Source organism: Corylus avellana, chromosome ca6 (genome assembly GCF_901000735.1).
Source record: "Corylus avellana chromosome ca6, CavTom2PMs-1.0".
NCBI classification, from domain to species: Eukaryota; Viridiplantae; Streptophyta; class Magnoliopsida; order Fagales; family Betulaceae; genus Corylus; species Corylus avellana.
In genome coordinates this window covers 29,107,224-29,179,312 of record NC_081546.1, presented here as the reverse complement: position 1 = coordinate 29,179,312, position 72,089 = coordinate 29,107,224, and the positions used below count along the sequence as shown (strand labels likewise).

Genomic DNA, 72,089 nt, shown 5'->3' with positions numbered 1-72,089 from the left:
TAGTTTCAGATCTTCACATATTTTCTTCATTTTTACTTCGAATTAAGATATGGAATTTATTCTTTTAGGGTAAAGTCCACATACCCTCATCAAATTACCACTCAATTGACAATGTACCCTCAAAACTTTCAATTGTGACAATGTTTCTTCCAAACTATCAAAACATTGTCAATGTCCCCCCTAAGACTAGCAATAAGACAAAAATGCCCCTATAAATTTCTCAATAAGACAAAAATACCCCTATAAATTAAAAAAAAAAATTGATTTTTTTTAAAAATGAAAAATTTTAATTTAAAAATAATATTTTTTTAAAAACCAATTTTTTTAAACAAAAATTTTTATTTTATTTTTTTTAAAACGGAAATTTTTATTTTTTTAAAAAACTATTTTTTTAATTTATTTTTAAAAAACAAAAAATTTTCATTTTATTAAGCGAAAATTTTATTTTTTTTAAACGTAAATTTTTATTTAAATAAAATTATAAAACAAAAATAAAATAAAAAAACGAAAATTTTCAATTTTTATAAAAAATAAAATCGAAATTTAAAATTTTTTTTTTTATAAAATTGATTTTAAAAAAGAAAAAATTGGCCAAGTTTGGATTTTTTTTTTTTTTTCTTGTTAGTTTTAGGTTTTTTTTCTAGAAGTTTTAGTATTTCTGTTTATATATTTTACTAAGGATAATTTCGTCATTGGGGGGAACATTGACAATTTTTGTAGTTTGGGGGGGACATTGTCAATTGAGTGGTAGTTTGAGGGGGTTATGTGGACTTTCCTCAAAAAAGTATTTTAAATGAAAAAATGAAAGTAAATAGCTAAAATACTAAGCCAGAGGTAAGTGTTTTGAAAAAGTTGGTAGCTAGTGTTTTTTTATCTAATTAAGTTTTAACTAAATATTTGTCGAACAAGCAAAATTGTTCTTGTACGAAAAAGTGGGGCCAAAGGTAAAGCTAACCGGAAAAAAAGGAAAGAAAAACAATAATAAATTTCTATATGGGGGAGCCTCAACAAATAACTTTAAATTAAAATTCATCACAAAATAAAAATTATTTTTGTGCATACATGTTTTCAGTGCCCTCATCAAATCAAACCAAGCTAACGTGAGTGAATAACAGTTCTCACACAAGAAAAACATGAAAACATAAGAGATTAAGAAAGCAACCTAGAATTATAATTCTCTTTCCCCGTGCTTCAATATTTTTTTTGTTTGATTCTTGCCTGGCTGGCTTCTTCGCTAATTTGTACCTCATGCTTACCCCTGCAATTTTAAAACCCATTAGCACTTACACAAATAACCAACAGTAACGTTATGTGCATATTAAATTTGCTCCTCCTAGTGCATGCTTAAGGGAAAAATTTGGTGGAAGCACCATGAGTCCTATTTACATATTTGCAAATGCATCATGCTCAAGAACTACATTAAGAGGGTCGTAGGTTAACTTTTGATGAATGTTTGTCTCTTAATAATTTGAAGACTGCTAAGATGTTGTAGATATCTAAATTTTATGTCAACACACGTTTATTGTAGATTCTAATTTCTAAAGATCTTGCAGAGAGCTAAAACTTCATGTCCACGAACGTTTCTGCAAAAAATTTTAATACCAAACATGTTCGACATCCAAACAAGTAGGTGTGCAACACCCTCAAACTATTAATACCATAATGAGACAATATGCTTTATTGAGAAAGGTTTTCTGCCTATCACTTGATTAATGTAATTGAGATCTAGAGTCCTTCGGGCCTCTTACTAAACTCACAAATTTTCTCCTCCTCACTTAATGAAAACGTCATACAAAAACAAAAACAAAAAAAATAGAAAATAGCAAAAGATGTCCATACATTTTCATTTGGAAAAAATTGAAAATTATATTGCTCATCCAACTCAAAAACTAAGAATCAAAATATTCAATTATATTAACCATCTCCTTTCCCCCATTAATTTGTTTAAAAAGCATATGTTCTTAAGAAAGTTCTTTGCAAACATGCTTATTTTGACAATCAAATACAAGCTAGCAGTTAATAGCTCCTATTTAAGAAATTCATTGTACAAGACATAAAAATGAATACCAAAACTAGTGCGTAGTAGCCAAAATGTGCACAGAAAATGTTTGTGTTTGGGAAAAAATAAAGGAATATGGAGAGAAATAAAGCAAGAATCTTACAGCGAAAGACATTTCGATACGGAGGTGGGGAGTTCCGTCACGTATTTCCGGATAGCAACTACCGATATAACCAACTTCTTCCTCGACGTGGGCTCAACATGAACAGTGACACACTCAAGTTCAGAAGAAGATAATGCACACTGCAAAACGCAGAACATTTGGTTCTCCAGATGAACGAAACCAGGTTTGTAGGGGTCATCATATTTATCAAGAAATGATATCCCTACACCTTTCAGACTCCCTTTGAGCCACAGGTCCTGCGCTAAGTTGTAGGAAAGCAACATTGTGGCGTCTGTTAACCAGTACAGCGTATCACCTACTGCAGCTACGGCCCTTCCGCTATATCCCAGAGGACATCTGGCATCTACCTTGCGCTCAGCATGCTTCTCCCAGGAACGACGCCGCACATCATATGCATAGAAAGTACTCATAAAAGTCCTTGAAAAACGACGACATTGTGCTGTTTTTGTGGCAACGAGAATCCGGTTTGGATTCTCAAGAGCTGCAGAAATAAATTTAGATTGCACCGGAAGTGGAGGATCATCAGGCACTTCTTCCCATTTTTGAGTCAACGGGTCAAAAACCTCAAGTTCCAGGCCGTTTGAACAAGAATTAGTCATATCTCCAGCCAACACATGAAACTTACCGTCTACTGCAAAGACGTGAGCATCGAGTCTAGGATATTTCATTGGCATAACAGGAATCCACTCCGTAGATGAACGGGTAACGTCCAATTTACAAGCATAGGCAGAAACCGATGGATTACGATCAGGATGAAAGTGACGCTTGCCACCGAAACAATACAAATCGGGGGCTATGGCTGCAAAGCTAGAGCAATTTGGTAGTTCACCTTCCCAAAATGGAAAGATCTCTTCACTATCTTCACTATCGACCTTCAGAGGACAGTCGGCCTCAACTTTAATTGTATACCATCTCGAAATCAACTTCTTATGAGAATCCACGGCCTTAAATATAGGCATGCAACAAAGGATGTCGTAAGGAGAAGAAGTAATTGTAGAAGGGCGATGTGATGATTCATCTAATGGTGACCGCTGGCCTGGCATCGTGGATGCGTCCATGGAGTATTCGTGGGCGGTGGAGAACGGTGTTGGTGTTACAATTTCAAGGGTGGAATAGAAGTTCAGAATGAAAAATCTAGAGAACAAATCAAGAGTGTCCCAAAATTAAACTTATAATCAATCGCATTATGTAAATTCAGAATACCATAAAAACCTCCAACCACAATACCAAAAAGCAGCAAAACCAATCAGAGATATAGTCCGTAAAAATAAACAAAAAACTAAAAGAACGCAAAAAATGAGAGAGACTCTGAGAGGAGAGGAGTAATAGTGTAATACCAGGAAAATCTTAGAGGAGTCCCGGCGGAAGATCTGAGAGCCGAAAGTCACGGACCACGGCGTTTGGGTCTTTGATGGCAAGAGAGAATCTGATCTGAGTTAGGCTAGGGTTTTTCAAAAGTGATGAATATATATGGGACAAAACGGCGCCGTTTTATAACAAAGAGAGTGTTTGGGGCTGCGTATGAAAAATAGAGCTTTTAAGTACAAAAGTGTTTTTGGACAAAAGCTTCATTTTTATATTTTTGCCAAAAGTGTGTTTTAACCATTTTTAGGCTTTTTAAACTTTTAAAAGCGCTTTTATTTTTTTTACCAAATGACTACTTTTTTTTTTTTTTTTTTTTTTTTTTTTTTTCAAACGGACTTTTTGAGTGTTAAAAATACTTTTAGTCCCTTCAAACGCAATCTCAAACAAGCTGTAAGAATGTAATCCTACAGATCGAGTAGCAAACTATCTGTGTTCCATCCGCATTTTGTTGGTTTAAACTATCCGTCTTCAAAAAAAAAAAAAAAATGATGATGAAAGTATGCGACTACGCGTGATTTCAAAATTTTAGGTTTTTTTTTTTTTTTTTTCAAATAAGGGAAAGCAAGTTACATGAGATCGAACAACAAAGGGGTGGGTACCCCTACAACAAACCCAAACGATAAAATACAGTATGTTGATGCAGTTTTTGGTACGACTTGTCGGGCAATTGATTGCCTGCAAACTAGCAAGAGTGTCAAAGGGTCTTGGCCTTAGCTGGAGACACTCCGATACTTAAGTTAGCATATTTTGTCTTGAGTGAAAAATATAGCATGTGTTACATAATAAAAAGAATATATTGAGAATGAGCTTTCAGATAATTAAATACCCTTTTATTGGTTCTTGGAATAAGCAGGAACATGAGATAGAATATGTTGAGGGTTATGATGAACTTGAAGAGGAAGATGATATAGAAGATTTTGGTGATATTGCAATTGCTCAGTCTCATGTGGATTACGACATTGGTAAAGCTGTCACTAGATACTTATTGTTGAGCATTTTTTTAATGTTGATTTAAATTTTTATTAGCTTATGCTTACCTTTGCTTGCACATATAATTAATATACTCATGTTCCAATTTCAGTGTCTTATTCTCCTTTTTGGGACGATGTAAAATATATGTCCACTCTCTAAAAGTGAAATTTCTTACATCTTCAATTTCCTATTATTCTTACCTTTTTTCTTAAAGATTCTTATTAATGGTTATTTCATCTCTAATTTAAAGTGAAGGACATTTTAGGAAGAGGGTGATATTGTTATCTTTTTATTAATAGTCGTACCATTTCAAATCAAGTCATGAAATGAAACCAATAAAAAGAGTCATTTAGATTTGGACAAAGGGAGTATTAACTTATACCATGCATGTAAAAGCTGTCAATTTTTAGTTTACACGGGATTTTTTTTTTTAATTTTAGTTAGGGTATAAGTTGTGGCCTTTGTTTTAATAGCGTATATAATAATGGGATGAGGTGATAAGATCAATTCTCAAATGTGTGTGTGTGTGTCCCCATCCGAACTGTAATAAGAAAAAAAGAGTTTAATGATGCAGTTGGAATGGATGGAGATGAGGAAGAGGTTGAGCCAGTTGCTGGCAAGAGAGTGAGGAAGGAAACTGCCTTGGCTTCAGGAAAGCTTGATAAAGGTGAACCTGGTGCAAAATTGAAGAAGAGAGCAAGGATGCTTGTTGAGGTAATGGTGACGCAGGGAAGCTGTAGAAATTGTTAGCAAACAAAATAATGGACAAATAAAAGGATTGGCTTCTCACCAAAAAGGATGGAATCTCACCATCAAACAGAGTAATCACAACTCACAGGAATAAGCAAAAGATATCTCATAAACTGCTCTTGAAAGTAGGGAATACATAGCTTTTATAGACTTGTCTACTTATTCTACTTTAATACGAAAAACTAAAAGAAAGTAAAACACTACTACTTGGACAAGTAGTGATCCAAGTGTAAAGAAAGGACTCCGGCCTTCAATATGGACTACCACTTGTCTTGTATTAGAACATAATTAATAAAGATAATAAATTGGCTGTAGACACATGTACTCCGTCATGTTCCCCCCCGCTTAAAAAGAACTCGCCGAACGGGATTGATAGAGCTCATAGAGGTCTGGATTCAGGCGTTGTACTTCCTCGGTTTGTAACCAACAACAATCCAAAAGGGGGCGGTTCTTCCATTTAACCAAGAATTTATGATAACCTCCACGTCTCGTAGAGACAATTTGATCCTCCAGAATATCTTCTATTTCTTCCTGAGGTTTGATAGAGGTAGGAACATTTACGGGGACTGGATCCGTGGTTGGGTCATCCAACTACCCAGAGTAGGCAGTAAGATCTTCAACATTAAATATAGGACTTAAAAATGAAGATTTGGAGGAAGATCAATATGATACGCATTAGGCCCCAATTGTCGCAGAATTATGAATGGACCAGCTCATCGATGATGCAATTTTTGAAAAGTTCCTCGAGGGAATCGCTTCGGATGTAACCTAATCAATACTTTATCACCTGGCTTAAATTCCACATGACGACGACGCAAGTTTGCTCGTTGTTTATACTTCTCAGAGCTAAGAGTTATTTGTTTGCGAACCTCTGTATGTGTCTCCTGCATATGCTTGAGGAAATCTTCTGCACCCTCACAAACTCGAATATATATGGGTAATGGAGATAAATCAATAGGGACTTTAGGTTTGGCTCCTGTGACAACTTCAAATGGGGATAACCCAATGCTACGATTAACTGAACAATTGTAGGCAATTCTACGTGTGGCAGGAGCAGATCCCATGTGGCATGGTGGTCAGTCACCAAACAATGGAGTAGATTTCCAAGACTCCGATTGATAGATTCTGTTTGCCCATCAGTTTGCGGGTGAAAAGCACTAGAGAATTTAAGCTTTGTACCCACTTTGGCCCATAGAGCTTTCCAAAAATAACTGGTGAATTTAACGTCTCCATCCGAAACAATAGTCTTGGGAAGACCATGGAGACGTACTACTTCGGCAAAGAACAAGGATGCTACCCGGGAAGCATCAAAAGTTTTAGAACAAGCTAAGAAATGTGCCATTTTTGAAAATCTATCAACAATCACGAAAATAGAGTCATGTCCCCGAACTGTCTTTGGAAGACCTAAAACAAAATCCATACTAAGATCTATCCACGGAGCAATAGGTATTGGGAGAGGACTATATAGGCCTGCATTGGAACGATTACCTTTTGATAGTTGACAAGTTCGGCATTGGGCAACTACACTTGCAACTTGCTTTCGCAATCCTGGCAAAAAAAAAAAAAAAAACGATCTTCCACCAGTGATATTGTCTTATCTCAACCAAAGTGTCCGCCTAGTCCTCCGGAATGGAGTTCGCGGATCACAAACTCATGAATGGATGTTTTCGGTAAACAGAGTTTAGTTCCCTTAAACAAATAGCCATCCGTAAGATAAAAGTGATCATGCGGTTTGTGTGGTTGCGTGCACAGTACATTATATATAATCCCGAAGTCAGGATCCAACTTATATTGGGTCTTCAGTTCTTGGAAAGCCATGACTTCAATAGCAAGGGTAGTTATAAAAGTGGCTTGCGGCTAAGAGCGTCAGCGACCTGATTTTCGGTACCAACCTTGTGTTTGAGCACAAACGTGTATTGTTGTAAAAATTCTACCCATCATGCGTGTTTGGCATTTAGATGCTTTTGGGATTGAAGGTGCCTCAAAGAATCATGATTAGAAAATAATGCAAACTCTCGGTGAATAAGGTAATGCCGTCAATGCTTGAGTGATTGGACTACCGCATATAGTTCCAAATCATAGGTAGAATATCTCTTTCGAGGATCATTAAGCTTCTCACTGAAAAAAGCTATAGGATGCCCATTTTGATTGAGCACACCACCAATGCCTGAGTGGGAGGCATCATAGGATACTTCGAAAGGAAGCTCAAAGTTGGGCAATTGAAGTATGGGGGCATTGGTAAGGAGCTCTTTGACAACTTCAAAAGCCTTTTGGGCAGCTGCTGTCCATAAAATTGCTCCATTCTTAGTGCACTCGGTGATGGGTGCCATGATGGAGCTAAATCCTTTCACAGAACGCTGATAGAAAGAAGCTAACCCGTGGAAGCTCCTTACGTCATGAATATTATTGGGTGATGGCCAATCAAGTATGGCATGTACCTTTTCTAGATCAGCGGCTATCCTTTAGCTGAAACAATGAATCCTAGAAATATAATTTGGCTCTAGGCAAAAGAACACTTTTTGAGGTTAACAAAAAAAAAACTCTCAAAGCGTAAAGTTTCAAATACTTGCCTTAGGTGGTTTAGATGCTCTTTTAGACTGGGGCTGAAAACTAGTATATCATCAAAATAAACCACTACAAATTTGTCAATGAATGGTTTAAGAATTTGATTCATAACCCGCATGAATGTGCTTGGAGCATTTGACAAACCGAAGGGCATGACTAGCCACTCAAACAACCCATCTTGTGTCTTAAAGGCAGTTTTCCATTCATCTCCCAGGCGAACACGTATCTGATGGTACCCATTTCGTAGGTCAATCTTGGAAAAAATAACAGACCCATGTAGTACGTCCAACATATCGTCTAGGCGAGGGATCAGGAATCGATACTTGATAGTGATTTTATTAATAGCTCGACTATTAACACACATGTGCCAACTACCATCTTTTTTTGGAGTAAGCAAGGCGGGTACAACACAAGGATTGAGGCATTCCCGAATAACTCCACGATCCAAGAGGTCTTGGACTTGTTGCTGCACTTCTTTATGTTCTTCTAGACTCATTCTATAAGCGGGTAAATTTGGAAGTATAGATCCTGGCACTAGGTCTATATCATGCTGAATGGTGCGCATGGGAGGTAGGACTTTTGGCAAGTCTGCAGGTGAAATATCTATGAACTCTTTCAAGAGTTGTCAAACTTCTAAGGGAGCACCTGAGTCGACCCTTGTTTCGTTTGGTATAGCTTTTACAACCAACATGAGAACTACTCCACGATCTTGGCATGCATCATCAAACTTTTACATGGTCAATACACGACTAGATTCTAGTCTAGTCTGCTCAAACTCCTCTATTTTCATAGGCTGCAAAACAATCTTACGCTCCTCAAACGGAAACGAGTAAGTGTTAGAGTAACCATCGTAATGAACCCGCCTATCATATAACCACGGTCTTCCAAGAAGGATATGACATGCCTTCATTGGAATTACATCACACCATACAGAATCTTTATAGTTCTGTCCCAAAGAAAACGACACCAAACATCTCTTTTTTACTGGTATAGACGTGTCGTCAACCCAACTAACCTTGTATGGTTTTGGGTGTCTTTCTAAGGAGACTTTTAATTTATCTGCAGCCTCTTGAGATATGACATTCATTCCACTCCCATTGTCTATAATTAGGTTTAATGCCTTACCATTGTATTTGACACGAGTGTGAAAAATGTTGGTTCGAAGCCATTCATCTCCGCTGGGCTCCTCCACTTTCTATCCTATCAACATGCGTCTGATCACACATAAAGGAAGATCTAAGCCTTCTAGTCGATCCTCAATTAGTTTTGCTTCCTCTTCACCTTGTTGTTCGTGTGGAAATTCTTGAGATTCAGCATCTCTTTCATCCTTGCATAATAGCACAGGTCTAGGCTCCTGTGTGGGGCATACCACAGCATAATGTCATTTTCCTCCACATCGATAACAATCATCTTTCCCTCTTTCTGGTCTCGCACCCGCTACAGCTTTTCCTTTTCGGTCTTCACATTCTTGCAGGAATTTGTCATTGAAACTTATGTTTCGAGTTGCAAATCTGTCCCCACTGACAGCAGCCCTAGCAATAGGATATTGTGGGCCTCGAGGAGTGGTATTGCTCCACCTTGTATTTGTACGTCTCCCTGTTGTACCTCTATTCTGTTATTCAATGTGGATGGCAATTTGATAAGCCTCATCAACACTTACTAACTGCACAGTGAGTAATTCTCTTAGAATATCCTCCCGAAGTCCAGTCCAGTCCAGTCATATAACGGGCTATTGACTGCCTCTCTGTCTCAAAAACTTGGCTTCGTATACTGAGCTCATGGAATCGGTTAGTGTATTCATCCACTATCATGTTGCCTTGTCGGTGGGTTAGGAGCTCTTCAAATAATGATTCCTCATAATCAATTGGTAGGTACTTCTCTTGGAGTTTTAACCTCATCTCTTCCCAATCTAGGATGGGAGCTCAACGTAGTTGATGAAGTTGCTCTTCCACACTATGCCACCATGCACGTGCTTGTCCGTTTAGTTTCATCTTAACAAAACGTACCTTGTGCTTAGATGTGAAATTAAACCATTCAAATTAATCATCCAATGAAGTCAACCAATCTTGGAAGGCATAAGGATCCACTTTACCATGGAAGTTTGACACCTCCACTCTTACCCTCTTTGTGGCGTCGTCCATTCGACTCTCTGAATTGTCCATATATGCGTTCCGAAAATAGATGAAGGGGAAATTGAGTATGTGGAGTATATTCATACCTGGGGTAAAGTGGTTGATTGCGTGAGTTGTTGCCAGACATGGTGTATTGGGGATGGTCTTCACCGCCATCGAGCTTCTCTCGATTGTCGTCAGTCTCCTTGAGCTTACCTTCTTCAGCCTCTTCCCTCTTGGGTTTTTCTCTAGAGCTCTTAGGCTTATTGAACACATGGTCCCACATAATCTCCATTCGCTTGGATAGAGTCCACTTGGTTAACCAATCTAATCAATAAATCATGTTGTTGTTGGGACAAACGACTCCCTCTGAATGGTTGCCCACTGCGGGTAGTCATGGTTGTATTGATACCAAATTGACGCTAGTATGGGTATGGAGAAACATAAATATGTGAGGATATAAATATTTGGCAGTGTTATGTTGCAGCAACTAATTGGGGAAAAAACACAACTAGCTTGTGTGCCTTGAGATTAGTTGTTGTGAGTTTGTGGTTAGGAAAGTTGGGTTTTGTAGGTTTTTGATGTGGTGTGGAAGGTGGTGTTGGTGGATTGTTCCCTTTTTTTTTTTAATGAAAAGGAGAAAAAAAAAAAAAAACACGGATAGGAATTTTTTTTTTTTTTTTTTTTGGGTTTTCTCTGGTGTTGTAGGATGGCTTCTATGGGATGTGCAGGTTGGCTAGAGGGATTGTCGACAACTATGGAAAGCAATCAAATTTAGGGCTCTGATACCAAAATTGACGCAGGGAAGCTGTAGAAATTGTTAACAAACAAAATAATGGACAAATAAAAGGATTCGCTTCTCACCAAAAAGGATGGAATCTCACCATCAAACAGAGTAATCACAACTCACATGAATAAGCAAAAAATTTCTCATAAACTGCTCTTGAAAGTAGGGAATACATAGCTTTTATTGACTTGTCTACTTATTCTACTTTGATACGGAAAACGAAAAGAAAGTAAAACACTACTACTTGGACAAGTAGTGATCCACGTGTAAAGAAAGGACTCCTTCATTATGGACTACCACTTGTCTTGGACTAGAACATAATTAATAAAGATAATAAATTGGCTGTAGACACATGTACTCCGTCAAATGGCCAATGATATTATGGCATTTCTTGATTTCCTCTCTTTGGGAGAAGGGTCTGTACAAGAGTGCAAGAGTGGACACTTGAAGTCTTTCTGGTCCCAGTTTTTTGTTTATGTCACTGCCTCTCAGAAATGCAATATGCTTGCTTAGGTTTTCCAGATTAGAGCAAGTACCATTTCATCACTGTCATCATTTGTGTGATTCTTCTTATAAAACATTAAGTTGTGAGTTCCAGTCAAATTTTATTATTCTAGTCCTCTCCTTTCTACATTTTTACAGGTTTTGAGGTTTCTCTGTAATGGTTTTGAGACTCTAATCCTTTAGATCTGTCCTTTCCTAAAAAATTTGATCTGGGGTATGGTTTCATGATAATATACAAATATATGTGCGTGTACACATACATTATGTTATAGATGTATGTATATATGTAGCACTGGGCTACAATATACACTCTGTGATTCTTTATGCTCACACCTTAAACGACAAGCAGAAAAAACATACATAGAGAGATGTGCAATAGGGATTTGAAGCGGAAAACCCTCCATAATTGAGATGAAAAGCTGTTTAATATGATAGGGTAATCCAGGATTGAGATGAAGTGTACACTTAAACTAATTTTATTGTTTCTATTCAGAAATTGCAACTTCCAAAAAAAATTTCAGAACTGCCAGGTGCTTGTTTGCTTCTTCTTATGCTTGCTGTTGTTATTTTTTTTAATCTTATTTCCTTTATGTTAGGGGTAAATATTATGGGTGCATCTTACTTTGTATCAACTCCATTTTAATTCATATTCAATTAGCTTGGTCCACCTCAATATTTCTGTGGGTGTTTTTCATCTGGGCAATCATATTAGGCAAGAGATTTTACTTGTCATCATCTCCCTCATCCATTGTGAGATTGAAGTTATACCTGATAGATTCACTGCAAATAGAAACCCTTGTTGTCTAATGTGGCAAAAGTACTTGGTCCATCTGTTGAGGATCTTAGATAAAGGCATGGAATTTATGGATTCTACTCTGGATGACACACTTTCATTGTGAAAATTAATTACATGCATACAAATAGCTCTTTTATGCGTTCAGGAAAACGCTAATGACCGGCCATCAATGTTAGAAGTTTCATCAATGCTAAAAAATGAAACTGCTGCTCTAACAATTCCAAAAAAGTCAGCTTGCTCAAGGAAAACAGATGAAGAGGACGAAACTAAATCCACATTGCAGCATGAAATTTGTTCTAATAATGATGCAACAATCTCAGAACTTGTAGCATGATGAGCGTGGAGGACTTGGGAAATATACATGTAACGCCCAGATTCCAGATTTCACAACCTTTTTATTAAAACTTTCATGAGTATCTGTCTTTAAAAATTCTCACAGATTAACTAGGACATCTATATTCTTTATTATGTTTCATAAATCATTAAATCACCATCTAACAATTCTTGATCCACATAATTAAATTGTAAAGACATTTAAACCTAGTACTCCAAAGTCCTTAATAAACTATAAATACATTTAATACATCATAACCAAACCACATAGGATCTTTTAAAAAAGGTGTACATATGACTTTAGTTTAGCAAATACATTTATCATGTTTTATATTTCTTTTCTTTTTTTTGGCAAGATCGACCTGATAAATGAGTAATGCTACAAATTTCTTTTGTGTGCTTCCAAAATTGATATGACTTTTAAAATTACCTTAAAATCAAAATCTAATAATAATCTATAACATATTCAAAGATGATTTTGGGAGAACACGAAAGAGACATAAGTGAAACATTTAGCATTACTCCTGATAAATGTCTATTATAATTGGTGGTTGTGTAAATATTAAATTTTTGTTAAGAGATATAATATACTTCCGCCGCATTAAGATGAGGCCCTTTCAATACATGTATGGTCATGATGTTTTAGACTTGCTGAATAGTGGACTCACATATTCACCTATAAAATTGTAAACTTTTTAACAGTTAATTAGCACCCGAATGCTAGAAAGGGGGGAATGAATATTACCAAATTTGTGATTAGGCGGGTGAAATCTGCCTAACAAAATATGTAAAGAATGTAATAAATAAATGTTTATGATATGTATGTGTTGTTATTAAATTGTTTTACTCGCTTTATATTATAGAGTATGAAGTTATATATGTAGAGAAGAAAAAGCAAAGGAAAATAAAGTTTGATTTTACTATTATGTATAAACCACCTCTCTAAAACAAAACGGCTATAATATTTTATAAACAAACCTTTTTTTGAAAATCATGCGCTGTGATTGCTGCTTTACTAGCATATAAAAATGAATTTTTAAATGTAAATGGAGCTCACTTCACACACGACTAAGGTCAAGATATTTATATTTCTTGAGCTGTGAACTCACACGTCCACCTGTAAACATCTTTGAAGAGGCGGTTGAGGAAGACCCGTACACGTGTTTGGACTAGTGTTCATGAGGTTAGCAGGAGCCCTCCACCTTTTAAAGAGCTGGCTTGTGTTAAGTCGATCAGTTTGAGGTATATATATATATATATATAGATATATATGCCAATTAATGTGGCGTGGTTTGGAATATTGTAAAAACAAGTATTTATACTACAAATAACACATCACATCCGACTAAGATAATTGCCTTAATTAAAACACAGCATATTTGATAGTTGGCCTTATTAATGTAGATATATAATACAAGCTTCTTAATTAACACGACAGATCTGATACAGGCCTTATTGTAGATATATCATACAAGCATGTATGTTACAAAGTACAAATTCACGCTTGTCGGATTATTGGCCTGCCAATACATCTGATAATAGAAGCTTCTAAACAAGTACGACATATCTGATTACTGGCCTTAATATTGTTGATAATACAAGCTAAGCGCTTCCAAGCAAGAACTCATGATCATCCGCGTCCCATGCATGGAAAGCTTCGACAACAATAAAAATTACACGTTACAAGTTAGAATAATGAAGACTAGAAATCCAAAGAGAAATATATAGTCATAACCAAATTAATTCATACTAATTAATTAATTACCTGCAGTTGAAAGAGCCCAGTCAGCAGTGTCGTCGTCCACATGCCATGCAAAGTAACCATGCAATCCCATGAGCTTTGCATGTCCAATCTTAATGGAGATGGTATGCGTATCATCGTAACCAATCCAGGTAGATCCATTATAGAGATAGTTCGTGACATATGCGGGATCGTACTTTGCCACGGCAGGAGGTATCTTAATGGTCACGATTTTGCTATAAGATATGGGGTCTAATCCAGGCACCGGTCCCCGGGCGGGTGAGAGTATTTCATGGTTATTTTCATTTACCAGAATCCAACTGCGACCATAAAATGGAAGGCCGAGGACTATGAAGTTTCTTGGCACACCTGTACGTTGATATGGAATATAGATTAAATAATTAAATTTGTTATTTTTAAAAATTTAAATTTTTGAGATAAATGGTTATTTAACTGCACCTGAGCTGATCCAAGCACCGACGCCGTACTCGATGCTAAATCGAGAGATTAATGGATTGTTGAATGGAGCAGGCGGTTCAGTCAAGTTGGGTGAGGAAATGGGGGTATGAATGTCGTAGGCCATTACGTTTATCCAGTCCAAGCTATCTACGATTTCCTGAATGGGATATTCCAAGGACGGCCAAAAATATGAGGAGTAAAAGACATCGGCTGTTAGAAGCAGACGGTCATAGCCAGTGCGGTTGGCCTCTTCCTCCAGGGCAGCTCGCCATTCAGTGAGGAGTAAGCCGAGGTTGGTCATTTCATCGCTGGTGTAGGGATATTGCCAGTTGAGGCTAAGGCCAAAGTAGAAGTTGGTCCTGGCTACATCAATGGAGGAGTTTATGAATGCTTCACGGGAACTGCTACTGCTAGTCATGGAAGCAAAGATGGAAGGATTAGAGGCTTCTCCACCGATGGATAAAAAGGTTTTAATATAAGGGTTCTGTGAGCAGTGCACGGCTTTGGTGAAGTTTTGAAAGATGCCCTCATAACCGGGAGGAAAGGTGACTTCGTAGGTGGTGTCGTTGACATAAGCAAAGGCAGCAAAAAGATGGTTGAAAAGGGTGGGGCTTATGCTGGCCACCGGGAAGCCGCTCTGGTAATACCAGTATCCGGCTTTGACGGCATGATCATTGGCCAAATTCAGAGAAGGCCCGGGCTTGGAAGGCTGTTGATGGTGGTCAGCTAGTGAGGCAGTAGTGCTGAGAAGCACCACCCCAATGATCGAGAGCAACAGTAGTAGTACTAGAGAGTATTTGCTCCTCATCATTTTTTGGTCTCTTGAAATATTATGGTTGGAAACAACAACAATTCTTGGCCTTTTATAATTGCATGCGTGCATGCATTTTGCATTTTTGTTTTGTAAAAGGCTACTGCATGCATGCATGTAGACACGTATGTACATACACTTGAAAGTCAAATTAATTATGTGTGTTGTAACTTCTTTTTGTATTTTCTATGTGGGGGGTCCATTTGAGTTCAAAATTTTGACATTAATATTGTAGCAAGGCTGTTCCTGCTGCATGTACAAGGTGTCTTTTTAAATATTTGGGCATTTTTTTTCTTCATCTTTTTTCTTTATTGGCCACATGATAATTGAATGACCGACTTATTAATTTTCATTATCTAATAATTTGACATAGACCCAATGAGAAGCTTTCTATTAGATTGGAGAAAACTGATTGACATCATTGAAGGGGTTACTTAGGGCCTCGATATCTCAAAGAATACTCAAGCTAGAATGACAATTATTCACCGAGACTTGAAAGCAAGGAACAAATATTATTAGATGACGAGATGAAACCTATGATCCCAGACTTTGGTATAGCTAGAATTCATATCAATCTATATATGCAATTCATATTTATAAATTTTCACATATAAATCTCATGATGACACTAGTATATTAAAATTTGGCGGCGAGTTGCCCCTCGCCACCTCGGGGTTGGCTCGCAGGCTAGGTCATCAAATGCGAGATGCCCAACCAGCAAACAACCCTTTCCTTTTTTCTTTTTTCTTTTTTTTCTTCTAAATAATTTTTTAGTTTTTTATTTTAGTTTTTAAGAGAATAAGAGTATTATAAGAATATAATAAAAAAGTGACTTTTTTGACACACTTTAATAATTTAATATACCATTTTAGCACACCTTAAACTTTATAAAATTATTTTATAAACGCCTGTTAATTAAGGGAACTTTGTTATATTTTTTTCGTTCTTTATTTTGCCTATGCGTGAACATCATGTATAACATAATTAAAATTGAATGTTAAATCAATCCATGTCTCATTCAAATGATCCCATTTGCAGTTGAGAGTGACAAATTGTAATTTCTTTTCACTCATCTTGTCGTTGGTTTGTCAGCATTGGTGTAACTTGTCGGTTGCTTTTAGTTATTGTGATTGCTTTAATCATTAAACTCTCATAGGCAAAACCAAAGAAAGTCATCCATTTCTATTCCAGCGACAAGTCAGAGAGCCCAAAGTCATCATTTTATCGCAATTTCATTAGGGGATTCTTATCACGGATCTCATTTCAAATCTATGTTTTTTCTTTAGGGGTCTTTATAATTATGATGAGAGGGATTTAGATGCACCTGTTGCACAAAAGTCATTTTTTATACCATCAATCAGAAGCTAATACATCAGCCATTTTTATTAAACTTATACTTAAAATAAACATACAATTACACTATATTACACTTGATATGAAATAAAAAATTAATTAATTACTTTTTTAAAAAAAAATTGAAGGGATGGCTGCCGACTGGCCATCCCTCCCCCACTTGGGGTGGCTGCGCGGCCACCTCCAAGCCATGGCGGTGGTGGCCAGCCACCCCAAATCCAGTAGGGGTGGCCGCACGGCCATGGGAGTGGCCTCGCGGCCATCCCGTGGCCTATGGGGTGACCCGCAATCCGCCCCATGGGCTGGGGGTGGTGGCCAGCCACCACTAGGTGGCTTATCTCTTACATTTTTAATTTTTTTTTTTTTAAAAAAAAAAAAAATTGATTAAACCTAATATAATCAGGTGGTTTTGTTTTATTTTGTTATTATGCTCTATGCTAAGGTAACAACCGCTCATTGGTGGGCACAAAAGGAAGATTTTGTACAACCTCCTTATATAAATTATTCTCAATTATGATTCTTCATAATCTTGTTAATTTGCTGCATTAAAATCTATGTTTATTGAAAGAAAAGATAATAAAATAAACATAAATCGGAATAAAGGAAATTGAGATAAGAATTTTATGTGATCTATTCCCATGTTCCGATCTTTCCATTTTTTTTAGCCACATTAATTTACTCTTATTGAATAAATAGTTTTATAATACAAATAATCCGAATATATAAGAAAATTGAGATAATATTATAAAATGATATGGAAGATTAAATCAAATCAGATTTAAGTATATTTATAAATTTGATTTGATTTGATTTGATTACGTACAATATATGTTAAAATTACTTTTCTCATAAAATCATATGATATCTAAGAATAGATTCTAACTTTTAGCTGTAATAATGCTGTATGTCTTGCTAATGGAAGCCACAGATGCAGTTTGAGATGGCCATCGTTCTATAAATTACAGTGTACGTTGGGGGACATATATAACAGTAAAGTTTGCCTGCCAATTTTGCAGACCTTTCATGTGAAATTGTTATCTAAATTATTGACATTCTTATAAATTTTTGGGGTCACATTACTTGCCTCCCTTTCACCCTATTAGGAGTGTACAAGCGGTTATGAGTTGTGGTTAGTAGTTATTGGTAAAATCGCTTACGGTAATCGCCCAATGTGGTTTTTAAATTTTAGTAATCACAACCGTTCCGCTTAGGCAATTAACGATTATTTTATAACTAAACCGGCTGTTAGCAGGTTATTCAAACCAATTATGGCGGTTTTATAACCCTTTTTTATATATGAACTTTTTGGCTTTTTAAGGTATTTTGAGCATTTTTTGGGCTTATTTTAAATAGTTTTGAGTCAAAGTGTTCAAAAAATGAAAAAAAAAAAAATGAATATGATGACACTCTATCCCTGACTCTAATTTAAAACGACACCGTTTTGATGTTTAACACTAAAATAAAGTCGTTTTAATGTTATATTTTTAATATATATTTACACAATTTTCGGGTCACAGGGAGATTTAAGTTAAAACACACGCACCAGCTAAATAACAAAGATTAATAGGGTAAGAGTTCAAGGTAAGGAATAGAGAGAAAGGAAGCAGATAATAGTTGTAATCTGAATATTCCTCCTCGTCTCCTCAACTGAATTTTCCTTATATGCATTCGCCAATTACATGGTCAAGGATTTACATAGTCATACAATCGGACAACCCGTGGCGGTCCTCCTCTATCCACCGTTAGATTTCCTTGGGATCTGCATCGCCAGTGCATTGCCAATATCGTGACAAGTGGATTGCCGGGGACAAGTCCGGTATGGCTTCTGCAAAAGGTGGGCCACCACCTACGTGTGTGATGACAAATCCCATACCCTTTGTAGGGTGGATCGTGCTGATTGGATGCCATGTTCCTGTGCAAGGACATGCGCCCTTTACGATGTGATCGCCACTGCTGTTTAGATCATAGGTTAGGTAGGAGAGGCATGGCGCCGCTTAAGGCCCCCTCGTACGGCTTGCTGTTTTTAGAGAGGCGGATCGTTAAGGCGAGCCCTCTTCCTCTTGTGGATGGTTCGCCGGGGCAAGGTTAGACTCGACGGATTCGACACAGCGGCCCCCCATGTTGGATTGGTTCGCTCAGCGATCCAAGGATCTTGACAGCCATCCCGGGCCTCTAGCGAGGCTTGGGGAGATCGTAGGTGTAAGAGCATTTTTAGCGGACTTTCTATAAGAGAGTCTATTTCCTAAATTTAAAAAATATGTTTAAAAAATCATAAAATTTTTTTACAGCAGACTCTCTAAATGAACCATAAACATTAGGATTGCTACAGTAGAACTCAATGTTTTAGATTCTACTATTGTAATCCTAATCCTTATGATTATTAAAATATAAAAAAATGATTATCTCTCTTCTCTCATCTCTCCTCTCACAATTCTCTCTCATCTCTCTTCTCATATATATAATATAATTAAAAAAATAAATATTTTAATGATATAGGGAATGCTTAAAGGAAGCTATTGGAGTATATTATGATATAGAAAAGCAAAAAGTAGTTTACATCCTTAAATGTAAGAAAAATAACGAGTAAGCTGCTGGGAATGCTCTAACCCAGAGTGACAAGCCTTTCGTGGAAAGGCATCACAGTTGTTGAAACTTGATTACTGGTTTTCTCCCTAACAATATATATTTATATTATTATATATAAGACTAGGCGGTTAGTGGTTATAAATCACTTTTTCTTACTCTAAAATCACTAATCATTCTGTCCTAGGCGGTTATCTGTTTTTTATAACCGCCTATAAAAACAGTTTTAAGCGGTTAACAGTTGTGTGAAGGTTATGACCGCTTTGTTTATACACCTTTACACCCTGCAACTTACATTCACCGCATCAGTAACCAATTTGTCGAGCAATCTGGACATAGGACACAAATTTGTCATTAAAACCATATGTCACGGGTATCAGTGGCGGAGTCAGCCTTTTCATATTGAAGGGGCCACTAAACTAAAAATTGTTTTCTTAATTTTTTTTTTTCACCATGTGATGAACTAATACTTTTTTCTATTTTTTATTCTTTTTCTAATCATTGGTACTTAAATATAATGATGAATTGAGCTTAGAATTGTGTCAAATTCTCCAGTTAAATGTTTAAATTCTAACAACCAATATTCTCAATAGTTAATAGCAAAAATATTCAAATTACAAGACCACTTAGATTAGGAATTGAACTTAGAGTACTAACCTCAAAAAGTGTGACATGCGATGAGTTATTTTGCACCTCGTTGATTAACATCATATTCTCATATATGATGACCCAATCCAAGATCAAACTCCAATGAACTAATATTAAATTTACATATCGAAAGCCCTAATTTAATAAAGTCGAAACCTGAGAGAGTATTTGATTTGAGAAATTGAGAGGGACTAAACCACGAAGGGAGAGTGAGGCCAAGAGAAGAGAAAGGGAGAGAAGAAGCTGGAAGCTTGAGAAAGGGAGGAAAACAAAAAACAAAAGAAAGAGAGTGGATAGTGGGAGACAAAGAAATAAAGTAAATAATATAAAACAAAGTGAGTTTAGAAAATAAAAACAAAAATAAAATTTAAAAAAAAAAAACAAAAAAGAAAAAAAAGAAAGAGGAAGTTGATGGAGAAGGTGGGAAAAGAAGAAAAATGAGAAAAGAAAGGAAAAAGAATGCCGAAGCGCAAGATTTGAGAAGCCAACGAGTAATGGAGGAGTTTAAAAAATTTCACGTAGGGGCTGCTTATATATTTTTTTCTTAATAGTTTGAAAGGGCCGGTGTAGAATTTTTTTTTAAAAAAAATCCCACATAGGGGCCGTGGCCACCTCTTGCCTCCATGTGGCTCCGCCACTGACATATAAAACAATTTGATATGTATCTATCAAGATCTACCCATAAAAACTGCAGCCTTCGTCAATATTCTTCGACGACAATGGTGAAAATTTTTATCCAAAAAATCTTTAAAAGCAGATACACATGTCTCATCTGATAATTTTAAATGAGGTATTACAGTGTACGTATATGCTAATCAAAATCCTACTAATTTGATCGGTTTTTTCTTCCCATCTTTTGCACGTTGGAGTCTCTTCTGATCCAGTGGAATGCGACTGCGTCCTCTTCAACCAGATCATATCACGTGTCTTATAAATATATATTATTTTGAGACATGACCAATACCCAATTGTACGTTACAATTAATTAAATGCCCTAGCTAGCACCCAGCTACAGCTTTGTCCTATGGCCAATCTTTTAATTTCTATTGTAGTGTGAGCCAGCCCATGTTGGAAATGATTAGGGCTTGACAGAAGAGTAAAAAGATAAAACAAGCATAGAAGGTTAATCAGTATGAGGAAAACGTGCTGTTATAGGTAGAGAAAGGATTATGATAGCTTTGGTTGTTGGTGCGTGGTTGATTGGGTTTGTATATCACAATATTATGTTGGTAGGGACAGGGTTAGGACCATTAAACAGAATACTGCTCTAACAAAACAAAATCTTAGAAAATGACTAAACAGAATCAAAACTTAAAAAAAAAAAAAAAAAAAAAAAAAAAATCCTTCTTCCCCTAAATTGCTACTAAAAGCAAATCTAAAGATAAGACAAACAGGAAATACTGCACTTTGCTGCTCATTGTTTTTCTGTTGATATTTTTTGCTCAATCCTTTTTTTCCCCTACAAATGCTGGATATATATAGGATGGTAAATTTAATTAATAGTGTTTGTTCATATTGCAACTCAACATTGTTTCTATCCTTGGTTTCAGTTTTCCCTCATTTGTATACTTGCAAGAGTTGGACATACGGGAGAGGACCAATGGGAAGGACTACTACTACAATGTCTCTACTGGAAATGAGATGGAGCGGATCAATTATATATATATATTGTAATACGTGAGCCAAGGATGGTCATTTTTCATCGATCATGTTCATGTAGGAATACTGCATGCCATGAGGCTAAGGCCAACGTAGTTGCAATCTCTGGCTATCTGTGTATTTTATTTACTAATCCTTATTAAATAAAATTCTACTTTAACACAAATTCTAATCCCCTCTTAACTCAAACTATTTCACCAATCAAATATTTTTTTTGTTGCATATCTAACCGTGTACGTATTTTGTGTCGAAAATAACTTCTATGTGGTCAATGCATAAATTGGGGTTTTGTGCAAACCATTCATTGGTTGCTACGTAAGTTAGAACACTCTAAAAAAAAATAAACACCTACACCTGATTATATCAGGTTTAATTACTTTTTTTTTTTTAAAAAAAAAAAATAAATATAGAGGGTGGCAGAGGGAGGTGGGGGCGGTTCACTGCAAGCCCCCCCTGTGGCTTGGCCCCCCCCCCAACTGGATTTGGCGCCACCTCGCGGCCACCCATGCCGACTAAGTGAGAGAGGGAGAGAGATCCGATTGGGCGGTGGGCGGAGGAGTCTAGGCGTGGGTGGTGGTTCGATTCGATCGGTGGAGGCTAGCAGCGGTTGGCGGAGGCTGACGGTGGCTAAATAGCTGTGTGGGGATTAATCCTATACTTTGCAAACATGCATTTTTCTTGCAATTTTCTAAAATAGATGATGTCTTAGATGCTGAGTGGTTTGCACAAAAGTTGGCTTTTGTGCAACGACCACACAACAGCTGCTCTCTTTGGTGTCACCCCATTTGAAATCTTGATTTATGTGACATCATGACGTTTAAATGAAATTGACATAGTCTATTTCATTTTTCATATTTTTATTTACAAATTTAAAATCATTGAAATTCAGCAGTAGCGTTGGCTAAGGAGGGATACTCCTCTTGTTAGTACCGTTGACGACTTTCCATATTGGGCCTAGACAAGATCATATTCTATATGGTATATTGTGTAGTTGCGCCATTACAGGTGTGGATGTGTGAAGATATTTCTATATATGCTAAAGTTACTGTTGAAGGCATTAATGCTACTATGGAGTGCGGACATGTTGCACGAAAAGATATTTCCCTTTGTATTATGAACTTTCCTATATTATGCAGTGTTACCGTTGTATTGTCAAAGAGTTTCCTTTATGGAACACATTGTACTGTTGTAGTTAATGTTTTTCCTTTAATATTTTTCCTAAACCAATCTCTTCTACACAATTTTTGGTGAAGCTCAATGTGTACTTGATTCTATTAATTCTTTTGCTTTATCACTTACATATATGAATCTTTCTGAAAACTAGTAACTTTTCAGAAAGATAAATGCTTATGATCATGTAAATGCTCTGCAATTTCCACAATTTGCTTAAGTTTCTTGCCTGTCCAGCCCAAAAATGTTGTTATTTCCTGCCTTATTCCAAGGATCCCAGGAAGATCTAATAAGCTTTCCGCAAAGTAATCCAAATTAAATGTCATTACAATGATACGAAAAACATGTAAATACCCTGTCTGAAACTATATTGCAGAAAGACCTCCATGCTTAATTATCGGGGTACAAATTGGGAGATTGTGGTATCATTAATAGAAAAATTTTCTAGCTGTAACTCAGATTTATTTTCCTCTTCTTCATTTCTTTTTGTAGAAAAATTTGGCACTTTTGGAATTGTCAGAGCTGCAATTTCACTTTTTAGCATTGAAGGAACCTCCAATATGGATGGCCTATCAGCTGCATTTTCCTGAACGCACAAAAGAGCTCTTTGCATGCATCTGATTAGTTTACATGATTAAAGTGTATCATCCAGAGATGGATCCATAAACTCCATGCCTTTGCCTGATTTCCACAGCTCATATGCCTGAGATAAATGAAACCATCATATATCAATCTTGCTGATCATCAGCAAACTTCAATTTGCAATTACACAAAACACAAAAAAGACAAAAGACAAAAGCATGATTAAACCAACTTACGTAATCTAGGAGGTTTAAATTTTCATTCGCACCATAACAACATGCGTTCCTCTTCCCACTTATGATGTGTAGATGTAGAACTCCAAAGCTATAAACGTCATATTTGGTAGAGTACAAACCTCGTTTAACAAATTCAAGAGGAACGTAACCACTGCATATATGCAATATTAATTATTTGACTGGAATGTTTAAATTACTAAACTTCAATCTTTAAATTACTTAATATGTTCCAACAATTCGGCCTGTATTTGCTTCATGTTCATCTTTCATGAAAATTTTAGCCATACCAAAATCTGAAATCTTAGGTTTCATTTCGATGTCAAGTAAAATGTTACAAGCTTTGAGGTCTCGATGAATGATTGTAAATCGTGAGTATTCTTGGAGATATAGAAGACCTTGAGTAATCCCTTCGATGATATCAACTCGTTTTCTCCAATCCAAAAGAGATTGTCTAGCAAGATCTGCATCAATAAGATCAAGAAAAAAATTGTTACATGTGTTCCTAAATATGATTCTTCAATTAATTAAGTATAAGCAAATTAAAAAGATTCTAACCAAAGAGGTAGAAGTCCAAGCTTTTGTTAGGCATGTACTCATAGATCAGCATTTGTTCATTCCTTTCAATGCAAAATCCCAAAACTCTCACAAGATTAACATGTTGTAGTTTTGCTGCGAGTGTAACTTCATTCTTGAACTCCTCAAATCCCTGTGTGGAAGCTTTTGAAAGTTTTTTAATTGCTATTTCCTCTCCGTTTGCTAGTATACCCTGCAACATACACACTCGTAGTCAATAGTCGTGGTAAGAAAATGTGCAGAAGAATTTTGTGGGGATCACGTGGCTGGAGGATGAAGAAGCCAGTTAGAATATTTCTTCCTTCTTTTGTAACTAGCTGAATACAAGTTGGATGATTGGCTAAGTGGTTTATCTTGTCACCTGATTTAGGATTAGTTTTGTTATTACAGTTATCTTAGGGTTAGAATTCTTCCCATTTTTTAGTATATTTTTGTAGTGATAGTAATTATGGACTAATTATACAAAGCCTAATTGTAATTAACCTATGACTAATTAAAAAAAGTTAATTTACCTTGTAAACGGGACCATAACCACCCTCTCCTAGCTTATTTTCAAATGCAAATTTGTTTGTAGGCTCATCAATATCAGCATAACTAAAGACTTGAAGATCAGGAACATTGCTATTGAACTTTCCAACAGCTGCTATGCTGTCTTTTTTCCCTTCTGCTTCTTTATCTGCTTCCACCGTCATATTTTAAAGCATCAAATTTTCTCTCTTTTTTTTTTTTTTTCTTTGTTAATTAAGCAGTAAATAATAAAAATCCTACCTATAATACAAAAGGTACAAGAGAAATTTTACCTTGTGCTTTTAGCTTCTCTTCCTTAATAATAACACATCACCGACACTAGGAGGAAGAAAATTGCAGCAGTACAATTGTAACCAAAACGATCACTAACAATCTCCATTTTTGGTGCTTATTGTTGTCAATCCCGTTATGAATCTCTTGAACTGAAGCTAAAATCATCATGCAAGAGATAGAAACATGTCATAAAAATAATGCTACATTACAATATTGTCAAGTAGTTTTAATTGTTAGTATTCGTAAAAATTGGATGATATGGTAATCTATTTAGGAGACTCATGTATATCTGCGATATATAAAAATATTGGATGGCGTGGTAATAAAAATTAACCCTTGTCATAAAAATAAAAAAAAAAATAAAAAAAAATAAAAAAGAAAAGAAAAGGAAACAAAGGTCTAATTTTTTATTACCACATCATCTAAATTTTATAGAAGTCGTACATGAGTCTATTAAATAAAATTACTCAAATAATATATGTTCTGAGATTAATGCAAAATAATAGCTAGCATGTTCTAATTACATGTTAATCTCATGTGTTTCTAGGATTAGCTTATACATCATACTACATATATATGGACATAAATTAGTGTATCGTATTTATTAAATCACTAGTTATCTCAAAAGCTTACGTTAATAGAAAGAAATGAATTTAATCATTCAATCAACATTTTTATTAACACTCCCCCTCAAGTATTAGTTGATGCCTAACTCGTAAAATATTTAATTGAAATGGAGGGTGAATTGATGGAATAAGGGTTTGAACTCATGAACTTTCGCCACTTATTCTAAAAATTTAAACTAATTATAAGAAAAGATAAATTTAATCATTTAATCAATACTTTAATGGTATGAGTGGACTTGGATCTTGAGCTATTGCATATAAGTTGCTGTTTTTTTTTTTTTTTTTTTTTTTTTCTTGCGGGAAATATTGATCTTATCATATATACTAAAAATAAAAGTCTTCTGAAGAAATAAATCAGGTTAAACATGTTTCATATATTCCTACCTGCAGCAAGAGAAAGCACCCAATTATTGTCATCGTTGGCGACATGCCAGACATAGTAACCGAGCAGGCTCATCTCCTTGTCGCATTCATGTTAAATCAATCCATGTCTCATTCATGTTAAATCAATCCATGTCTCATTCAAATGATACCATTTGCGTTTGAGAGTTACAAATTGTAATTTCTTTTCACTCTTGTCATTGGTTTGCCAGCATTGGTGTAACTTGTCGGTTGCTTTTAGTTATTGTATATGATGGCTCTAATCATTCAACTCTCGTAGGCAAAACCAAAGAAAGTCATCCATTTCTGTTCCAGCGATAAGTCAGACAGCCCAAAGTCATCATTTCATCGCAATTTCATTAGGGTATTCTTATCACGGATCTCATTTCAAATCTATGTTTTTCTTTAGGGGTCTTTATAATTATGATTCTTCATTCTTTTGTTAGTTTGCTGCATTCAAATCTATGTTTAGCGAAAGAAAAGATAATATATATAATAAACTTAAATCGGAATAAAGGAAATTGAGACGAATTTTATATGATTCAGTTTTTAATTTATATCCACATAATAAAACTTTAAGGACTACAGTTACTCTTATTAAATAGATAATTTTACAATACAAATAATTTAAATATATAGAAAAATATTTAAATTTGATTTGATTTGACTACAATATATGCTGAAATTACATCTCTCATAAAATCATATGATATCTAAGAATAGATTCTAACTTTTAGCTGTAATAATGCTTTATGTCTTGCTAATGGAAACCACGTACAAATGCAGTTTGAGATGCCCATCGTTCTATAAATTACAGTCCAATATTGCAGACTGTTCATGTGAAAATGCTATCTAAATTATTGAGATTCTTATAAATTTTTGGGAGCATATATAGTACTTGCCCCCTCCCACCCTATTAGGAGTGTACAAGCAATTGTGGTTATTGATAAAACTGCTAACCGCAATCGTCTAAGACGGTGGTTATTGGATTTTAATAATCACAACTGCTCCACTTAAGCGATTAGTGATTATTTTATAACTAAACTGGCGGTTAGCGGTTATTCAAACTAATAACTGATAGTTTTATAATTTTTTTATTTTATATATATATATGAGTTTTTTTAAGTGTTTTAGGCCTTTTTTTACCTATTTGTTGGGCTTATTTTAAATAGTTTTGGGTCAAAGTGTTCCAAAAAATAATAGATATGATGAAATCATATTTCTAACTCGTATTTAAAACAACACTGTAATACTAAAACGACGTCGTTTTAATGTTATATTTTTAATATAAATATATAATATATATTTATATTATGATATTATAACAGCCTATTAAAGCGGTTATAAGCAATTAACGGTTGCGGGAGGGTTATAACCGCTGGTTTATACACCCATACACCCAGCAACGTACATTCGCCCCAGCAGTAAACCAACTTGTCCAACAGTCTGGACACAGGACACAAATTTGCCGTTAAAACCATATATATGTCACGGCCGGGTATAAAACCATATGATATATCTATCAAGATCTACCCATAAAAACTGCAGCCTTCGTCAATATTCTTCGACGACAAAGGTGAAAATTTTCATCCAAAAAGTATTTAAAAGCAGATACACACAAACGTTTCATAAAAAAATTTAGAATGAGGTATTACAGTGTACGTATATGCTTATCAAAACCCTACTAATTTAATCGGCTTTTTCTTCCCATCTTTTGCACGTTGGAGAGAGTCTCTTTCTGATCCGGTGGAATGCAACTGCCATTAAGCTAAATTTTTCTTCAGTCAGTAAACTTCTAGGGCATGGCTTGCATGCGTCCTCTTCAACCAGATCATACAACGTGTCTAATAAATATGTATTATTATTATTTTTTGTCTTTAAATATATATTATTTTGAGACATGACCAATACCCAATTGTACCTTACAATTAATTAAATGCCCTGGCTAGCACCCAGCTACAGCTTTGTCCTATGGCCAATCTTTTCTATTTTCGTAGCTCTAGTTTTCAGAAATCATGACCAGATTCTCAGAATCCGTAGGGAAGGCTTATATAATAGACCTCGCGTAATGACATGTCGTGTCGAAATAATTAGCATAATTTAGTAATATACCTCCTGTGATACTGCATGCTTCTGCTTATTTTTCTTAATAATAATGACATTTACTAAGCATTAAAAAAATAAATAGAAGATTTTACATTTAGAGATCTTAATCCTAGCCTGTAGTGTGAGCCTGCCAGCCCATGTTGGAAATGGTTAGGGTTTGACAGAAGAGTAAAAAGATAAAACAAGAATAGAAGGTTAATTAGTATTAGGAAAACGTGCTGTTATAGGTAGAGATAGGATTGTGATAGCTTTGGTTGTTGGTGGAATCGATGAGTGGTGAAGAAATGAGTAATTTTGGGTGATTTGAGGGGTTTCAACACATCTTTCTGTTGTGTTCCAAGAGTTGTTGAGGGGTTTCAACACGTTTATGCTACAAATTTTTTTTATGTCCCCTTAAAACTGCTGTGTCAGCTAGTGAGTCAATAGTGCCGAGAATCACCACCACAATGAGCGAGAGCGACAGTACTAGTAGAAAGTATTTGCTACTCATTTTTGGTCTCTTGATTATGGTTGAAAACAACAACATTAATTCTTGGCCTTTTTACACAGAGCCTATTACGCATAATCAACTCGTGAAGTATGCTTTAAACATGCATGAACCTTTTTTCAAAAGGGATTACGTGAGGTATTAAAAAAAGTCATTAAAAAAGATGATGTTAGAATATTTAAACAATACTTTTTAATATGATTAAGGAAACTGTTGACATATTTAAAAAAGTCATTAAAAAAGATGATGTTAGAATATTTAAACAATACTTTTTTATATGATTAAGGAAAATGTTGACGTCATGTAGAACGGGGTGATAAGCGAAGTTAATTTTTCTTGTCATTTAAACATTTTATTACGCATTTTGCATCTTTGTTTTTCTATCTATCCTTTTTTTTTTTTTTTTTTTTTTTTGAGGAACTTTGTATTTCTATCTATATCTGTACCATGTAACCCTTTATATTATGGGAAAGTTGATACAAAGATTAATGATATGAGAAGATTACTTTTATTATTCAGCTCTTTTATTTGTTTTGGGACATGTTAGCTTGATTCTTCAAATTATCCTAAATTTTTTCGTTATAAGAGCTCATGAATAATAATAATCTTCTCGATCAAATCAATATTTTTAATTTTTTTTTTTAGTTCTCGTGTTAATTGAGATCTGAGCAGTTTAAGGGAATTGAATATTTGTATGCATCCCTAGCTTTGTCTGTACATGCTTACATATCAATACTCATTGTGTACTCTGCATTCTCCACGATATGCTTAAGTTGATGCTGTCGTGACCAAAACTGTAGCTCCTTTCCTGCCTTTCCAAAGGACCCAAATAATTTTAGAGTGCGTTGAAATTGCATTTGAAAAAAAAAAAAAAAAAAAAAAAACTGTAGTTATTTCCTGGATTTGACAGTGCATTCTCCGCGATATTCTCTCTTAAAGTGCATTTGCAAAAAATAAATAAAAATGCCAAAGGCAAATATGTATTTTTTAAAAATGCAACACAATTTCAAAGGTCGAAGTACAATTTAACCAAACGTTTAACAACGTTTCCGTATTTTTATTAACAATGTTTTGAAATCACTATTGTCCAAATTGCAATAAAACCCCTAAACCAAACAAACAAAAATAAGGTAATTCAACACCTCAAAGTGATCTCTATCCATATTTTGATTGAAAAATGATATTTAATTTGCAATTGCCATACAATTAGCTAGCTAGGATGATATAGTAGCGAAAACCAACAATTTTTTTTTTTTTTTAAAAAAAAAAAATTATATATAAGTCATTGCTATCCAAATGTTGATTTTTACAACAACGTGATCCCAAATATATACTCTTGTTTGAACTTTTCAAAAGCAACCAATATTAACCTTGATCCAACTATGTTGACTATTGACATATATTTAACCGGAGAGATCTAGAAGCTGTCAAAATTTAATTCCCACTTTGAGAAAATCAAAGAGGGACATCCTGTTATTCCTGTCATTAGTGACCCTATTCAACCCCTCAAGCCATACCACTAGAAAAAAAAAAAAAATTCTCTCTTTTTGTTCTACTAGTCTTAAGTGAATATTATTTATTAAAAAAAAAAAAATTGACCCTTATTTTTTTCACCTTATTTTTAGAAAATAATATCCCCATAAGACCATGATAATATAAGAAAACACGAGAAAACACATATCATCCTCCCAAAAAAAAAAAAAAAAAGAAAAGGAAAATACGTGAGACCTTAGTAATTACCCGGCGGTTCAACATGCCAAATCAGAAGGACCGGAGTAAGTTTGACCAACACATGGTGTCCAATAAGGCGCAAGAAATGGAGGGTTTTTTATTTTATTTTTTTTGTCCATTGGGTTTCAGCAATTGGCAATTAGTTATTTAAAGTTATAAATTGGCTGACAAGACGTTATAGTAAGGGGAAAAAAGAAACATCATTGTAACTACCTTCCATCTAAATTTTGGATGGAAACAAAATTTTGGTATATAGCAATTTTTAATGTTAAAATGGTCATGAAAAGGAAAAAAAAGAAGAAGTTTAAAGTGAGCAAAAAAACCTTTAAAGTGAGTTCAAAACCAGCCCCAAAAAAGTCCAAAAAAAGGCCCAAAAAAAGCGATTAGCCTAGGCGGTTAACTGCTAACCGGGTGGTTAAGTGCATAGCCAGTTAACCACTAACCAGTTAGTGGAGGCGGTTGCAGTTAGTGGTTTTAGCCATTGACCGCTAACCACAACCGCCTTTTTATCTCTATAACTCATTTGACCAATATTAATCATTCATTCCCTTCTCGGCCCCACTTTGAATAGAATATATATATATATATATATATATATATATATATATATATATTAGTCATTCATAAATCATACCAATTTATAGTTCTTGAAAATTGGGTGTCATCATTTATCATAAAATTATCAAAGTATAGCTCGACTTATTTTCATGATTTATTTAAAATCTCACATTTCTTTTAAGAATCAATGATAATATAATATACGCACAAAACTGGGTGTCATCTTTCATCATAAAATTATCAAAGTATAGCTCTACTTATTTTCATGATTTACTTAAAATGTCACATTTCTTTTAAAAATCAATGATAATATAATATATATGCACATGTATAGACACTAAAATACATTTAATTTAAAGTTTACAATTTATTTTAAATCTTGCATTTACGTGTATTGTTTTCGTGAAGAACGTATTAAATATTAGTTCTACTTACCTAAAGCTACCACCGCCACAACGATTTACCGTGCCTCAGTCGAGTCACTCACTCCTAAAAACAAAGTAATTAAATATCAATACTTAAAATATAAATACATATTCCTTAAACTATAAAATTCTTAAAGGTTAATTTCCCACTTTTGTCTTATTGTCTCTACTTTATTCCTTCCCATTCATTCCCCTTTTCACCCACATCCGTGAGTACTCCTTCATGGTTTGTTTTGTTTTTCTTTGCCTTTTAGTCCCTTCTTCTCTTATCACTCTCTCACGTGGCTTTCTTTCTCTTTCCTCGAGTTTTCTTTTTCTTTTCTTTCATGGAATGCGACTGGCAATGCCATGGAGCTAAACTTTGCAATTTTCCTAGCTAGGTCTAGTTTATTCTCAGAACCTCTAGTGGGGTAGGTTTAGAGCTCGCGTTCTGACATGTTGTGTCCACGTGGAAATAATTAGCATAAGATGATCTATATCTAACAATATCTAATTTATTATCAGTTTTTTTTTTTTTTTTGGAAATAATTAATGACATTTACGTAGCATTAAAAAAAAAAAAAAAAAGAGAATATTTTATATGCACAGATCTTAATCCAACACCAGCTAGCTGTAGTGTGAGCCAGCCAGCCTATGTTGGAAATGATAAAAGCAAGAAGAATAAAAAGAAAAAAAAACATGAATAGATGGTTAGTAGATAAAGAAAGGACTGTGATAACGTTGGGTTGTTCGTGGTTGATAATGTTTAAAGAACACGTCTTGATATGCGACTGAAACTATTCCAACCATTAAACTTTTCTACTTTAAATTTTGTAGAAGTCATCCCGCAAAATAAAAAATTCATGCTCTGACACCACTTGTTGTGCACGGAATTATAAATACAGGATCCTAAAGAAGTAGAAAAGTACAGAATAAAAAAATAGATTAATCACACATGACACCAAGATTTAAGTGGTTTGGCTTAATAAGCCTACATCTACTGGCAGAGATGATCTAGAGGAAATTCACTAACAAAAGATGGAGTACAAAGGTAACGGGAGAGAATCACTCAAAACCCAAAGCTCCAATACACTCAAATCTCACTCTCACACAAAAGAGAAAAATATAAAAGAGAGAAAAATTGACAAAGAAAACTCTCTTCTTCTCTAAGTGCCACAAGGCACAAGAAAGTGAGAAAACCCTAATGAGATATGTGGCTTCTAATTTTTCTCCCAAGTCACTATGTTGCAAAGCCTCTCATTTATAGTTAGCAAAGTTGGTTTACTTCTCCTAAAAGGAGAAGTATTGCAAATCCAAAACCAACTCAAAGAAGGAAAAAAGAAAGAGTAGGCTACAACTTCAAAAGGCCAAAACAAACAAGACAAAACTTGATGGGCCCCACACTCGTTATGCATGCGGTGATTTTAAATCCCCTAACCCTAGGGATGTTTTTCGAGCTCATGAGGAAAAGTGGGAGATATTCAAGTCAAAGCTAAGTAGCTCGGGGGGAAATAACTACTGTGTACACTATTAAGTTAAGTATGAAGCATAAGATGATGTCATACACCACAGACAGCACTACTACTGTACCGTTATTGAATCGCTTGTCTATAAAGATTGAACGAACAACATACGAAGATCCGTATCTTGGGTTAATCATTGCTTCACATCACTTCATCGATCCTCCCCCTCTTATTAACGAGATTGACCTACTCTGTCTTGCGACCATGTCTCTCTTAATCCAGTTTGCTTACCCATAGGACTTGAGATATTCAAGGCACCAAATAACATTAATATTTTTCCTGGTCTTTGTTATGGGATAAGTAGTGTGAGCTGTGTGAGTACCATTTATTCTGTAATAGGCTTTGATACCATGAAAAAATTTGTGGACCTATCTTGTCTAACCATATTTGAGTGATTAAATTTACATGTTGAGACAATTGATAATTTAACAATTATGCCTATTGTGTGAACAGGACATGTATAGCATAATCAAAATTGAATGTTAAATCAATCCATGTCTCATTCAAATGATACCATTTGCAGTTGAGAGTTACAATTTGTAATTTCTTTTCACTCTTCTCATTGGTTTGTCAGCATTGGTGTAACTTGTCGGTTGCTTTTAGTTATTGTATATGGTGGCTCTAATCATTCAACTCTCGTAGGCAAAACCAAAGAAAGTCATCCATTTAATTCTGTTCCAGCACAAGTCAGACAGCCCAAAGTCATCATTTCATCGCAATTTCATTAGGGTATTCTTATCACGGATCTCATTTCAAATCTATGTTTTTCTTTAGGGGTCTTTATAATTATGATTCTTCATTCTTTTGTTAATTTGCTGCATTCAAATCTATGTTTAGCGAAAGAAAAGATAATATAATAAACTTAAATCAGAATAAAGGAAATTGAGACGAATTTTATATGATTCAGTTTGTAATTTATATCCACATAATAAAACTCTAAGGACTACATTTACTCTTATTAAATAGATAATTTTACAATACAAATAATTAATTTGAATATATAAAAAAATATTTAAATCTGATTTGATTTGACTACAATATATGCTAAAATTACATCTCTCATAAAATCATATGATATCTAAGAATAGATTCTAACTTTTAGCTGTAATAATGCTTTATGTCTTGCTAATGGAAACCACGTACAAGTGCAGTTGGAGATGCCCATCGTTCTATAAATTACAGTCCAATATTGCAGACCGTTCATGTGAAAATGCTATATAAATTATTGAGATTCTTATAAATTTTTGGGAGCATAGTACTTGCCCCCTCCCACCCTATTAGGGGCGTAAAAGCGGTTGTGATTATTGGTAAAATTGTTAACCGCAATCGCCTAAGACGGTGGTTTTTGGATTTTAATAATCACAACTGCTCCACTTAAGCGATTAGTGATTATTTTATAATTAAACTCGCGGTTAGTGGTTATTCAAACTAATAACAAACGGTTTTTTTATTTTATTTTATTTATTTATTTATTTTAATTTTTTTTTATTTAAGTGTTTTGGGCCTTTTTTGCATATGTTTTGGGCTTATTTTATATAATTTTGGGTCAAAGTGTTCCAAAAAATAATAAATATGATGAAACCCTATTTCTAACTCATATTTAAAACAACGCCATAATACCAAAACGAGGTCGTTTTAATGTTATATATATATATATATATATATATAAGGTAGGAGGTTATTAACCGCTTTTTATAACTGCCTACTAAAACGGTTATAAGCAGTTAGTGGTTGCGGCACGCTTATAACCGTTTGATTTATACACCCATACACCCATACATCCGCCCCAGTCGTAAACCAGTTTGTCGAACAGTACTCTGGACACAGGACACAAATTTGTCGTTAAAACCATATATATGTCACGGGTATAAAACCATATGATATATCTATGGAGATCTACCCATAAAAACTGCAGCCTTCGTCAATATTCTTCGACGACAAAGGTGAAAATTTTCATCCAAAAAATATTAAAAAACAGATACACACGTTTCATCAGATAATTTAAAATGAGGTATTATAGTTTACGTATATGCATGATTATCAAAACCCTACTAATTTGATTGGCTTTTTCTTCCCATCTTTTGCACGTTGGAGAGTCTCTTTCTAAAAAACATATATTATTATTTTTATTATATATTATTATATATTAAAAAATATATATATTATCGTTTGATCGGCTTGCATGCGTCCTCTTCAACCAGATCATACAACGTGTCTAATAAGTATATATTATTATTTTTATTGTCTTTAAATATATATTATTTTGAGACATGACCAATACTCAATTGTACCTTACAATTAATCCTATTCCTATTGAGACATGACCAATACCCGGCCAAGGCCATGCAGGGGTGGAACCACCCCTGTATATCACAATGTTGGTAGGGAAAGGTTTATGGTAGCACTTGCTGTGTTCTAATTTTAAGCTTCATTTGCAAAGCTTAATGAATAAACTATATATTAATTTTAAAATACTACACTTTCAAAACTTTATCTCCAAATATTAGTTCTTAAATGACGTGTCATCATCTTATGAAATTTATTATTATGAAAAATGTGTCATCATTCTTCAAGATGGTGATACAGGGAACCAACTTTTTTTTTAAAAAAATGATAAATATAACATTTCTCATATATATATATATATATATATAAAGATTCGAAGGTGGTTTAGAAAAGAGATAAGGTGGAGACTGAAGACCAATGTTTTGGTCTTGTGAGTTTAAAGACAACCTAATGTACATTATGGATGTTGTGAGTGCACTTGTGAGTGTTGTGTCCCACATTGAGAATGTAACCGCTTTATCTCCCAATAAATGGTAATCAGAGCAATGGTTACCTTTCTCAGATGGGTGTTTGGACGCGTCAGTTAGAGTTCTGTCTCTATCTGCAACTCTTTATGTGAGACACTCTTAAAAATGTAAAAAGACTCACAAGTGAGACGAAGTTTGGTCAATGTGAAAAGACTCATAAGTGAGGGGGAGATTATTGTGAGTGTTGTGTCCCACATTGAGAATGTAAAAACTTCATAACCGCTTTATCTCCCAACAACAGAAAATCATGTTTTTACTTTTTTTATCATTTTTCCGTCTTTAATGTCAACAACAATCACATCTTTTTATTTTATTATTATTTTTATTTATTTCGTTTGTTATTTTTTTTAATAATTTTAATTAAATTTTGTTCAACTATTTTTTGCCTCCTATATGAACCAAAACCCTAACAACCCAGCAGGTAAGTCAGATAATACACTTAACACCCTGATGGTAGAAAGGTGAGAAAATAACGTGTCATGTGCGTACGTGTGGCGCCGGGGGGGGAGGGGGTGGTGTTTGTATACGCTTAACAAATTGACGATAAAGTGAGAGTGATATACTTAACACCTCAATAAACCATCTCAATAACATTTGATAAACAAACGTTTTTGAAAATCATGCAGTGTGAATATTGCTGCTTTCCAAGCATAGAAAAAAGAATTTTTGAATGGGAATGGGGCTCTCACCTTTTGAAAAACTAATTAAGCCCATGATATTATACTTGTTGAACCATGAATTCACATGTCCACATATAAAATTGTGAAAATTTTACAGATGTTACCAAAAAAGGCAGTCGAATAGGCGTGTCTTAGCTAGAGCTCGCGTGATGACATGTCGTGTCGAAATAATTAGCATAATTTAGTAATATACCTCCTGTGGTACTGCATGCTTCTGCTTATTTTTCGTAATAATAATGATATTTACTAAGCATTAAAAAAATAATTAGAAGATTTTATATTCAGAGATCTTAATCCTAGCCTGTAGTGTGAGGCGCTAGCCCATGTTGGAAATGGTTAGGGTTTGACAGAAGAGTAAAAAGATAAAATAAGAATATAAGGTTAATTAGTATTAGGAAAACGTGCTGTTAAAGGTAGAGATAGGATTATGATAGCTTTGGTTGTTGGTGCGTGGTTGATTGGGTTTGTATATCACAATATTATGTTGGTGGGGACAGGATTAGGACCATTAAACAGAATACTGCTCTAATAAACAAAATCTTAGAGAACGACTAAACAGAATCAAAACTCCAAAAAAAAAAAAAAAAAACTTTCTTTCCCTAAATCAATATTTCACGGATCATACTTTTTTTTTTTTTTTTTTGCATATCTAACTGTGTACGTATTTGGTGTCACCCCATTTGAAATCTTGATTTATGTGACACCATGTACGTTTAAATGAAATTGACATAGTCTATTTCATTTTCCATATTTTTATTTTACAAATTTAAAATCATTGAAATTCAGCAGTAGCGTTGGCTAAGGAGGGATACTCGTCCTCTTAGTACCATTGAAAACTTTCCATATTGGGCCTAGATAAGATCATATGGTATATGGTATATGGTGTAGCTGCGCCATTACAGGTGTGGATGTGTGAAGATATTTCTATATATGCTAAAGTTACCGTTGAAGGCATTAATGCTACTATGGACGTGCAGACCTGCTACAAGAAAAGATATTTCCCTTTGTATTATGAACTTTCCTATACGATCCAGTGTTACCGTTGCATTGTCGAAGAGTTTCCTTTATGGAACACATTGTACCGTTGTAGTTAATGTTTTTCCTTTTATATTTTTCCTGAACCAATCTCTTCTACATAATTTTTGGTGGGGAGACTTTTCTTCCTTTCTCACTTCTTTTTCTTGGAGACTCTGATTTGATAATAGTGGGTAGGTAAGATATATGTATCTAGTAATTGGCATTCTAAAAAAGTGCCAAGGTTCTCTAAGGGCCATGCCTGAAAGACAACCAGAGGCGAGAAAAGTTTCTGCCGACGAACGGACGAGGAGTGATAAGTTGGGTTACTAACGGCATTGTAGTGGGAAGGAAGACAAGCAAAAGGGCTATCTGCATGGCGAACAATCCAGTACGCACAGTGGGAGAACAGATAGGCATTGATATCACTGAAGGAGACATCGGAGTGGTTCGGAACAGGGGTGTGAAATGTTTGGTGGGGCGAGTGTGGACTGATAGGATGATCAACAAAGAAGCCTTTCGGAAGGCCATATCACGATTATGGCGTACCACGAAGCAGATCTCCTTCAAAGAAATTCAAAACAATCTATGGATTTTCGAATTCTCTGATGAGGAGGAAAAGAAGAGAGTCATGGAGGGTCGCCCTTGGGCCTACGAACGTCAGATTATGATCTTAAACGAACTAGAAGGGCATGTCCAACCCTCACAGTTGGATTTCACTCATACGCCGGTCTGGATCCAAATCCATGATATGCCACTGCATTGCATGTCTCGAGCTGTGGGTGCCAAGATTGGAGAGACTTTGGGGGTCCTTGAAGAAGTGGATGCGGAAGCCGATGGAGTAGGCTGGGGAAGATTTTTGAGGATACGTGTTCGTATTGACATTACAAAACCACTTGAACGGGGCAGAGAATTGATCATCGGAGGGAAATCAGTGTGGGTAAACTTCAAATACGAAAACCTCCCACTTTTCTGTTTCCATTGTGGTCGTATTGTACATGAAGCAATGGGCTGTCCCGTCAAAAAACCCAGGCGCCTACACGGTGAAGAAGGAGCAGGGGATTGGGGGGTATCCTTGCGAGCTGACGATCCACGACGGAAGCTGGAAGGCCGACCCAAAAAAACTGGAGGCGAGGGACTTTTTTCATCATGGCGACGGGAACAGTCACCGGACGGCGAGAAGCGGCGCCTAAGCTCCCCTGAGATGGAAAGAAGCGCCTCAGAAGGTAACCCTAGCAATTCAAGACATCTTGATAAGGAAGGTAATCTTTTTTACTTTTCTAGCCAAATCAGAAACGGGGGAAAACTTTCGCCTGGAATCAAGGAATCAAACAGCTCCAAGGAAATTGTAGACGTAACGGCAGATTCGTTTCCTAATAAAACCCACCCACCAAGTGTGGAGGGACTTTTTGAAGTCAGAATGGAGGAAAGAGATATTAGTGCGTTCCCATCCAAGTCAGCAAAAAAATTTAAGCTGCTGCACCATGGGCCGATTGAGAATAGCCCACCCTCGTCTCTGAGGAGAGCGAAAAATATCGCAAGAAAGGGGAGTGGGCTCACATGCATACCACAGGGGGCCGAAGGGAAGATGAGGACTGAGGAGCGGAAAATGGATCTTTCCATGAAGGGAAACCTTTCTCAAAAAGAAGGGGAGTACGGCTATAAGAGGAAAAGGGATAACAATCACACTTTGGAGCAGACATGGGCCCGAAAGGAGATTGACACAAGATTGGGGAAGGAAAGGTTGGGAAATGGCCAGATAGAGGGGCCATCTCTATGCACAGTGGACAGTGAAACGGCGGTGGCTGCGGCGCAGCCCCGCCAACAACCATGATTCTACTTAGTTGGAATTGCCGGGGGCTTGGGAACCCCCGCGCAATTCGTGACCTTTGCCTCTTGGTGAAGGAAAAGAGACCCGACATTTTGTTTCTCATTGAGACAAAATGTTTTAAAACGAAGATGGATCGAATAAGGACTAAGTTGGGGCTGCCTGGAATGTTTCTAGTGGATCCGGTGGGTCGTAGTGGGGGACTGGCTTTGTTGTGGAGAGAAGGGGTAGAAGTTACCATCGAAAACTACTCTAGACGGCACATAAATGCATCGATTTATTCCCAAACTGCAAAAAGAACATGGAAACTCACCGGCTTTTATGGACACCCGAATCCCACCAGGCGACATGAAGCATGGAGCCTTCTAAAGCACCTACGAAATTTCCCACCGACACCATGGCTTTGCTTGGGAGACTTCAATGAAATCCTTGACAATTCTGAAAAGTGGGGAGCAGCAAACCGTCGAGAAAGTCAGATGGCAATTTTTCGGGAAACCTTGGAAGCTTGCCAACTTTCTGACTTGGGTTATATTGGCCCAAAGTTTACCTGGACAAATGGGCGTGACAGTGAAGATTTTACAAAAGAAAGGCTGGACAGGGCCTTGGGGAACCTGGAGTGGTGTACGTTGTTTCGGCAATGTGAAGTATACATTTTGGAGGCTAGGTCCTCTGACCACAAACCCATGTTGGTCAAGCTGGAAGAGGATAGAAGAATAAAACAAAATAAAATGGCTTTCCGGTTTGAAGCTAATTGGGTCCTAGAGGAGGACTACCAGCAGGTGGTAAGTGAAGCATGGGGGCGTTGGGGTCTTAGGCACAATGAAGAGAGCGCACAAGAGAGCAGCATGTCAAACATCTGCAACAAATTGCAGCAATGTGCAGTAGATTTAAAAAGGTGGAGTCGGCATAAGAATGGGAACATGGAGCTCACTGTGCGGGAACTTTCTGACCACCTGAAATCACTTCAAGAAGATGAGTCACCTCATAACTTGGAGGAAATCAGGAGGTTGCAGAAAGAGATTGATACCATTCTGGAGAAAGAGGACATAAAATGGAAACAACGTGCCAAACTCAATTGGTATACGTTTGGGGATCGCAACACCCCTTATTTCCACGCTTGGGCCACTCACCGAAGAAACACAAATCGGATTGGTGCCATTTGTGATGCCTCTGGAGCTGAACGTACTGGACAAGAAAATATTTCAAAAGCTTTCACTCAATATTTTGCAGACCTGTTTTCTACGGGTGGAACCAGGGGGGTGGAAGCTTGTTTGGCAGACTTGCAACCACGTGTCACTGCCGAAATGAATATATTTCTGACCAAGGAGTATACTGAGATGGAGGTGAAGGAAGCACTAAACCATATGGCTCCAATGAAGTCCCCAGGGCCCGACGGCTTCGTAGCAAGTTTTTTCCAAAACTCTTGGGACACGGTTGGTACAGAGGTATGCCGGGCAGTCCTTGGTTTTTTAAATTACAATTCTTTCGATCCTGTAATTAATAAAACCTATATCGCCCTGATTCCAAAAAAGAAGAAACCAACTAGTGTCACAGATTACAGACCGATTAGCCTCTGCAATGTTTTTTACAAACTTATTGCAAAAACGTTAGCTAATAGACTCAAGAAGGTGCTGGATTGTATTATCTCCCCATATCAAAGTGCCTTTATCCCTGGAAGGCTTATCTCAGATAATATCCTTGTGGCCTTTGAGGCTCTCCATACGATGAATGGAAGATTAAAAGGAAAAAAGGGTTTTATGGCCTTAAAGCTCGACATGAGCAAGGCTTATGACAGGGTGGAGTGGAATTTTTTGGAGTCTATTATGTCTAAATTGGGCTTTGACAATAGGTGGATACAACTGATCATGAAATGTATTTCTACAGTTACTTACTCAGTTTTGGTGAACGGGAGGCCTCATGACACCATCACCCCATCTAGGGGTATTAGACAGGGTGACCCCTTGTCTCCTTATTTGTTTATTTTATGTGCAGAAGGACTGAGTTCTCTTTTGAACAGTGCTGAGCAAAGGGGGGACATCACAGGCCTTGCTATTTCAAAACGGGGAACGAGGCTAAGTCATCTCTTTTTTGCAGATGATAGTTTGCTCTTCTGTAGGGCAAACCTGGCTGAATGGAACAAAATTCAGGAGGTGTTGAAAATGTACGAACAAGCTTCTGGACAACAACTTAACAGGGATAAGACCTCCATTTTTTTCAGCAAAAACACCGATCCAGAGACGCGGTCCCACCTTTTGGAAGTGGCTGGAGTGACCTCCACACAATGCTATGAGAAGTATTTGGGCCTTCCGGCCCTTGTTGGAAGGAACCGAACTAGAGCCTTCCAAAATATACAAAGCCGGATTTGGGATCGACTTCAAGGTTGGAAGGAGAAATTCCTGTCTCAGGCGGGCAAAGAAGTCCTTCTCAAAGCGGTCATCCAAGCGATCCCCACTTACACAATGAGTATCTTTCAACTCCCCAAATCTTTGTGTCGTCGAATTAATTCTATGATGCGGAGATTTTGGTGGGGCCATAAGGAAAACTTGTCACGGGTTGCATGGATGAGTTGGGACAGTATGAGCAAAGCAAAAACTGTTGGGGGCTTGGGTTTTCGAGATATCGAAATTTTTAACCTTGCACTTTTGGCAAAACAGGGGTGGCGTATACTCCAGCAGCCGGATTCACTAGTTGGTTGAATTTTCAGAGAAAAATACTTTCGAGATAGCTCCTTCCTGCATTCGTCATTGGGCCACAACCCCTCTTTCGCCTGGCGCAGTATCTGGAAAGCAAAGGGACTCCTTGCTGAGGGGCTCTTGTGGAGGGTAGGAGATGGTGGCTCTATCAGGATATGGGAGGATAGATGGGTCCAGTCGAAGCTGAGTCACAATTTGCAAAGGCCTGCAGGGGTGTGTAATGAGGAACGGGTGAGTAGTTTGATTGATCAGGACAGCAGGTGGTGGAATGTTCCAAAATTGCAAGAGCTTTTCTCCGAATTGCAGGTGCAAACTATTTGCAAAATCCCAATTTGCCCGGGAAGACAAGCCGACCAACTTGTGTGGGAGGGAACAAAGAATGGGGTGTACTCTGTTCGAAGTGGTTATCATATGGCAAAGGTGGCAAGGGAGAGGGATATAGGTTCATGCTCGGATTCATGGTCCACCAAGGAGTTATGGAAGCAAATATGGCAGGCAAAGGGACCTCCAGCTCTTCAGATGTTTTTGTGGAAAGCATGCCAAAATGCTTTGCCAACAAAAGCAAATCTAAAATGGCGCCATATTGTATCCGACTCCCTCTGTTCCTTATGTGGCTTACACGACGAGACAGTGGGACACCTCCTTTGGCATTGTCAATCAGCCAGAGATGTTTGGCTTGAGGGCCCAAAGGCATTGCACAAATGCAGCAGTAATGACACCAGTTTCAAGGAAATATTTCTGCTGCTTATGGAAAAGTTGGATGATGTCACTTTTCAACTCTTCACCACAGTAGCACGCTTGCTCTGGTTCAGAAGAAATCACGTTGTTCATGGTGGGGAGATGTGGTCACCGGCATCCATCATGAAACAAGCGAAGGAGCAAATAGCGAGTTACGAGAGAACCAGGGTATCACGGAGCCAAGGCCAAGTTTCCACTGCTGCAGCAGAGCGTCCTATGGTGACACGATGGGAAAAACCTCCAGAGTTCTTTATAAAAGCAAATTGGGACGCGGCAATTTCTAAGGAGGAAAGCTTTACAGGAGTGGGCGTCATTCTTCGGGACCACATGGGTGCTGTCTTAGCCTCCTTCTGCACATTCAAACCCACGGCCATGGAACCTGCAGATGCGGAGGCGATGGCTGCCTGGTATGCTACGGAGATTAGTAAAAAGATGGAGGTGAGGTCTCTTATACTTGAAGGTGATGCGAAGGAAATTACGCAAGCTCTGCAACGCGATACTCTGTGGCATGGGAGTTATTGCATGCTAATTGAGGAGGCCAGGAGAAATTTGCAACAACACAGAGAGTGGCATGTTAGACATGTGGGCAGACAAGCAAATGACACGGCTCACACTTTAGCTAAGGTGGCAATTTCAACAAAGGAGGAGATGTTGTGGAACAGGGGGTATCCTGACTGTATCCATGTAAAAGTCCTTGCCGAGCAAGGTTCCTCTTAATAAATGAATTGAGTTCATTATCAAAAAAAAAAAAAAAAAAAAAAAAAAAATTTTGGTGAAACTCAATGTGTACTAGATTCTATTAATTCTTTTGCTTTATCACTTACATATATGAATCTTTCTGAAAACTAGTAACTGTTCAGAAAGATAAATGCTTATGATCATGTAAATGCTCTGCAATTTCCACAATTTGCTTAAGTTTATTGCCTGTCGAGCCCAAAAATGTTGTTATTTCCTGCCTTCCAAGGATCCCAGGAAGATCTATTATAATAAGCTTTCCGCAAAGTAATCCAAATTAAATGTCATTACAATGATTCGAAAGACATGTAAATACCCTGTCTGAAACTATATTGCAGAAAGACCTCCATGCTTAATTATCGAGATTGTGGTATCATTAATAGAAAAAATTTCTAGCGGTAACTCAGATTTATTTTCCTCTTCTTCATTTCTTTTTGTAGAAAAAGCTGGCACTTTCGGAATTGTCAGAGCTGCAATTTCACTTTTTAGCATTCAAGAAACCTCCAATTAATATGGATGGCCTATCGGCTGCATTTTCCCGAACGCATAAAAGAGCTATTTGCATGCATCTGATTAGTTTACATGATGATGAAAGTGTATCATCCAGAGATGGATCCATAAACTCCATGCCTTTGCCTGATTTCCACAGCTCATATGCCTGAGATAAATGAAACCATCATATATCAATCTTGCTGATCATCAGCAAACTTCAATTCGCAATTACACAAAACACAAAAAAGGACAAAAGACAAAAAGCATGATTAAACCAACTGACGTAATCTAGGAGGTTTAAATTTTCATTCGCACCATAACAACATGCATTCCTCTTCCCACTTATGATGTGTAGATGTAGAACTCCAAAGCTATAAACGTCATATTTGGTAGAGTACGAACCTCGTTTAACAAATTCAGGAGGAACCACTGCATCTATGCAATATTAATTATTTGACTGGAATGTTTAAATTACTACTTCAAGCTTTAAATTACTTAACATGTTCCAACAATTCGGCCTGTATTTGCTTCATGTTAATTTTAGCCATACCAAAATCTGAAATCTTAGGTTTCATTTCGATGTCAAGTAAAATGTTGCAAGCTTTGAGGTCTCGGTGAATGATTGTAAATCGTGAGTATTCTTGGAGATATAGATGACCTTGAGTAATCCCTTCGATGATATCAACTCGTTTTCTCCAATCCAAACGAGATTGTCTAGCAAGATCTGCATCAATAAGATCATCAAGAAAAAATTGTTACATGCATGTGTTCCTAAATATGATTCTTCAATTAACTAAGTATAAGCAAATTAAAAAGATTCTAACCAAAGAGGTAGAAGTCCAAGCTTTTGTTAGGCATGTGCTCATAGGTCAGCATTTGTTCATTCCTTTCAATGCAAAATCCCAAAACTCTCACAAGATTAACATGTTGCAGTTTTGCTGCGAGTGTAACTTCATTCTTGAACTCCTCAAATCCCCGTGTGGAAGCTTTTGAATGTTTTTTAACTGCTATTTCCTCTCCGTTTGCTAGTATACCCTGCAACATACACACTCGTAGTCAATACTCGTGGTAAGAAAATGTGCAGAAGAATTTTGTGGGGATCACATGGCTGGAGGATGAAGAAGCCAGTCAGAATATTTCTTCCTTCTTTTGTAACTAGCTGAATACGAGTTGGATGATTGGCTAAGTGGTTTATCTTGTCACCTGATTTACGATTAGTTTTGTTATTACAGTTATCTTAGGGTTAGAATTCTTCCCATTTTTTAGTATATTTTTGTAGTGATAGTAATTATGAACTAATTATACAAAGCCTAATTGTAATTAACCTATGACTAATTAAAAAAAGTTAATTTACCTTGTAAACGGGACCATAACCACCCTCTCCTAGCTTATTTTCAAATGCAAATTTGTTTGTAGCCTCATCAATATCAGCATAACTAAAGACTTGAAGATCAGGAACATTGCTATTGAACTTTCCAACAGCTGCTATGTTGTCTTTTTTCCTTCTGCTTCTTTACCTGCTTCCACCGTCATATTTTAAAGCATCAAATTTTCTCTCTTGTTTTTATTCTTTGTTAAATAAGCAGTAAATAATAAAAATCCTACCTATAATACAAAAGGTACAAGAGAAATATTTTCTCTTCCTTAAATAACACATCACCGACACTAGGAGGAAGAAAATTGCAGCAGTACTTGTAACCAAAACGATCATTAACAATCTCCATTTTTGGTGCTTATTGTTGTCAATCCCGTTATGATCAAACCCCTTGAACTGAAGCTAAAATCATTATGCAAGAGATAGAAACATGTCAAAAAAATAATGCTACATTACAATATTGTCAAGTAGTTTTAATTGTCGAGCCCTCAAAGCTAGCAACATTTTACTTGGCAACAAAATGAAGCCTAAGATATTAGATTTTGGTATTGCAGATAAGTTGCTGTTTTTTTTCTTTTTTTCCTTGCGGGAAATATTGATCTTATCATATATACTAAAAATAAAAGTCTTCTGGTCGAAGAGATAAATCAGGATAAACAGATATAGGATCGGCAATAAACAGAGCTGGCCCAATGTATTTTGGGACCTTAGGCGAAACTTTGAAATAGGGCCTTATTTTGTTTTAAGTAAAAAAAAAATTTTAAAAAAATTTATTTTAATATTATTATTATATTTTATTTAAAAATCATTCTTCTCGCTTTTTGGGATGCAAAATTACTGATTAAGTTTTTATAAACAAGATTTTCTAACATCATTTTTTCAATTCATAATATGGCTAATCCATTTTATTTCTCTTGTAACATTGTTGATTTGAGGTAGGATTTTGTCAATTTTAATTTTGAAAAACTTCTTTCTACAGAAACAATTGTGATAGGTATTGTTAATAAAATTCTATAAGCGATACATGCATTTGGAAAAGAATCAAGTCTTTTTATATAATTTAATATATCAATTGGAGCAATTTCTTGCATCAATATTTTTCCATTGGCTTGGGTCATAAATATTTATAACAATAGAGTTAGATATATCTTCTAATTCTTTTGACGAATTTCTTGTTCATTTATAAGTTTTCCACCTAAATTATCTGTTAAGCTAACTGATGATCCTACTGTTATCACAGCAGATGAAGTTCCAGCAACACATTGCGATCGATCGCAGCCTTCAGAGTATCGAGCACAAGATCGATCGCAGTATCCGAGAGATTTATCATCTGAGAGCACCCGAGTGCGATCGAGCGCAGGTACTAGTGCGATCGAGCGCAGTCTCAGTAGCGATCCAGCATCATAAGACTTCTATTCCTTCTCAACCTTTCTTCTATCTTTAAATACAAACATAATATCATCTGTTTGTATTATATCTCTTCTCTGGTAATTATTTCTAATTAGATTTCTTTAGTATATTAAGTCTTTTATTGTAAATAGTTTTCTTAGATAGTTATCTTATCACTCTTATCTTGATAAGATTAAAGTTTGATTGTAATTGTAACTCTTTCATTATTTAAGCTCAATGAGAAGGTTGATGAGATTATTCCGCCAAATTCTATTTCTCTGAGAAATCTTTTTTGGTATCAAAGCTATTGTAGGCACACGTCCCAAATTTCTTTCTCTTCTTCTTCTTACCTTTACTATACACCAATCTGTCTTTTAATGGCATCTTCTTCTGCATCAAGCTTCTCTCCACCTACACTTTCCCAATTCAATGGAAAGCTTGAAGGTCCAAACTACCTGGATTGTACCACACAATTTCTTCCCATCCTGCGCACCCATGATTTGTTAGGCATAGTTGATGGATTTGAACCATACCCTCCCAAACTGATCACAGATGACAAAGGTGTGGAAACTCTTAATCCAGAATTTACCACCTGGAACAAAAAGGATCAATGTTTCCTCAGTTGGATCAATTTGACACTCTTTGAGAAAGTTCTGTCCACAGTTTATGGACTTAATACTTCCAAACAAGTCTGGTCCACTTTAGCAACAAAGTTTGCTAATGATTCTAGGTCTCGAATTGCCAATCTCAAAAGACAATTGCTGAGTCTCCATCAAGGCTCCTTGACCTGTTCAGAATATATTCAATCAGCCAAGGTATGGTCTGACCAATTAGCTGCAGTAGGGAAACATGTTCCCGATGAGGACCTGATCTCTTTTCTCCTCAATGGCCTCAATCCTTCCTTCAACACTTTTGTCACTATTGTCTCTCTTCTAACTAGAGAGAAACAACTCTCACTGGATGATTTTCAAGAGGAGCTTGTCAATCATGAAACACTACTGAATCAGCAGCTAGCATCATCAGTAGACACCTCAACCTTTGCCTTGTTTACTAAAAAACGAGGACAAAAATCCTTCAGAGGCTGTGGACAATACCCTGCCAAGTTTCCAGCAAGAAACTTCAGCCCCAGACCACCTTCTCCTGTTGCTGGAAATTTCAGCCCTAGACCATCTCCTCCTGCGGCCAGGTTCTTCAACAACAACAATTCCAATGCAGCATCAAGGTACAACACTTATCTTGCTCCAAGGTACAATACCTTTACTGGGCTACTACCACTACCAAACTCAGGCCAGACATCTCTCAATTCTGCTCCTCGAGTTCCATGCCAAATATGTGGGAAGGTAAACCACTAAGCCTTGGATTGCTACCATAGGATGGACTATTCCTTCCAAGGGAGACATCCACCTCATCAACTCGCTGCAATGGTGACCTAATCCAACACTACCTATGAAGATCCACAGTGGTATGCAGACAGTGCAACCAATGTACACATCACTCAAGACTTAGAGAACCTTCACATCCAGCAACCCTTCCAAGACAACGAAACTGTTGCTGTGGGGAATGGAGCAGCTCTTGCTATAGCCAATTCTGGTTCTACAACTTTTCAATCTTCTACCTCTACTTTTAAACTTAATAATGTCTTGCATTATCCACAATCTGCTGCAAACCTTGTTTCCATTCAAAGATTTTGTCATGATAATGATTGTTTCTTTGATTTAACATCCTCTAATTTCTATATCATTGATTTTCAGACCAAAACAATCCTACTGGAAGGGAAGAGTGAGAATGGCATGTATCCTAGCCTCTACGATTCTGCAAGAAGTCTCACATGGGCAGCAAGTCTTTTATAGCTTTGTTAGGAATAAAAACCTCTTCTTTAATATGGCACTTTAGGTTAGGCCATCCTGTTAATGATGTAGTTACTCGAATTGTTAGAGATAACAATCTCCCTGTTTTATTTTCAAATTCTGTTTCAGTTTCAAATATCAATAAAAGTATCTTTGTGAGTCATGTCAATTGGGCAAAAGTAAGAAACAACCTTTCTCTACTTCTAACAGTGTATCTTTGTCCCCTCTACAACTCATTCACACTGATATATGGACTTTTCCAGTAATGTCAATCACTGGTTATAAATACTACATTGTCTTTATAGATGATTACTCAAGGTTTACATGGATTTATCCCTTACACACCAAGTCTGAAACCTATGACACATTTCTGAAATTCAAAATGCTTGTGGAAAACCAATTCTCCACAACAATTAAAGAACTCCAATTTGATGGAGGAGGTGAATATACCTCTCTTCAATTCCAATCTTTTCTCAAAACCAATGGCATTGTCCATAGAAAAAGCTATCCATACACTTCTCCTCAAAATGGCCTTGCAGAAAGAAAACTAAGACATATCCTTGAAACTGGATTAACATTGTTAGCTCACTCTCATCTCTCCAATAGTTATTGGGTAGATTCTTTCCTCGCTGCTGTATACATCATAAACAGATTGCCTACACCTGTTCTCCAAAACATGTCTCCATACTCTAAACCTTACACCAAAACCCCTGACTACCAAAAACTTAGAGTTTTTGGATGCTTGTGCTATCCTCTCTTGCGGCCTTACAATTCTCACAAACTAGATTATAGGTCTAAACCTTGCATCTTTTTAGCTTATAACTTTGCAGGTTACAAATGTCTTGATCCGGTCACCAATAAGGCCTATCTTTCAAGACATGTTGTGTTTGATGAGACTTCTTTTCCAGCCAAGGATCTTGCTATATCACACTTTTCCATCTAGGTTACACTCCACAGGTGATTCTCCTTTCCCTTTGCCTACTATTTCTTCTTTTACTAATGAATCATCAAATTGTTCACATACTGCAGTTCAGCCAACCCTACCTCGTACAATTTAGCAGTCATCCAATGCAAATTGTTCCCATACTGCAGATCCAACTCCTACTTTGCCTACTGCACCAATGCCATCCCATCCCATGACTACAAGATCTAAAACTCAACTGTTAAGCACTAACACTACTGCATCTACTGCAGCACCCTCCTCAAATACATAAAATCTTCTCCAACCTATCATTGAACCTATTACTCAACCAAACACTACTGTATCTACTGTAGCATCCTCCTTAACTACAGATCATCTTTCCCAACCTATTATTGAACCAATTGCTCAACCCATAACTGAGACACCCTCTTCTCTCCCATCTCACCCCATGACCATTAGGTCCAAAACAGGAAGTCAAAAACCCAAAAACTTCTCAGAATTCAAAATGTTTCACTCTAGGTATCCCCTTCTCGGCTATCATACTTTTCTACCTAAAACTAAACCTTCATGCTATAGTAAAGCTGCTCCTGACCCACGGTGGCAGGCTGCTATGTCTCTGGAATTTGAGGCCCTTTTCTCCAACAAAACATGGACACTTTGTCCTAGGCCTTCACATCAACATGTGATTCATAACAAGTGGGTGTACAAGATTAAGAGAAAGTCAGATGGTGCGGTAGACAGATTTAAGGCCAGACTAGTTGCTAAGGGATTTGAACAAACTTCTAGGGTGGATTATACTGACACATTCAGTCCAGTAATTAAGCCATCCACTATTTGGGTTATCCTAGCACTAGCAGTATACTTCAACTGGATGATTAAGCAGTTAGACATCTCTAATGCTTTTCTTAATGGTTCCTTATCAGAGGAAGTTTACATGGAACAGCCAAAAGGTTTTGTTGACAAAAACCATCCTCACTCAGTGTGCAGACTGCAGAAAGCTATTTATGGTCTTAAACAAGCCCTACGAGCTTGGTTCAAAAGACTTTGTACTTATTTATTGGATATTGGTTTCACTGCATCTCTTATAGATAACTCTCTATTCATTTTTATATCTGGCAGTGTTCAAATATTTATGCTAATCTATGTAGATGACATAATCATTACAGGGACACACCTTGATTTGATTACATCTTTAGTACAACTCATGCAGCAGGAATTTCCTGTAAACGACTTAGGACCACTAAGCTTCTTTCTTGGCATTTAGGTCACTCGGGGCCCTGCAGGTATTCCTCTCTGCCAATCAAAATACATTTTTGAGCTTCTCAACAGAACTCACATGACAGGAGCAAAGCCTGCAAAGTCTCCTTGTTCCTCTGGTTCCCAACTTTCCAGATTAGATGGTGAAGAATTACTTGATCCCTCTGAATACAGAAGTGTAGTAGGAGCTCTGCAATATTGTACTTTGACAAGACCTGATGTAGCTTTCCTAGTGAACCAACTTTGCCAGCACATGCACCATCCCACAGCCACTCACTGGTCAGCAATCAAAAGAGTCTTATGGTTTCTGAAGAGCTCATCTAATCATGGCCTGTTTTACTCCAAGACTAATCTCCAACTGAATGCTTTCTGTGACTCCGATTGGGCAGGATGCCCTGATGATAGAAGATCCACCTCTGGTTTTGCTGTGTTTCTTGGTGATTGCTTGGTATCTTGGAGTGCCAAGAAGCAACCAGTGGTCTCTAGATCAAGCACTGAGGTTGAGTATCGATCTCTAGCTATTGCTACAACTGAACTATATTAGTTAAGAATGCTCGTGCAATTCACATCTCTCTACCAATTGCTCCAGTTGTTTGGTGTGACAATGTGAGTGCCCTATCTTTGGCAACCAATCGAATTTACCATGCTAGAACAAAGCACATTGAAGTTGACTATCACTATGTCAGGGAAAAGTCCTCAACAAAGATATCAAAATCTCCTTTATCTCTACAGCAGATCAAATTGCAGATGTTTTTACCAAAGGATTATCTTCAGCACGTTTTTTTTTTTTTCTTTCTCAAATCCAAGCTCAAAGTGATTCCATCCCTTTTTTGCTTGAGGGGGCATGTTAAGCTAACTGATGATCCTACTGTTATCACAGCGAATGAAGTTCCAACAACACATTGCGATCGATCGCAGCCTTCAGAGTATCGAGCACAAGATCGATCGCAGTATCCGAGAGATTTATGATCCGAGAGCACCCGAGTGCGATCGAGCGCAGTCTCAGTAGCGATCCAGCATCATAAGACTTCTATTCCTTCTCAACCTCTCTTCTATCTTTAAATACAAACAGAATATCATCTGTTTGTATTATATCTCTTCTCTTGTAATTATTTCTAATTAGATTTCTTTAGTTTATTAAGTCTTCTATTGTAAATAGTTTTCTTAGATTGTTATCTTATCACTCTTATCTTGATAAGATTAAAGTTTGATTGTAATTGTAACTCTTTCATTATTTAAGCTCAATGAGAAGGCTGATGACATTATTCCGCCAAATTCTATTTCTCTAAGAAATCTTTTATTATCCTTTATATTTTGTTTATTACTAATAACAAATTTATTTAGAGCTCCTCTTTGACATTCAATCAGTTTCTCTACAATTTTTTTTTTTTTTTTTTTTTGTAAGTTTTTCATATCCAAATACATATTTTCTACTAGTAGGTTTTAGAGAATTAGTATAAAGGTTCTTGATCTTCGAGAGAATCAGAAAAATTGCAGGCTAGATAATAGATATGAGTGAAGGTTTTCGTTCTTATGTGGAATTCCAACAACAAATAGAAAAAGAGACGGCCTACATTCCACTTTAAATTTGAGAATAAAAAAAACTATTTGATTTCTGTGAAATTCCATCACTCAGAGACAATAGATGTTGGTGATAGGTTTTTTAATAATATTTCATTCTCCAAATTCCATCAAAGAGACTGGGATGTTGGTTAGAGAGTTTTTTTTTTTTTTTTTTTTTTTCCTGATGAATTATTTATTTATTTTATGTTGGTCCTTATTAAATTGGGCCATAATTATTACTTATTTACAACTATTAGAGGCCTTAAATTTTTATGGAAATTTTTTTTGGGCCTTATTAAAATTTTTTTTAGGTCTCATTAAAATTTTTTTTGGGGCCTTATTAAATGGGGGCCCTTGGTGACGGCCTAAGTCGCCAAGCCTTTGGGCCGGCCCTGGCAATAAACTATATTCTCCAGAACTTTTTTTATTTTTATTTTTGAAAAAAATTGTTCACTTCTCATTATATCAAAATCAGGTTGAAGCAATATGCTCCGCTTGAACAATATCACAAATACAATCGGGTATCTCATCCCTCCATACTCAATCTATGACATTTCTGGTTGCTAATCTAGCAAGCCTATGGGCTGCACCGTTTATGTTCCAGCGTACATGGTTGGGTTTCCAATTCGGCAAAGCATTTAAAATCAATCTTGCATCATCTACTAACTGGTCATACCTACTACCATTCTGTTCCCCAGTCTGTAACGCCCATATAATTGTCTGTGCATCTCCTTCTAGAATTACGTTGCTCACATCCAGTTCTTTGCAAAGCTCGGCTGCTCTGACTGTGGCCATCACCTCTGCAGTAGTCGGGTCTAGCCATCCCATTTGCGTGTAACTCCCAGCAGCAAAGACCCGTCTGTCGTGATCTCTGAGAATTAAACCCACTCCCATCCTTCCATTTTTGACATCTACAGCTGCATCACAGTTGATCTTGTACCACCCTTGAGGAGGATGCATCCACTTCTTGATCTCTATTTCTTTGTTGACATCTTCCTCATTTGGTGGAGCATTGCACCCCTTGAAGTCCTCCACTGCTGCAGACGCCAATCTGCCCACTTCATTTGGAGGAGTGAACAAACGTTCATGAATCCACCTATTCCTGCGAAACCAATTTTTCCTTGCTGTTTCCACAAAAATATCAAATTCATCAAATTTCTATATTAAAATCAATCTTTCATCATCTACTAACTGTAATATAGAAATAATGAAGAATATTATAGATTCTAATTAAAGAGAGAGAATATATAATCCCTACCTGCAGCAAGAGAAAGCACCCAATTGTCGTTGTTGGCGACATGCCAAACACAGTAACCGAGCATGCTCATCTCCTTGACATATAAAACCTTATTTTGGTCAGCCTCAATATCATCAAAAGTAATCCAATTGGATCCAATTACGCAGTAATTTACTACAAAAGTAGCATTTGTAGGTTAAAGCAAGGCCATCATCAGTATCAGCGTGAGTCTCTGGATCATGCAAAGCTGCAACTGCGCGCGCATAGTTTGCCGAAAATGGCGAGTAGTAGTGATAAGCCACATTACATTTAACCAATCCAAGTTCCTTTGCATTGAATCCACCGGCAAAGAATAAACAGAATTAGGAGATACAAAATCTGGTGAGTAATGGCATGTTCCATTCACAATTAATTAAAATGGGAAGAAAAAAAAAACTAATGGTAGATGAAGCGTACCAACTTAATGAAAATGTAAACGAGATAGATGCTAGAATGCAAATTAATAACATTTCTTGAGAGGTTCTAATAGAGCTTAGCGAAAATTAAAAATGTCCTTACAATGAAAAGAAAGACATGTAAATACCCTGTCTGCAACACGGAATTTTTTTTTTCCTCACCATGAAACTATATTTCAGAAAGGCCTCCATGCTTAATTAATTATTGGGGTATAAATTGGAAAATTGTTGCATCATTAACAGAAAAAAATTTCTAGCGGCAACTCAGATTTATTTCCTCATCTTGGGTTCTTCTTGTAGAAAAAGCAGGCACTTTTGGAATTCTCAGAGTAGCAATTTCACATTTTAGGATTGAAGAAACCTCCAATATGGATGGCCTATCAACTGCATTTTCCTGAACACACAAAAGAGCTATTTGCAGGCATCTTATTAGTTTACATGATGAATGTTTATCATCCAAAGATGGATATGTTGAGGTTCAATAATGCTGCTTTCCTCACTTGGACGGCTCTTAAAACATGCCTTGCGAGGTACGATTTCGAATGCTATAAAAGTATTTGGCTTCCCTCACTGGACACCAATTGATTTTTAGGTGAGATGGTTAAAGGCCTGGTCTAACAAATGGTATTAGAGACAGGGTTATGGGTTCGAGTTGAGCGAGGAATTGTTGAGGTTTAATATTAATGCTGCTCGATTTACTCACTTGAACGGCTCTTAGAACATGCTTTGTGGGGTGCGATTGCGAATACCATAAAATGATTTGACTTTCCTCACTAGACACCAATTGATTTTTAGATAAGATGGTCAAATGTCTGATTTAACAAGATCCATAAACTCTATGCCTTTGCCTGATTTCCACAACTCATATGTATGCCTGAGATAAATGAAACCATCATATATCAATCTTGCTGATCGTAAAAGCAAAACACAAAAAAGGACAAAAGACAAAAGCATGATCAAAACAACTTACGTATTCTAGGAGCTTTAAATCTTCATTCGCACCAAAAGAACATGCATTCTTCTTCCCAGTTATGATGTGGAGGAGTAGAACTCCAAAGCTATAAACATTAGATTTGATAGAGTATAAACCTCGTTTAGCGTATTCAGGAGTAACGTAAGCACTGCATGCAATATTAATTATTGATTATCCATATAACTATTAATTATTTGATTAGAATGCTTAAATTACTAAACTTAAATCATTATTTGATCAGAATGCTTAAATTACTAAGCTTCATATTCATCTTTCATGAAAATTTTAGCCATACCAAAGTCTAATATCTTAGGTTTCATTTCATTGTCAATTAAAATGTTGCTAGAGGTCTCGATGAATATATTATTGTAAATCAGGAGTATTCTTGAAGATATAAAGGTCCTTAAGTAATCCCTTCGATAATACCAATGAGTTTTCTTAAATCCAAAAGGGATTGTCTAGCAAGATCTGCATCAATGAGATTATGAAGAAAAAGTTGTGAGCTGTGGATTGCATACTGCTAACAGTAACATGTGTTCCTGAATATGATGCTTCAATTAAGTTCAACTTGGTTTTCTTCTCTTTAAAGCTTAAACTAATTTCCAAACCCAATTTTGGCTTATGCCTTCTACACTAAAATTGTAAAAAGTAGGCCGGTAGAAGATGATGCTACGAAAATATTTATTGACAATAAGTCAGCGCTTGCATTGGCGAAAAATCCAGTATTCAATGATCGAAAGCGCATAGATAAATGACTTGTTGTTCAGAGGCCTTACTTGTTGTTTCAAGACACTGCAACTTGATACACTGTATTGGTAACAATAAAATTAGAAATTCTTCCTTGCTGCCAATATATGCAGATTGTCTATGAGCACCACTGTGTATAATATATGGAAGAACCGAAATGAGGTTATGTATGGAAGTCATCAAAAGACAGAGGAACAGATTTTACACTCAATTTATTGGGAGGTTCGAACAAGAATATTGGGGGGCAGGGGAAGTTTATAAGGAATGAGGAGACTTTGCTTATTTGCCGTAACTGGAGTATCAAATTTTAAGAGGAGTTGCTTTTTTGATTAGTAGTTGGGTTTGAGTTTCTTTTGTAGCTGGTGTGGTTTTCTGTAGTTTCTTTGGGTTCTGCAGAATTTCTGTTTACTTTAGAGCATCTCTAACTGTATAGGCAAATGGTTGATAATAGCTAAATTATTGGAAGTGATTTTTCACCTCCAGAAGAGCAGGCAATTTAATTTTTTTTCTTTTAACGTAAACAGTAAATAGACTCTTTAGCCTATCTACTGTTTACAACTACAAATTGCCTCCAAAATAATCCCCCAATCAACTAGTTTTACAATCATAGCATTAGATTTTACCAGCCATAAATCAATTGGGGGTATACAGTTAATTTGAGAGTTACTATTGTAAAAGTTGTAATCTCTTTTCAGTTCCTAAATGTCATTGATTTGTCAGAATTGGTGTAACTTGTGGGTTGCTTTTAGTTATTGTGATTGCTCCACTCATTAAACTCTACATCCTAGCTAGTAAAACCAAAGAAAGTCATCCATTTCTGTTCCAGCGACAAGTCAGACAGGGACGATTGTTCTTATCTCGCATCTCATTCATCAAGGATTGTTCATATCATCGCAATTTCATCAAGGATTCTCTCGGATCTCATTCTTATGACTCTGCTCTCTCTTCAATAAATATTTGAAGGAGGGACGATTACATATATATATATATATATTCTTATAACTCTGGTGCCCTAATGTGTATAATAGCGGCTATCATTTATTAAATATTCCATGCATGTTTAAAGCATTACTTATTAAGGGAAAGTGTTGAAATATTAATTAAATAATAAATGACGAATACTTTTGTAAGAGTATATTTGAATGATCCTAAAGTTAGAGATTTGATTTGATAAAGATTAGATTAGCCTAATTTTAGGGATTTCATTATGATTTAATCACCCTAAATTAGGGGAGTTGATTACTATTACATTTATGTATAAACTCTATAAATAGAGCATTCTATATTGTAAACATTCATTCAATAAGTGCTAAATGTAGCCCTTTGGACTTTATCGGTGGATGTAGGTCGTTGACTGAAGCATGTAAAATCTTAGTATCTTATTTTATGATTCCGCAATTTATTATTTAATTATAAATTTCTTCATGGTATCAAAGCCTACCACAGGATAAATGGAGCCCACACATACTACTTACCTCGTGACAAGGACCATGAAAAATACTGGCATGTACGTAAGGGAAGGTGTTGAAGAATAATCCCACATTGCATGTGGACAAAATCTTGGACATGTTTATAAGGAATGAGCAATCATCTCTTATCGAACCGATTTTATAAGATGAGTTAGGCCCATGAATTTCTTCATAGTATCAAAGCCAAAGGTCTTGGGATTGAACCTTAACTTCGTCAATTCACCCCCATTTAAATTAGATATTCCACGTGTTGGGCTTTACCTATTAAAAGTGGAGTCTGAGCCCACATGTGAAGGGGAGTGTTAAAGTAATGATTAAGTGATTAAATTTACCTCAGAGCAAAAAGGCTATCGCCATTTGTTAGATTCTGGATTCCAATTTTCTTTTATGTTTCTTATCCTTTGTTTTGATTGATTTCACAATCAAGAAACCCTTTTATTTATTCTGTTTTATTTTTTGTTATTAAAAAAAAAAAACAAAAAAAAAAACCGGTTGACGTTCAGTCGAAAGCCGCCAGATCTGCCAGTGCCTTAATCGCCTCCGTTCGTCTTCTTTTTCGTCAATCCACACCTGATCTCCAGTGGTTTGCCTACCAGCCACAAATCCACGAAGTGCAGTGGCGCAACCACCTTAGCCATCCTCTCCGGCGTCAACTTCTCCATCGTCTTCATCTCCCTCATATTTCGTCTCAGATCCCGTGCCTTCTCCACGGTTGTCAAGGCCCAGCACTAGCGTAGCAACGTTTCCCTCACCTCCAACTTCAAACGGCGTGTTTTTCATCGTCCTATGAGGCATGGAGGTATGATGTACATGGTAGGAGGCCAGGAGTAGCGTGTGCTGGAAATTTAGGTAAGAAATTGAAGAAGAAGGGGTATGTTTGGCTACAAGTATGAGTTATCCTTACTTGAGTGCAAAGCTATTCCTATTCTAGTATAGAAATATTGTATCCTAGTTTAGTTGTTATACTTGGAGCTGTTTGGAATTGGATCTTTAAAAAAAAAAAAAAAAAAAAAAATGTTGGCCCACGTGAAAATAAATAAATAAATAAATCAAAAAAATCAAAATCAAAAGAGGCTAAGTTGCAAGTCCATTGGCCTATAGTTGGCCCATTTTTGCTCGGTTTTGTGGTATTGTTTAAAACCCAAGCCATTTTAGCCCATAATTGGCTCCCACTTCAGCCCATAGTTGGCTATCTTTTTATTCGGCCTTTGTTGGATTGTTTAAAACCTAGGCCCGGCCTTTGTGGTATTGTTTAAAACCCATGCTCACTTCAGCTCACAGTTGGCTCTCATTTTAACCTAAAGTTGACTCTATTTTTTGGTCCATATATAGATGGCCTCTTTTGTATTGTTATTTCAAGCGTCACCGACCGCCTCGAAAAAAAAAATAAAAAAATAAAAATCAATCAATCAAACATAAGGTTTCAAGATCTTACACCTTGAGTTTGAGGGAGAATATTAAAGTATACTTGAATGACCCTAAAGTTAGGGATTTGATGAAAATTGATAAAGATTAGATTAACTTAATTTTAGGGATTTGATTATGATTTAATCCTCCTAAATTAGGAGATTTGATTACGATTACATTTATGTATAAGCTTTATAAATAGAGCATTCTATATTGTAAACATTCATTCAATAAGAGCCTAATGTAGCCCTTTGGGTTTTATCTATGAATGTAGGTCATTGACCGAACCAAATAAAATCTTTGTGTCTTATTTTATGATTCCGCAATTTATTATTTAATTATGAATTTTTTCAACTTTAACATAAGATGGGATGCATGAATGCCGTATGAGAAACATGATATATGTTAAATTACCAATTATTTCAAAAGCTTAAGCTAAAAGGAAAAAGTAAATTTAATCATTTAATCAATACTTTATCAATAAATACAAGAAAAAACAAGATATATGAATAATGACATTTTATTCCAAATAACATATGGAGCACATCCAATCGGATTACAAAAACAAGCAGCTAGGATACTAGCAGACAGTATCAAGGAAACAAAACAACACAAGTGATAATAAATTGGCCTGCAACGCGTACACAAGTACTGATAATTGGCCTTATTTGATATGGATAATAGAAGCTAGCTAGCTTCTAATTAAACACGTGCCACATCTTCTTCGTTCCATGCTCGGGAAGCTGCGAGAATATATTAAGAGTAAAAATGATTTAATAAGTTAGGGTTATAGGATGGATAATGATGGATTGAAGAGTAGAAATCGAAAGAGAAAAATATAGTAAATATAAATTACCTTGGTTTGAAAGAGTCAAGGCAGTGTCGTCGTCGCCCACATGCCACGCAAAGTAACCAAGCAATCCTTTGTCCTTTGCATATCTAACCTTATATAAGATGCTCTTCTTACCATCATAACCAATCCAGGTCGTCCCGTCATAGCAATACTGTATGACGTAGGAGGGATCAGTCACTTCTGCGCCACCGTTGTCTATAAACTTCTGGATTTGGGAATAAGGTATGGGGTCACTTACTTCAGTCGCAGGTCCATTAGCCTCTGAGGATATTTCATGGTCATCAGCATTTTTCAGAAGCCAACTGCGGCCACGAAATGAAAGGCCGAGGACTAATTTGTTGGCCGGCACGCCTGCATAAATCCAAGCACGGACGCCGGCATCCACGTTAATAATTGGTTCAGCGCCTGATGGAGTGTGCAAATTGGCAGGCGGCGCAGTAGAATAGGGTGAGGAATCAGGGAGAGGGGTATACAAGTCATAGGCCATTACGTTGATCCAGTCCAAGCTATCTGAGATAGCTTGAATGGGATAAGTAACGGACGTCAACGTATACTGTGGGGAGTAATAGACGGCTGCGGTTAGAAGCAGCTTGGCTTCGCCAGGGCGATCATCAGCGTCTTTATCCACGGCAGCTCGCAACTCTTTGAGGAGTGTGGCAAGGTTGGTCATCTGATCGGTCGTGTTGGGATACTGCCAGTGGAGGCTAAGGCCATCGTAGTCAAATTCCCTGGCTACATCAATGGAGGAATGTATGAATGTTTTAAGGTAATCAGAATCGCTAGCGATTGTGTCAAAAATGGAAGGATCAGTGTCTCCACTGATGGATAAAATGGCTTTAATATCAGAGTTGTTCTTCACGGTTTTGGCGAAGGTTCGAAGCTGATTGGTTGGAAAGCTGAGTTGGTAGGTGTCATTGACACCAGCAAAGGCAGCAAAAAGATGGGTGAAAAGGCTGAAATCAATGTTCTCCGGCTGCAACTCACCGTTCCAGTACCAGTATCCGGCATTCACATCAGTGCTGCTAGTCATCTTGATCTTGATGATCTTGATGAATGATTATGATGGGTAATTAAGTAGGTATTTGAGAGAGAAGAAGAAATTGGTTCGCTCAAGTGATTTTTCTCCATTGCACCTTCATGCTATTTATACTAATATTTTTATGCATGCATGTGCATGTGCATGTGCATGTACATGTGCATGTGCATGTGGGCTATTATTATTAATTTGGATTCCATCAAGTTTTGCTGATCAAGATGATTAATTATAATACTCCAACCACGTGCATATACAGCCAAAACGTTTTCCCGTACGTTATGAATTTTGACCTCTGACACACAAAAAAAAGAACATAATAATAAATAAATAAAATAATAATAATAACTGTATTCCAATAATTAAGTCCATCTCTATATGCAACATACCAATTAAAAATAAATAAGTCTATCTCTATATTAATTCCAACAAGTTAATATGGATTCAAATTAATTTGGCTCATTGTATGAGTGGTACTAAGTTAGCTAGTTAGTGTCCCTAAGGGTAGCTCAATCGGTTGTGGATCACGCCTAATAAAGTAGAGATTACTAGTTCGAATCCCCCATCCCCATTCTCTTGTGTGGATATGTCAAAAAAAAAAAAAAAAAAAAAAAAAAAAAATCAGCTAGCTAGCCCACTAACATTTCCATTAACAACGATTCAATACATGAAGACTCCAATATATATGTCTCCCGTTAATTATAGTGATTCACATATTTGGAATAGCATGACTCATAGCACACCTCCAAACTTGAATACAAGCCCACTTGTCCCTGAAAAGCAAAACACTAAAATAACAACGGAAAACAAAACCAAAAAATAAAAAATAAAAACAAACAAAGAAAAAAAGAGAGGATATGCTATGAGGTGCCTCCCATAAGCGCTAAGTTTAATGTCTTTAGCTAGACTGTTGTCCTCTTTTAAACTTGAAGCACCAGTATTTTCTTCTTTTGCACCAAAGAGAATGACTTCTTCCTATTGTAGGGTGATTCCAATTGTCTATAGATCAGGGTAGATCATTCTGAGTCTTCTCAAACATTTTTTCATCCATAAGGGAATCGTGAACTAGAATAAAATAAGAAGAATACTCAGGGAACTTTTCTATCTTGATGTCTTCAATTTGCTCATCACATAACTCCAACAAACTTCTCTCTTGGACTCTTGGTAATTCGGGAATAGGAGCTGATGTTGAAGAAGTCTCAGTGCTCTCTTCTTTTTCCCAATGTGGTTCATGTGGAATTTTAGTTCGCTCCTCCTTCATCTCTTCCACTTGATTTTCAACCGCTTCTTCACTCCTTAATGTGGTAATTGATTACTCATGATAGTAAGTGTACTCTTCCTCCGTGTATTGTCCATTAGGAGTGATCACCGACTGACTTTGGCACTCTTCTTCTTCTTCTTTGAGGATATCGGCTTTTTGTTTGAGGTGGGCCTCCATCCTTTCAAATGATCGCTTACTTTCCTCCACTTGGCTAAGGAAAGTTGACATCGCTTCTTCAAAGGCAAAGCTCTTCGGGGGAGGTGGTTCTTCTTGGTATTGTTGTTGTGGGGGCCAATAGATAGGATAACACTCCTCTTCTTGAACTTCTATTTTGGTGTCGATGGGTTGTAGTAGTTGATTATTGGCCTTACTGTGGTTAAGAAAAGCTGACATCGTTTCTTCTAAAGTTGACATTGCTTATTCTAAGTTAGAACTCTTCGGAGGAGGTGGTTCTTCTTGGTATTGTTGAGTCCAATTGACGGGAGATAGCTAAGAGGAATATGAATGATCATAGAACTACGAATGTGATTGATGGTGCAATTCATGAAATTGTGGGGCATGATTTCTATGAGCTTGAGCTTGCCACGAGAGATTAGACTGTTGGCACCATGATAGGTTATAAGAATCAAAATAGATGTCATTCCCCGGTCTAGAGAATGATGTGTTCATATGCCCATAAGAATAGTTAGAAAATTGTCTTGTTGAAGGACAATCCCTAACTTGGTGATAAGGGTTATGGCAATATGAACATGGTTCATGGGGTGTTGGAATGTTTCCCCCACATGTGTGAAAATAAAAGTAAAAAAAAAAGAAAAAAAAAGATGTTAAAATCAAAAGGAAAATAAAAATAGATTTAAAAATAAAAACTTAGGAAGATGCAGACTCGAACGACCCTGCATGAAAAGAAATAAGTCGGATAGGTAATTAACACAGTTTTAGTTCTGCTGTCCGGATGTGCGATCGATCGAACTGTGAGGTGCGCTCGATCGCCCTAGAATGGGCGCTCGAGCGCACCTCAGAAGAACAAAACAAAAACTTTAAAACTAGATATTAAAACAAAAATAAAATTAACTAAGGAAAATAATTCTAAACAAAATTAAACAATCCCCGGCAACGGCGCAAAAAAATTGTTGTGTCAAATATACCTAAATTAATAGATAATAATTGATACGTTTTACTCGTAAGTGCACAATATCAAAATAATAGTATAGGGTGCAAGTACGAGATTGTTCCCACAGAGATTGTTGATTTTGCTTAAAATTTATTAAAATATCAACTTTGTCATGAAATTGAAACTATGAAAAAGGAATAAAGATAAATGAGAAGGTAGGGCTTTAATATCCACCACTAATCATGCTCAATAATATAACAATATGCCAATATTCCAATCATATTATGAATACTTAAAGTTTGCTAACTGAAGGGCATAAATATATACTCCTTAAACTATAGATTTCCCTAAGCTATGACTTGGGCATCGGTGTATACTCTAACTCTTTTATTTCTTAAAAAATATAGCATTGATGTATACTAAGTTGTTCTTTAAGAAAACATAAATCTATGAAAATTGACAAACACATGGAGCCTAGGGCATGGGTGTATACTTCCGATTTTTCATGTTGATTAACCTAAGAACCCGTGAAGAGATTCTTTTGTCACTCTATTCAGCCCAGGACTTGATCATACAAATTGACTTAAATAACTAATCCATATCACATGCATATAATGGCCAATCACACACATATGAGGAATTCGATAAAACATGAATTAATCAAGTTAAGCATCACAATATGATTATCACAAAGGCGCCAATATTGAAATATTAAAGAAACATAATTAGGGGTTCAATCTAGCCCTACTAAAGTTATTAATACATATAATTAAAATAAAGGGAAAAGAAAGAACCGAAAACCGCTCATAGAAGTAGCCTTAAAATTTCCCTCTTCAAAGTTGTGTGGAATTGTCCCCATAAATTGTGAGGCTTAGAGGTCTATTTGTAAGCTTACAAAAATTCTAAAAACCCTAGTAAACCTAGCAAAATCATAGGTTTTAGTCCTAATCCAACTAGGACTTTGAAAACCCTAACTTGGAAGGAAAAGGAAGTCCTGGCCGCAACTGTATTTCTTCTCGCACACGAATGCGCTCGATCGTAGGCGTGGTGTGCTTGATCGCACTCCTGCGATCAATCGTCAATGTGATGCGCTCAAGCGCAAATGCGCTTGAGCTTCTTCTTCTGTGTGTGAACACAGACCTTGCGCTTACCCCTTGGCTTTGGGCGCTCGATTGCTGGTCTAGTGCGTTCGATCACACTATCCGAAGATCCAATGCTTCTAGCGTTTTCCCGAATTTGCTCTTTAAGCCCCATACTTTCAAAAGTGCTTTTTTTTTTTTTTTTTTTTTTTTTTTTCATCCAAAAGCCTACCAAAAACACAAAAAAACACAAAGAAATGGAAGTCCATCTTAGGGGTATTTTTAATTAGTAATTCATGAATATTGACAGTTTTTATTAATTCATTAGGAGATTCCATCAACTTCGGCTGATTTTCATTATACTGATAATACTCCAACCACATGCACACATACAGCCAAAAATTGGTACCATATTTTATGTCATTATTATTTATTATTAATTTTTTGTTTGTGTAAGATTTTTAATATTATTATTTTCGGTTCCATCATGTTTTGCTGATCAAGATGCTTTTCAATATAAGATAATTACCACACCTCGTACATTCCAAAACTGGGACGATCGATGTTGGCTTTTTTTTTTTTTATTTTTAAAAACAAGTTATTGTCTCTTCTTTTGGTTAGATCCAAATATCATAAAAAGTCTCGGTTTGAATAAGTTCAATTTAACGAGGATAGATCGACCCGCCAATTAATAAGTAGGGAGACAGAAAATACAATAAAATCAGATATAAAATATATACTCAACTACCCATAAACCTAGGTAATATGAAAATTAAACTAATCTTAATCCTAATTGATAACTGACTATCCTTATTGAATAGAATTCTATTTTAAAACATATTCTAATCCCATCTTGACTCCGTCCATAATTTATTTTGTTGCATCTAATGGTATTGGTATATGGTTTCACGTCATTTAAAATTTTAACTTACACGGCACAATATTTAAATAAGATGAAAATGATCTATTTCATCATCCAGATTTTATTTTATAAATCAAAAATTTAAGATCAATCATGTATGTTAGACTGATACACAAATTAATAACAATAAATCAATGGTTTTGAGTATGCAAAATTAGCAATATGCATGAACACAAGGCAAGCCTGTCCATATATGTCTACATGCTTGTGAAGAACAAAACTAATAGGTCAAGAAATTAACCTTAGCGATTGGTTATAATCGGCGCAACATAATTCTAGTAAAATATATTCATCAATTAAAAATATACCCCCCAAAATGACATTGTTTAGAGGGGAAAAAAAAAAAAAAAAAAAAATTGGTTTAGGGGTTGGCTTCGCCCGACCACCCCACAATCCATAAGTGACCACCTAAAATATAAATTGGTAGGCGGCGCTTCGGACCTATGGTGTGGTACCTTGACCCATAGCGAGCAGGGGTGGCCGCCACCCCTAAACCACTGTTTCTTTTTTCCTAAAACGACGTCATTTTGGGGGGCATTTTTTAAATTAATTTTATTTATTATTTTTTTTAAATTTTTTTATAAAATGGCATTTTAGTAACTTAACCTTGTCAAAACGACGCAGTATTGAATTTTTCATTATATTTGACGGTAATGACTAATAGAGTGGCCGCCCAACCACCCCAATGGCCAGGGGGTGGTCGGCAAGCCACCCCTAAACCACCATTTCTTTTTTCCTAAAACGACATCGCTTTGGGGGGCATTTTTTAAATTGATTTTTTTTTTCTAAAAGGGCATTTTAGTAACTTAACCTTGTCAAAATGACGTAGTATTAAATTCTTTATCCTATTTGACGGTAACAACTAACAGAGTGGCCAAATTATAACTGGTTGGTAGTTTGGGGGCTATTTTATCACTTTTTGAACATTATGGGACTAAAATGAAAATAACTGGTAGTTGAGAGGGCTAAATTATATTTTTACCTAATAAATATGAAATCGTGTAGAGAGGAAAAAAAATAAGATTTGTATTATTTGTTTCCTTATTAGATTTGAACATTAATAATACTTAATTTATTGAATAATTTATATATAGAAAACTCTTAATATATAATTAAATACCCTCAATTAGGCAAATTTAAAGACCGATTTTTTAAGTAAAAACCGGTTTACTCTTAAAAAATAGGTTCAAAAATTATGCATTAAAAAACCAGTTTAGCCTTTTAAAAAAAAGGGTTCACGTCACATGTCGCAATTCTATACTATCTCTAAAGAGTGATTTGGCTTTTATATATGAATATATGATTACTACACCTCGTACAACCAAAAACTAGGACGATCAATGTTGGGTTTTTTTTCATAGCAATTTATTTTGTTCCATCTAATGGTATTGGTACATGGTCTCACGTCATTTAAAATTTAAAATTACAAGGCATCATATTCAAATGAAACGGAAATGATCTATTTCATCGTCCATATTTTATTTTATAAATCTAAAATATAAGATCAATCATGTATGTCAGACTAATACACAAATTAATAATAATTAATCATTGATTTTGAGTCGGCAAAATTAGCAATATGCTTGAACACAAGGCGAGCCAATCCATATATGTCTACATGCTTGTGAAGAACAAAACTAATAGGTCAAGAAATTAACCTTAGCGATTGGTTATAACCGGCGCAACATAATTCTAGTAAAATATATTTACCAAAGTTATCTTAACCATCACAATTTTACTAAATGTGACTTTGTGAGAGAAAATCGAGGATTGAGCAAAGGGATCATTTCTTGCACACTGAATAGAAGGGAGCTTTTTTTTTTATAATCTAATTAAAAGGGCAGTAGGGGGCGACCAACAATGACAACTCTACTTGGGCATTACAATGGTATAACCTGCTTGCTGGGAATTGATCAAGAGGGGTCTAGACAACAAAAATCCCAGGCGCTCCCATAAGAACAATTGAGCTATAGTCTGACTTAACCTTACCAACATCAATGAATTTTCAAGGCAGCTAATATGAATCAAGTTTGTGTGATTAATTCTCAATTGTGAAGATTTGAACCCACGCTCAACTTGTACATGCTTGGAGCTCATGGAGATTTCCTTCAAGCCGCTGAACCACCACCACTCAAAGGTGGACCCACATTGTAAGGTGGGGGACCCTAGCAACCCCTAAGATTTTTTAACATCTATTCAAGGCAGTTTTACATGAAGTCCCAACAACTTTTTGTGTTTGGCAACCCCAAAGTTTGGTCTTGGCCACCCCAAACCTTTTGTCCAGCGGTTTTTAAACAAACCAAGTTGTCATTGTTGTGCAAAATACCCACCTAAATTAATAGGCAAATACTTGGTACGCTTTACTCGCAAGTCCACAAGATCAAACAATAGTATAGTTAGGCAAATACGAGATCATCCCACGAGGATTGTTGATTTTGTTTAGAGTTGATTTTCCAAATTAAAATAACAGAATTTGTCACGATTTTGAAAAGAGATATATAATGAAAAAGTTAGGGTTTTGACATCCACCACTAATCAGACTAATTAAGATAATACTAAGCCAATATTCCAATCATATGGTATATTTAATGCTTGTCAACTTAAAGGCATGGTATCTGCACCTTAAGCTATTGATCTCCCTAAGCAATGAATTAGGCATGGTATCCACTCTAATTCTTTTCTTCCCTAAAGGGAAACATAATTCTATGGAGATCGACAAATACATGAGTCTTAAGGCATGATATCTACTCTTAGTTCCTTATGTTGATTAAGCCAGTAACCCATGATGAGGTTCTTTTGTCACTTTATTAAACCCAAGATTCGGTCATCTAAATTGCCTTAATTAACAAATCTATACCACATGCATATGAGGAATTCAATCACATAGAACATAATCAATTGAAATAAGCCAGAATATGATTGAAACAAAGGCACTAATATTTAAATCCTGAAAAGAAATGATTAGGGCTTCAATCTAGCCCTAACAAAGAGTTTAGTTGTATATAATTAACTAAAACTAAAAAGAAAAGGGAAAGAAAAAACCGAAAGTGCTTTTTGAAAGTGCTTTTTGAAGTAGCCTCCAATTTCTCTCTGGATTTCTTTGTTTTTCCTAAGAGCCCTAGATGTCTATTTATAGGCTTTTGAAAAATCTAAAAGCCCTAGAAAACCAAATAAAATCAGAGGATAGGCTTCTAGTTCAATTAGGGATTGGAAAACCTAATTTTAAGTGAAAAAAAAGTCTTTCCGCATCTGGGCCGCCCGAGTGCACTCGATTACAATGTCTTGCGCTTGATCGTAGCTTGCGCTCGAGCCTAGGTGTGGTGCACTCGATTCGAGCTCCAGCTTTTTCCAGAATTGGTCTTTTATGCTCGAAACTTCCATCAATGCTTCAATTTCCTTCAAACACCTAAAAACTGGTCCTTTAAAGTTATTTCTATGTTTTCTTATTTGGGAGTAATTACGGACTTTCTCTTCCCTATTTGTTATTTTCTCTCTTTCTAAATTTCCTTTTCAATCTTTAATTCTTAATTTATGTTACTATTATACGTTGTCAGAATAATCTTAATTTTGCTGGTATCAAGATGACTAATTAATTGATGATAATACTCCAACCACAACCACATGCACATTTACATACTGCCACAAATTAATTAAGTGTTGCATCCAAATTATATCTATCATACAAAGTCCCTATTTGGATTAGCTCAATTTATTAATTAATGATCAGGAAATTAGATTCACCGCCCAATAATTAAGCTGCACAGAGAATCCTTTTAGTGGGGGTTCAAACCTCTAGAGGTTGGATCCTCGAGGCTCCCCTTTACTTAGATCATGTTAGCTGGGGTAGTTTTTTTTTTTAATTTTTTTTAAAGTAAGTCATGCATGCATGATTAACACGTTCTTAATTAATTAATTTGGATAACATGATCAACTTAATTCGGCTTATGGATCAAGATGATTGATTAATTATAAATTAATAATACTCCATTGATCCAATTAACCACATGCACATACAGCCACAAAGTAGAACGATGATCGATGCAATGCATGCTGGGTATTTTTAACTAACTACTTAATAAATTTTGACAAGTACTTTATTAGTTAATTTGGATTAGGATTCCATGTATCAAGTAATTATTAATTTGGCTGAAGATGGTTGATTATAAATAATGCTCCATCTACCCACATGCATATATGCGCGCGCGCACATATATATACCCAAAAAACAAAGAGTAATTAATGAATTTTGACACGAGCGTTATTTGTTTGGATTCCATCAGGTTTTGCTGATCAAGATCATGACTAATTAATTAATTAACTATAATACTCCTACCACATCCACATGCACATGCATACTGCCAGAAATTAAGTGGTGTACGTACGTAGTCTCTTCCCTTTGTTAGATCAAAATTATATCATTCAAATTCAAACTCCCGGTTTGGATCAATTCAATTTAATAAATGAGAGGAAAGATCCACCGCCCAATTACGCTGCATGCAGAGAGATTTATAGAACATATATACAATTAATAAGATAAGATAGAAAATACCCAACTAATCATAAAACTATTTTTAAAACATCTAATCTTAATCCTAATTAATTTATAACTACTGATTAATCCTTATTCAATAAAATTCTACTTTAAACATAGATTCTAATCCCCTCTTATCCATAACACTATTTCCCACTAAAAGAAAAAACGAGCCATGAGAGAAATAATATATATTGAATAGAAAATATACTTTGGTTGAGGTGAATGATAATTGGTGAGACTCATTTATTGTATTTGGTATGAATCTTTAAGAAAAATTTCTAGTGTTTGAAGCTTTGAGCTATATATAGATTTGTGCATTTTAAGGGAATTGTATGCACCTTTGTATGAACAGATAAATACTAATTATATATCACGTAAATGCTCTGCATTCTCGACAATTTGCTTAAATTGGTGCTTAATAATGTTGTTATTGTAAAGACAGCATATCAAGGAGATCACGCAATCAACAATAAAGATCCCAAACATCATGCAATCAGTTGATTGCATGATGATTCTCAATCCCAAGCATCATGGCCCAGTGATTGTGCAATTCATTGCACAATCACCAGCTCACCAAATCTTCTAGATATTGTACAGAGTTGCCTTGTACAGAGCAACGGTCATATGATTCTCCATTATTATCATTTCCTTTGATACTTTTCTTTGCTGTATAGGGATACATTCATTGTAACTTACCTTAATAAGAACCATTGTACAACTATATAAAGGAATATACATTCATGCTTGGATAATTCATTCCAAAGTAGTTTTTCATATCCTCTGTATTATTTTGCATGGTATCACTGCCATACACGGTTCAAACCTAAGTTTCGATCAAATGGCCGAGTCTAGCAACACTTCTGCTTCCGACACTACCACCACCACTATTAGCAACACTTCCCCCCCAAACACTGCTACCACTACAGTTTCCTTCTCCATACCCAACATCAATCATGTTGCTCCCAAAATCATCCTAGAAGGCCCCAACTACATGGCTTGGGTTTATCAATTCCGACCCATCCTTCGCACGAATGACCTAATGGGCATTGTTGATGGCACTGAGCCATGCCCACCTAAGTTCATTCCAAGTCCTACTGAGGACACTCCTGACCAACTGAATCCCAACTTTGTATTATGGGAAAAGAAGGATCAATACCTTCTCAGTTGGTTCATTGCCACCCTATCTGACAAAGTATTCTCAACTGTCTATGGGTTAGAAACCTCAAGACAGCTCTGGACTGCCTTAGCAAATCGGTATGCTGCTCCTTCAAAGACGCGCATCCAAGATCTAAGACGTCAATTGCAGGGTTTGCGCCAAGGGAACAAAACATGTTCAGAATATGTGCATGAAGCCAAAACTTTGGCTGACAAGCTGGCTATGGTTGGAAAGCCAGTAAATGATGAAGACATCATCTCTTATCTAGTAGGAGGATTGACTCCACGCTACAATGCCTTCATATCTTCCTTCTCATTCATGACAAAGGATGTTCCCATGTCCCTCGAGGACTTTCAAACACAACTCTTCAGCCATGAACAGCTGCTCAACAACCAACTTGCTGATACCGAAGCCAACACATTTGCCTTGTATTCCTCAAAGGGAACCAACAACAACCGCAAATCCAGATTCAGCAAAGCCCCTGTTTTCAACAACAACCAGAAGCAATACCAACCTCGGTTTTCAAATCAGCAGCAAAAGAATTTCAACCAGAAGAAATTCTTTAACTCTGCCAATTCTTCACACCCAGGTAAAACAACTTCTGGTCAATTTAGTAATCAAAATACTAATCGATCTGCATGTCAGATATGTGGCAAGAGCAGCCATCAAGCTTTAGATTACTTCCACCGGATGGACTATGCTTACCAAGGCAGACATCTGCCAACAGAATTGGCTGCAATGGTTACACAATCCAATGCCCTTTGTGAGGAAGATGACTAGCTTGCAGACAGTGGAGCCAATAACCACATCACTACCAATCTGGAAAACCTCTCCATTCAGCAACCATATAATGGAGGTGAAGCAGTCATAGTTGGAAATGGTGGTGGGCTTTCAATCACTCATACTGGTTCCTCTTCCTTTCATACACCAAAATCCACTTTGCATCTTAAAAACATTCTTTGTTGTCCTAATGCATCTGCCAACTTGTTATCTATACAGAAATTCTGTAAAGATAACAATTGTTTCTTTAAGCTAACCGACACCTATTTTCTTGTGAAGGACAACCTAACCGGGGAGATTCTCCTGCAAGGGCCCAGTGAAGGTGGCCTTTATCCAGTGCACTTGTTCTCAAAGAATAAACTCCAAAGGCTCACTGCATTCATTGGAGTACAGACCTCACCTTCCATTTGGCATAAACGTCTAGGCCATCCACACTCAGAGGTCTTTCATAAAATAATCAATTCAAACCATCTTCCTGTGACACCTTCTAAGGCTGATTCCACAGTTTGTGTTGATTGTCAACTTGCTAAAAGTCGACAACTACCCTTTCCTAAATCACAAACTGTCACTCATTCCCCTTTAGAACTTGTACACAGTGACATATGGACATCCCCTGTTTTCTCAATAAGTGGATGCAAGTATTATGCCATATTCATTGATGATTATTCAAGATATTCTTGGCTGTTTCCTCTCAAACAAAAATCAGATATGCTTGATTGTTTTATTAAATTTAAATGCTTGATAGAAAATATGTTAACTTGCAAAATTAAGAAGTTACAAACCGATGGTGGTGGAGAGTATACATCTTATCATTTCAAACAATTTCTTTCCACTCATGGCATACTTCATAGGATTACATGCCCACACACACCCCAGCAAAATGGGATTGCTGAAAGAAAGCACAGGCATGTCATTGAAACAGGCCTGG

At 36.2% G+C, this 72,089-nt stretch overlaps 5 protein-coding genes across 5 annotated transcripts; all 5 read right to left on the bottom strand.

Moving 5' to 3' along the window:
• Positions 1 to 1,007: 1,007 nt before the first annotated feature.
• On the bottom strand, positions 1,008 to 3,623 carry LOC132185764 (uncharacterized). Its single transcript, XM_059599542.1, has 3 exons — positions 3,521 to 3,623; positions 2,163 to 3,317; positions 1,008 to 1,258 (listed from the first exon to the last, which is right to left on the bottom strand). The coding sequence occupies exons 2-3, from the start codon at positions 3,239 to 3,241 to the stop codon at positions 1,192 to 1,194; spliced, it is 1,146 nt and encodes a 381-aa protein (XP_059455525.1). The 5' UTR covers positions 3,242 to 3,317; positions 3,521 to 3,623; the 3' UTR covers positions 1,008 to 1,191.
• A 10,345-nt stretch (positions 3,624 to 13,968) lies between these two features.
• LOC132185571 (class V chitinase-like) lies at positions 13,969 to 15,377 on the bottom strand. Its single transcript, XM_059599332.1, has 3 exons — positions 14,567 to 15,377; positions 14,132 to 14,476; positions 13,969 to 14,021 (listed from the first exon to the last, which is right to left on the bottom strand). Exons 1-3 carry the CDS (start codon positions 15,375 to 15,377, stop codon positions 13,969 to 13,971), a joined length of 1,209 nt encoding a protein of 402 aa, XP_059455315.1.
• An 8,450-nt stretch (positions 15,378 to 23,827) lies between these two features.
• On the bottom strand, positions 23,828 to 24,873 carry LOC132185570 (G-type lectin S-receptor-like serine/threonine-protein kinase At1g67520). The gene is made up of 3 exons (XM_059599331.1): positions 24,694 to 24,873; positions 24,164 to 24,374; positions 23,828 to 24,069 (listed from the first exon to the last, which is right to left on the bottom strand). The coding sequence occupies exons 1-3, from the start codon at positions 24,871 to 24,873 to the stop codon at positions 23,828 to 23,830; spliced, it is 633 nt and encodes a 210-aa protein (XP_059455314.1).
• A 19,409-nt stretch (positions 24,874 to 44,282) lies between these two features.
• LOC132185569 (putative cysteine-rich receptor-like protein kinase 12) lies at positions 44,283 to 45,324 on the bottom strand. The gene is made up of 4 exons (XM_059599330.1): positions 45,309 to 45,324; positions 45,146 to 45,234; positions 44,616 to 44,826; positions 44,283 to 44,515 (listed from the first exon to the last, which is right to left on the bottom strand). Exons 1-4 carry the CDS (start codon positions 45,322 to 45,324, stop codon positions 44,283 to 44,285), a joined length of 549 nt encoding a protein of 182 aa, XP_059455313.1.
• A 13,810-nt stretch (positions 45,325 to 59,134) lies between these two features.
• Positions 59,135 to 60,315, bottom strand: LOC132185568 (class V chitinase-like). The gene is made up of 2 exons (XM_059599328.1): positions 59,289 to 60,315; positions 59,135 to 59,175 (listed from the first exon to the last, which is right to left on the bottom strand). Exons 1-2 carry the CDS (start codon positions 60,313 to 60,315, stop codon positions 59,135 to 59,137), a joined length of 1,068 nt encoding a protein of 355 aa, XP_059455311.1.
• Positions 60,316 to 72,089: the final 11,774 nt, after the last annotated feature.

Bases quoted from the DNA above. Each gene is read 5' to 3' on its own strand.
- LOC132185571 (XM_059599332.1), bottom strand. From the start codon at position 15,377: ATGATGAGGAGCAAATACTCTCTAGTACTACTACTGTTGCTCTCGATC. The intron at 14,477-14,566 runs GTGCAGTTAAAT...ATCAACGTACAG, and splicing joins CGGTGCTTGGATCAGCTCAG to GTGTGCCAAGAAACTTCATA. The intron at 14,022-14,131 runs GTAATTAATTAA...TTGTTGTCGAAG, and splicing joins CTGGGCTCTTTCAACTGCAG to CTTTCCATGCATGGGACGCG.
- LOC132185569 (XM_059599330.1), bottom strand. The intron at 44,827-45,145 runs GTAAATTAACTT...TGTATGTTGCAG, and splicing joins GTTATGGTCCCGTTTACAAG to GGTATACTAGCAAACGGAGA. The intron at 44,516-44,615 runs GTTAGAATCTTT...TTATTGATGCAG, and splicing joins CTTGGACTTCTACCTCTTTG to ATCTTGCTAGACAATCTCGT.
- LOC132185570 (XM_059599331.1), bottom strand. From the start codon at position 24,873: ATGACGGTGGAAGCAGATAAAGAAGCAGAAGGGAAAAAAGACAGCATA. The intron at 24,375-24,693 runs GTAAATTAACTT...TGTATGTTGCAG, and splicing joins GTTATGGTCCCGTTTACAAG to GGTATACTAGCAAACGGAGA. The intron at 24,070-24,163 runs GTTAGAATCTTT...TTATTGATGCAG, and splicing joins CTTGGACTTCTACCTCTTTG to ATCTTGCTAGACAATCTCTT.
- LOC132185568 (XM_059599328.1), bottom strand. From the start codon at position 60,315: ATGACTAGCAGCACTGATGTGAATGCCGGATACTGGTACTGGAACGGT. The intron at 59,176-59,288 runs GTAATTTATATT...ATATTCTCGCAG, and splicing joins CTTGACTCTTTCAAACCAAG to CTTCCCGAGCATGGAACGAA.
- LOC132185764 (XM_059599542.1), bottom strand. From the start codon at position 3,241: ATGGACGCATCCACGATGCCAGGCCAGCGGTCACCATTAGATGAATCA. The intron at 1,259-2,162 runs GTAAGATTCTTG...TTAAAATTGCAG, and splicing joins GTATCGAAATGTCTTTCGCT to GGGTAAGCATGAGGTACAAA.